Source organism: Dromiciops gliroides, chromosome 1, assembly GCF_019393635.1.
Source record: "Dromiciops gliroides isolate mDroGli1 chromosome 1, mDroGli1.pri, whole genome shotgun sequence".
NCBI lineage: Eukaryota > Metazoa > Chordata > Mammalia > Microbiotheria > Microbiotheriidae > Dromiciops > Dromiciops gliroides.
In genome coordinates this window covers 416,671,036-416,743,124 of record NC_057861.1, presented here as the reverse complement: position 1 = coordinate 416,743,124, position 72,089 = coordinate 416,671,036, and the positions used below count along the sequence as shown (strand labels likewise).

The window sequence follows — 72,089 nt, the reverse complement described above, 5'->3', positions numbered from 1 at the left end:
CAGGGTTGTTGGATTTTGTTTGTTTGTTTGTTTGTTTTTAGCATTACAGTTTTTTAAGAGGCATAAAACTGGCTGAAAATTCCTTCAGGCTGGGATTTGGAATAATTTTCTGTAATTCTGCAAAAAGGAATTTTGAAGGGCTAACACCACCGTCCTCCATGATAGTAGGTCTGGTGCAACCAGCTTTAGTGGTTCAATTACAAATAGCTAAAGGTCCTGCCTAATCACTGAAGGACTTGGGGATGGGCTGGTTACTTCTGATTTTATGGGAGTTTTTATTTTCAGGAAATGAAAGAGTACAGAATGCTAGCCTTTCCAATGAGACTGAACAAGATCAAGCTGGAGAATGTTAGGTGCATTTTTATAACCTGAGGGGGAGAACAAGGAACTACTTAGTTTTTATTTTTGCAGCTCTGTGGCATTAATGTGTGAGCATTTTTCATCTGTTTAATGCCATCCTGAATGAAATCTTTCCAATTCTTTGTTGTCAGAGCCAGATATTAATGCAGTTAAGAAGTACCATATTTGAATTTCACAGAACCATGTTTGCAGTCAAGAAGGCACATTTGCCTTTGCAACTAAAAAGATCACCATTCTGTGGGCTGGCTATCCAAACAGAAAACTTGAGGCATCCAGCCTTTCCACCCCTCACCCCCAAACAATTCTCAGTCTAGTTCAACACTTGTTTCATTTTAATTAGAAACTTATGGGAATCTGGACTGGTTGTAGGGCCACTCACTTCACATTGTAAGTTGGGAGAGCTGACATCGGGCCAGCAGAGTCTGAACATATCTTTGGGGTGAGATATCTGATTACACAAGGGAGTGCAGCTGATTGCCAGCTTTCTCATTTAGAGGAGAAGTTTGGGTGACAGGGGCTAAGGATAGGGTGAAAGAAAGTGATACTCTGGCAAGTGGGGTGAGATGAGGAGAGGAGGCAGGGTTGTGTCAGTTGGGGCAATGGAAAAGCCTTTTGCTAATGTTTACCCAAAATGTGACTAAGGGATTTGGGTGTCCTGTGGAAGCTTTGAAATGTTTTTCCCCTACTTGTCTATCACTATTTCTCTCCACATCTTCCACAAGCCTGCAACAAAATGTGGTTGACCTTGGATGAGCCCTTGTCTTCTCACAGGGCCCTAGCACTTTACTATGACTGTTTGTGATGGACTTACACACACATCCAGAACATCTAGGGTATACTCTGCTAATCATTTCAGGGCATTAATTAAGCACCCAAAGGGTGGAGCTCATTCCTCAGAACATCATAAAAGTACACAGGACCAAATCTTGAGGCAGCTTGATTCTAAAAGCAAACATCTACAGATGAGACTGATGAGAGAATGGACTAGATCAAGGGTTCTTAACTGAGGGTTGGTGGATTTTAAAAAATGTGATAACTATATTTTATATTATTTGTTTCTTTTGTAATCCTGTGCATTGTATTTAATGCATTTAAAAATATTCTGGGGGAGCAGCTAGGTGGTGTAGTGGATAGAGCACCAGCCCTGGATTCAGGAGTACCTGAGTTCAAATCTGGCCTCAGACACTTAACACTTGCTAGCTGTGTGACCCTGGGCAAGTCACTTAACCCCAATTGCCTCACTAAAAACAAACAAACAAAAAAATAATGATGATACATACAGGCTGAAAGCCTGAGTAAATCTTTGGGTTGAAGGTGGGGCAATGGAAAGAAGAGAATTTTATCAACTGTGTGTGTATGTTGCTTTCCGTTGTTTTCACATTTTCTATGAGGTGAAATTAAGGGTCTACTTGAAATGCATTATGACCTTGAGGGATTACATAGGAGCTAGACTCCTATGGAAACTTAGACAATTATATGTTGAGGTTCTTAGAGGAAATTTATTTGGGGGTCATCCCATCAAACCTAGTCTATATAAATATAGAGCTTGGAGGTGGTGGTATTTACACTGTCTACTAATACAATGAATGTGTGTTGAACTGACCTAAATTGAGTTGAGTTGAACTGAATTGTAAGCCTTAGGTAAGAAACTATAAAGACATGAAAGGTCTGGGTCGCATTTTTCCCCCCAGCACTTTTAGGCTTCTCTTGTTTCAGACTGTCATTCTAAAATCTGGGGGGAAATCTCTGCAGTGTGTGTTCTAAACAACCACCTTGGAAAAACCAGGTAGGTAAAAGATGCATGGTCCTCCTTTGTGTCATGTGACTGAATGGAAAACCTAACAAATTAATTCATCGTCCTGTCTACCTCTTGGAACAGTGCCACAGGTGAACAATAAACTGGATTTAGAATTAAGTAAGAAGTAGACTGATCCTTTCAAATTGTTATGGATTTCACTGAGGAGGAAATTGATACATTGAATACAACTGCATCAGTAAATTGGAGCATTCTAAGTGCTTTACTCTCAACAGAGAATCCTTTCGTTTGGAATCTAAGCAACTCATTCTTCATAACATTGGCAAATACCCTAGATGAGACTATGAGCAAAAGTTTTGCAACTTTTTATGTCAATGTTTGATAGATTATTGGCCAAAGTTATTTTTGTTATGTATCTGAGTATGATAAAAATTTAAATTATGTGTGGGAGAAACATAAGTGTATTGTTGTTTAGTTGATTAGTCATAGCCTACTATTCATGGCCCCATTTGGGATTTTCTTGGCAAAGATACTAGGGTGGTTTCCCATTTCCTTTTATGACTCATTTTACATATGAAGAACTGAAACAAACAGGGTTAAGTGATTTGCTCAGGGTCACATAGCTATTAAATGTCTGAGATCAAATTTGAACTCAGGTCTTCATGACTCTACTCCCAGTGTTCTATTCACTGTACCACCTAGGTGCCCTTTTAAGAGTATTATGCTCCCATTATTTGGAAATGAATAATTTCTTTTAACATATATAGGGACTCTCTAGTGACAACCTCCTCTGTGATATGGGGTAGGGTGGAACATACTTTTTTTGGATCCACGTTTATTTTTATTTTGCATTATTCTGAACATGATGAACAACAACAAATATTTGGTAAACATTTCCATTGACCAAGAATAACAGAAAAAGATAATCATATATGAAATTATGAATCTCCATTATATGTTACTTGCCTTAAAAAATTGTATAAAAGAAAGTCAGATGTGAGTTTCAGAACTGTCCTGCTTTTCTGTAGGACCCTGATTTCTTGAAGGCTGTGTCCATGGAATGTACGCTGTGGGAACTAGTACCAAGACAGAAAAGCCTGGAGTATGGACTCAGTGATAGCTTGTATGCATATTGCCTTATCATGAATGGAGAGATGATCATTGCTAGGTTAGTCAAAGGTGGATTTTTTTTTTTGGCTGGGCAACTGGGGTTAAGTGACTTGTCCAGGGTCACACAGCTAGTAAGTGTTAAGTGTTTGAGGCTGCAAAGGTGGATTTTAAAAAGCTGATATATTTTTGTTTTGACACAACAGTTTTCTGGTCTTTCAACTTACTAATTCTGAATAGAAAATAAGGAAATTGTTTTAACAAAATTTTTTGTTCACAGAAAGTTTTTTTTTAAATAGTAGTATTTTTAAAAATAGTAGTATTTTGCTTTTCCCCCAATTATATGTGGACAATTTTTAGCATTCATTTTTTAAAAAATTATGAATTCCCCCTCCAATTACATGTAGAACAAAATTTAACATCTATTTTAAAAACTTTGTTTTCCAAATTCTCTTCCTCCCTCCCTTCCCACCCCCTCCCCAAGAACAGAAGCAATTCAGTATAAGTTATATATGTGTAGTCATGCAAAACATTTCCATATTAATCAGGTTGTAAAAGAAAGCAGACAAAAAAACCCTTAAGAAACAGAAGCTAAAAAACCCCCCAACAAAACAAAAAACAAAACAAGAAATAGAAGCTCAATAAAAATTATACTTCAATCTGTATTCAGACACCATCAGTTCTTTCTCTGGAAATGGATTGCATTTTTCATAAATCCTTCAGAGCTGTGCTGGATCATTGTATTGCTGAAAATAGTTGTCATTCACAGCTGATCATCTGACAAAATTGCTGTTACTTTGTATACAATACATTTCATTTTGCATCAGTAAGTCTGTCCAGGTTTTTCTGAGAGCATCTTGATCATCATTTCTTTTTTTTTTCTTTTTTTTTTTTTGGGGGGGGGGCAATGGGGGTTAAGTGACTTGCCCAGGGTCACACAGCTAGTAAGTGTCAAGTGTCTGAGGCCAGATTTGAACTCAGGTCCTCCTGAATCCAGGGCCAGTGCTTTATCCACTGCGCCACCTAGCTGCCCGATCATCATTTCTTATAGCACAATAGTGTTCCATCATAATCTCATCCCACAATTTGTTCAGCCATTCTTCAATTGATGAACATCTCAATTTCAAGTTCGACTTTTTGGGTTTTTTTAAATCTCTTTTTGGATACTGACCTAGTAATGGTATTACCAGATCAAAGAGTGTTTAGCATTCATTTTGACAAAATTTTGAGTTCCAAATTTTTCTTCCTTTCTTCACTTCTCTCTTCCTAAAATGGTAAGCAATTTGATATAGGTTATATGTGTGCAATCATGTAAAACATCTTTCCATATTAATACTAGTTGTGAAAGAAGAAACAGACCAAAAAGGGGGCGGGGGGAACTAAAGGAATATAGAAAATGAAGATAGTTTCCTTGGATCTGCATTCATCAGTTCTTTTTCTGGATGTGGATAGCATTTTCTATTATGAATCCTTTGTAATTTTCTTGGGTTGAGAAGAGCTAAGTTATTCATAGTTAATCATCACACAATGTTGCTGATACTATGTACAATGTTTTCCTATTTCTGCTTATTTTACTTTGCATGAGTTCACACAAGTCTTTCCAGGTTTTTCTGAAATCTGACTGCACATCATTCTTTATAGCACAATGCTGTTCTATCACATTCATATACCACAACTTTGTTCAGCCATTCCCCAACTGATGGGCACCACCTCAATTTCCAATTCTTCGCCACCACAAAAAGAACCTCTATAAATATTTTTGTACTTATAGATCCTTTCCCCTTTTTTATGATCTCTTGGGGATGCAGGGTCACAGAGAGTTATAAAGACCTACCAGTAAGTCTTAGAGGGGGTGATGTTCTGGCCTGGGCCTAAAACATGCCAGAACCCTGGTAGTTTATGTTTGATATTGGGGCAAAACTGTGAGGCCCTCATAGGTCATCCAACAAAAGGAAATTTACTTAATTTAGTGGGAGAGGCTATTCAGAGAAGATAGGTATTGATGACACTCTGAGCTGATTAAAGTGCTTGAGCTCCTTACTTGAGTTGTTCATCCTTTTCCACATCCTTTCCCAGCATCAAAGAGCTCCTGGACCACCTGGTGGTTGCTTTGTACTCAGGCATCCAGGAAATGAAGTCAACATTTTGGGCCATTAGTCAGTCCCTTTGAGCTAACCAAGTCTTGAGGATGTTTTCAACATCTTCTAAAGAAAAATTAGACTAAGTTGCACTAGGGCAAGATTAGTACAACAGTTCTTGAAGGACCTCTGAGGGTCCCTAGGACTATTTTCATATTAATGTTAAGATATTGCTTTTCTATTAAAATACTTTCCTAACTGCATATCTGAGGCTGTATTTTCTTCATATACCTTAACCAAAACAGCATATTGCAACAGATTGAATACAGAAGCAGCTATAAGAATGCAGCTGTCTTTTATTAAGTCAGATATTAAAGAGACTTGCAAAAATATATAAAACAATGTCACTCTCCTCATTAAATAATTTTTAAGAAAAGTGTTATGTTGACTCAATGTAACATTTGTTATTGTTAAAATAATGATATAATGACTTAAGAAATAACTATTTTAAAAGTTCATCAGTTTTAATGTCGAATATGGTAAATCTTGCTGGATATAACCCATATAAACAAAAGCTCTTTGAGGTCTTAATAATTTTTGAGAGTGTAAAGGAGTCCTGAGACCAAAAGGCTTGAGAACCTCTAGGGTGGGTTATCAGTCCCAAGGCAGGTAATCTGTATCATTGTCATAGAGGGAGAGCTCTCATCTACAAAGCTGGAGATTTTTTTTTTTTAAGTGAGGCAATTGGGGTTAAGTGACTTGCCTAAGCTCACATAGCTAGTAAGTGTTAAGTGTCTGAGGTCGAACTTGAACTCAGGTCCTCCTGACTCCAGGGCTGGTGCTCTATCCACTGCACCACCTAGCTGCCCCCTGGAGATCTTTTTAAAAAAAAACAAACAAACATTTTTGGGGGGCGAGGCAATGAGGGTTAAGTGACTTGTCCAAGGTCATATAGCTAGTAAGTGTCAAGTGTCTGAGGCCACATTTGAACTCAGGTCCTCCTGAATCCAGGGCCAGTGCTTTATCCACTGCACCACCTAGCTGTCCCCAAAACTGGAGATCTTTGAGTATGGGGAAAGTGGTGAGTCTAAGTTCATCAGCATTTATAATGAACCACAACAATTAATTCCAAATAATCCCGGCAAAACTAGTGTTTTCCTACTGGATTTGGCTAAAAATCATCCTTGCATAGTGTTTTGAATTTTAGAAATAGCTTTTGTTATTCTAGTTACTGAGAGCAGAATATGTTGCTGAAATCAATCTAAAATGAGTAAGAGTAAGAGTAAGAGAGTGAGGGCAGGGAGGGGGTTAATAAATTTGTGTCTATCTGTTACTCTGCGTGTCATGTGCACATATATTTATATGAACTTCGTGGCCTCTGTGGCCCTCTTCTTTTGACCTGGGTACGGAAAACCAGAAGGGCAGGCATACTTCTAATTGCACTAATTTTCCAGCTTTGAAGTGTCCTGTTGGTTTCACAGGGCAGGGCAGGCCTTTCTACTAGTGAATGGAAAGATTTATGACCTGTTTGGGCAGAAAATCCCACAAAACCCCTATTGAATTTGTTCTCCTTTATCTTCCTAATATCAAATATGATTAAAAGGGTTATCTGGCTATTTGACAGTCATTCATTGGCCTCATGACACAGTGTATTATTGTATGATGCTCACCCAGTGGCTATAATTAGGTAATTATGTAAGGAGTCCACACACATTTGAATAGCTACTGTATTTGGCTAATGATGTCACTCAACCTCACTTATTATGTGGCCTTAGCTGTGGGGCAGGCAGAATTCAATGAACATTAAATCAGATCTTAATTAAGCTTTCTGTGAAGTAAACAGATTGTAAAGGTTAGTGAGAAGGGGATGTTATTTAGGCCATACCTTGATGGTTATGGGAAGTGGCTTGGGGTACTAGAGAAAGAACACTATGTTAAGAAGGCTAAAGACCAGGGTTCTAGTTGTTTTTACCATTTACTAGATGTATCAACAAATATCTTTGTGTCTCACTATCCTCAACTGTAAAATGGTGATTTTTGTTGTTGAATAGTTTTCGGTTGTGTCCAACTCTTTGTGACCCCATTTGGGGATTTTCTTGGCAAAGTTACTGGAGTGGTTTTCCATTTCCTTCTCCAGCACATTTTACAGATGAGGAAACTGAGGCAAACAGGGTTAAATGACTTTCCCAAGGTCACACAGTTAGTAATTGTCTGAGACTGGATTTGAATTCATAAAGATGAGTCTTCCTGATTCCAAGCCCAGTGCTCTATCCACTGCTCCACTTAGTTGCCTCCAAATAGTGATAATAAAACCAATAACCTCACAGGATTGGGGGGTAGAAAGTGCTATACAATGGTAAGATTTTATACCTCTCATTTAACACCAATGAATTGCTGTTCTCTATAAGGGAATAGTAAGATCAATGATTTCTAAGAGGCAGCCAGGCATATTGGATAGAGAGCTAGCCTTAGAGTTAGGAAGTTCTGGATTTGAGTACTACCTCTGACACAGTATGGCTGTGTGACTCTAGAAAAGTAATTTAACCTCAGTACTCTAGGCAACACTACAGAGAAGCCGCAGACCTGCATTGGTAGGAGTTTCTTTACTGGGATTCCATTCAATGATTAAAATCACAGGTTTGGTAAAAGAAAAAAAATCATAGACCAACATCTTACACCTTATACTAAAATAAGGTCAAAATGGGTACATGATTTAGATATAAGAGGTGATACCATAGGTAATTTAGGAGAAGAAGGAATAGTCTACCTTTCAGATCTTTGGAAAGGAGAACAGTTTATGACCAAACAAGAGATAGAGAATATTATGAAATGCAAAATGTATGATTTTGATTACATTAAATTAAAAAAGTTTTTGTACAAACAGAAGCAATGCTCCCAAAATTAGAAGGGATCCAGAAAGCTGGGAAACAATTTTTATGGCCAGCACTTCTGATAAAGACCTCATTTCTAAAATATATCAGAAACTAAATCAAATTTATAAGAATTTAAGTCATTCCCCAATTGAGAAATGGTCAAAGGATATGAACAGGCAATTTTCTGATGAAGAAATCAAAGCTATCTATTGCCATATGAAAAAATGCTCTAAATCACTATTGATTAGAGAGATGCAAATTAAAACAACTCTGAGGTACCACCTAACACTAATATGACAAAAGAAGGAAAATAACAAATGTTGGAGAAGCTGTGGAAAAATTGGAACACCAATGTATTGTTGGTGGAGCTGTGAACTGATCCAACCATTCTGGAGAGCAATTTGGAATTATGCCCAAAGGGCTATAAAGTTGTGCATACCCTTTGACCCAGCAATACCACTTTTGGGTCTCTTTCCCAAAGAGATCATAAAAAAGGGAAAAGAACCCATGTGTACAAAAATATTTATAGCTGCTCTTTTTGTGGTGGCAAGGAATTGGAAATTGAGGGGATGCCCATCAATTGGGGAATGGCTAAAGAAGTTATGGTATATGAATGTAATGGAATTCTATTGTGCTATAAGAAATGATGAGCAGGATGAGTTCAGAGAAACCTGGAAGGATTTGCATGAACTGATGATGAGTGAGATGAGCAGAACTAGAAGAACATTATACACAGTATCATCTACATTACGTGTTGATCAACTATGATAAACTAGATTCTTCTCACCAATCCAACAGTACAAGAAAGTTCCAAAGGACTCATGATGGAAAAGGCTCTCCAAATCCAGAAAAAACAAAAAAAGGAACTATGGACTATGGATGCCGAGTGGACCATACTATTTATTTTGTTTTTGGTGCTGTTGTTTTTCTTTTTTGAGGTTTTTCCTTTTTGCTCTGATTCTTCTCTTATAACATGACTAGTGCAGAAATATGTTTATATATATAACCTATATCAGATTACCTGCTGTCTAGGGGAGGAAGGAGGGAGGGGAGGAAAGGAGAAAAATTTGAAATTGGAAATCTTATCTAAACAAATGATGAAAACTAAAAAAAATAATTAAAAAAAATGAATTTAATAATTTACATAATTGAATAAAGTTTTCTCATAGGACAGAAAAAAATCTATTTCTTTATTGTAGGAACTCCTCCCACCAATGCAAACTTACCTATTTCTTTGGACTTCAGAGTTGGGGCCAGGGCCCCCTGGGGCATGAGATCAGCCAATTGGGGGTGGGAAGATGGGTCCCATCTCACCCTCTCTACAATATCTGGGGGCTGATCCCCAATATAACCATCTCCCTGATATTCCCCATCTCTGAGTCCTCCCTCACTTGTCTGAGCTACTGCACTTCTCCCTTTAGAGTCCAGTATCTGGTCCCTTAGGGCAGCTATCATCTAATCACTACTGAACACCCAGAGAAGCAGCTGCACAGGTACAATGGATGAAAATTCCTCCATCCCCTGATTCCTATTCTGTCCCTAGATCACCTCATGCTGCAGCAGCCTCCCTTCCAGGGCCCTGATAACAGTATGCCTGCCCCCTTTTCCATTTTGGATGAAGAGGAAGTTGCATAGGATTGGAGAGGCACTAAAGAGGTGTGACCTGCATCCCCAATATCATTAAAATATCTCTCCCCTTTAAACTCACCTGTCTTCCAAATTTCCCTATTACTGATGATATGGGGGAAAATGGGGGTACAGGTTGGGGTTGGGGTTCTTAGGAATTCCTCTTTAAAGAATTACACCCTCTTGCACACAAAATGTAGTTAGAATAAGGTGATAGTTTATTTAGGAGCAAGGGAAGGGAAGGGTGGGGGGAGAGAAACCATGAAAGAAATCCTTGGACTTTTCATGGAGAGATTTGGCACAAAGCACATGGCTCAGAGGTACCAAATCTCCTCGAACAGGAGACCGGAAGGTACTTTTATAGAGGACTGATGGGGGTGGACCATCTGCCCGTGAAAAGTTCCTTTAGTGAGAGAGGACCATCCCCCACTGGTGGTAGCTGGGGGAATTGGGTGAGCAGTGGAGGACCATCCTCCACTGGTAGTGACTAAAGGAATTGGGTGAGGGGTGACTACAGATCCCTCTTCAGAACACAAAGGCCGAAGCCACACCCAAATTTATCTCCCCAGGGTAAGGGAGACCAGAATGAAGGGTAGGAATCCCAAGCTAGCTCAGTCCGATTTGGTTCAGTTTATCTCTCTAGGCGTTATCTGTCCTCTGGTTTAGTTTCTCAAGGAGAAGATTCCTCGGTGTGCCCCAGAGAAATTCTGGGGTGCTCTGCACCCCATGACACTGACAAAGGGGCACCACCATCTTTCCAGATACCCAGGTTCACAACCTCAGTATTCACCTCAACTCTTCATTCTCCTTCACTCCACATATCCAGTCAGTTGCCAAATCTTGTGCTAACTCTACATATTTCTCTCATCTGCTCCCTTCTCTCTACTTACACAGCCACTTCCCTGGTTCAGGACTTCATAGACTTTTGCCTGGATTATTGCAATAGTCTACCAATTGGTCTCTGTTTCAAATCTCTTCTCCCTAGAACCCACCCTCCACCCAGATGCCAGTATGATTTTTCTTAATACATGTTGGGGGTTCCCCCCACCTAAAACACATGTCATTTGGCTTCTAAAAAAGTTTCTATGGTTCCTTATTTGACTCAGGAGGAGAGAGTGAGGCTGACAACTTCGCTCAGCTCAGACTCACTTAAGTCCAATGCATGAGCAAATCAAGACATCAACCTTCTGATGCCAAAGGATAAAAAACAACAGAAATTTTGGTCATTTATATTTTGTAAGGCATTTGGGGTTTAGGGCCTAGATTTTAATTTATGTTTTATTTTAAAATGCATTTTAATTTAATTATTATTTCTTTTTCAAAAAGCTGAGATAATTTGCTTTTTGTCATTCAGTTTTCATTTTAGATTTCTTGAAATATAGCTCTGGAAAAACAGGCTTAAAAAACCCCCACTGTGTTTCAAATGCAGTTACTTGACAAAGCCTTTAAATCCAAATCACTCTGGTAATTACTGAATGGCCAATAATAGGGCCCAGTCTAAGCCTCGGTGGTTCATTGTTTAGGTTCTCATTGCTTAGGATGTGTGTAAATAGCGATTGTTTTCTTTTTGAAAGAAATTCTAAGGGTCTCCTTCCAAACAGATAGTTTTATGATGGTAAGTTGGGTCCTCTTTTGTTTCAATTCTTACCTAGCACGGAGTCACTGAAGGGCATAGCCTCAGACAGACTGGGAAGGACCTAATTTATAAAGGCCAAGGTCACCCACTGCATCCTGGGGCCATCACCACTCATCTCGACTTTTGTCTTACCACTGGAGGAGAGAGTGAAGCTGTGCAGCTCTGCCTCACTAAATCCAATTCACATGCACATCAAAAGATAGCCCTGTGATATCGTTGGTCCTCTTTGAGAATGAAGGGTGAACAACAAAGATCAGATATTATTTTATTTTGGTCATCTGTTTAAAAATTCTATTTTCATATGAATATTAAATATAATATTTTATATAATATTTAATATTAAATATTAAATTTCCTTTCCTTCCCTCTTCCTAGAGTAGGCATTATCAGTGTGCTTAATTTTTTTATTTATTAAAATCTTTTTTTATTGATAGGGATATGTGACCAAAAAAATTTGGAGATGTCTAGTAGATAAATCCTAGAATAGCTGCTTAAAGAATACAGAGGTTAAATGACTTTCACAGGGTTATTAAGCTGGCCAGGGTCACAGGCATGATTTTTATCCAGGTTTTTCTGTTTTCTCTTCAACAGAAACCTGGAAATGTTTGAGCTCCTTTATGAACCTATTAAGGCTAAAAGATAATCTCTCTTTATTATAGATCAGAGATAAACTCTGCATGTGATTGCAGATCCCACCTAGAAACTTTCTTCAAGGTCTGATTGAGGATGAGAGAAGAAGAGATAGAGACAGAGAAAGGCAGAGACAGAGACAGAGACAGAGACACAGAAAGAGACAGAGTCAGAGAGAGAGAAAAAGACAGAGACAGAGAGACAGAAGCAGGCAGAGACAAAGAGATAAATAGGGATAGACACAGAAAGAGACAGGCAGAGACAGAGACAGACAGAAACAAAGACAGGCAGAGACAGAGACAGGTAGAAACAGAGATAAATATAGACACAGAAAAAGAGACAGAGACAGTGTGAGGGAAAAATCCATCCTCTTCTCAATAATTCTCAGGAACTCAGCAGTGAAGTGACAAAGGCTTTATTTTCTTCTCATGAGAAGGAGGCACCCTAGTGTGCAGCCCCCAGAAAGGGGGCTCGAAGGCCCTGTTTTATACCGTAGTCCCTAACATGAATGGACCCTCCCATTTTTCATCATTGGTGGGGTTACAATCTACTCTCAAAAACTAGCTAATCAGAACACAGTATTCCCACCCCTCTTCCTTGTATGGGCATAACTCAGGAGTGGACCTTATACTTCCTTATATGGACACAACTCTGGAGTGGACCTTATTGAGACCAGGGCTCTTTGAACCATGTGACCTTGCTGACCTGAGGGGGAGGAGGGGATCTGAGACCTTCGTCCTACAAACAGGTCAGGGGGAGTATGACTGACTGTTATGTCCACATTGAGAGGAGACATCTACCTATTTCTCACAGAGAGACCAAGAGAGACAGAAACAGAGACAAGCAGAAACAGAGAGAAATAGACAAAGACAGAGAGAAGAGACAGAGAACATTTATTAAGTAGTGTGCTAAGTCTCAGGACTACCAATAGAAATACACAAAGCAATCCTTGCTCTCAAGGAACTTCCACTGTAATGGGGAAAGAAAAGACATAAAGGAGATATGGAGCGTTGAGGGATTACACATAAGCAAATCACACTAATACACACAAGCAAGGTTGGTGTAATTTGGAGCTGGTCACTGGGAAGTTACATGGAGATATGATTCTGGGCAAGATAAGGCAAAAGGTTACCTACTGAGCTCAGGGTAGTTTCAGTGGCAGAGTCCAAGGTTGGGGGTGGGAGGAAGGGAGGAGCAGAATAAGATTGACAGTTGGCCAACACTTGTTTTTTTAAGCACCTAATATGTCTCAGGCACTGTGCTAAGTGCTGGAGTTACAAAGAAAGGAAAAAGACAACACCTGGTCTCAAAGAGCTCACAATATGCAAACAACTATGTACAAACAAGATCTATACAGATAGATGGGAGGTAATCAATGGAGGGAAGTTATAAGCATTTAAATTTTTAAAAAATAATTTTAAACTTAACTCCAAAATTAGGGGGGAAGGGAACATTTCCACATACACAGAATATAAGAGAGGATTCAATATAAAATAATAAATTTCCTTTTCATGAAAACCTATGTAATAAATCCTACACATTGTTTCCAAAGCAACCCATCTTTTCTGTGCTTCCTTCAAGGTTTTCTTTTGTTCTCTGCTGTGCACTTTTTTTTGTTTTGTTTTTTGTTTTTGTGGGGCAATGAGGGTTAAGTGACTTGCCCAGGATGTGCACTTTTTATTTTATTTTGTTCCTTTCCTTCCCCCTTCCTAGAGTAGGCTACAATTAAACTGAAATATATACATATACTTAAATAACCACAAACATATATAAGTGTATATATATACATACACATGTATATGTATATATGGGTGTGTGTATGTATGTATGTTTGTATATATATATATATACACACACACACACACACACACATATACACACATGCATATATGTAAGACCATACTATGTATATTGTTACTGAAAATATTTCTCTCCTTTCTCCCCAGGTCTAGCTGGCTCATCCTAGAGTAACTTCTCCAGCATGTGAAAGGAACTCTATGGTGACCTACAGATTCAACCATTCAGATTCAACCACTGCAGCCACACCCCCAGGTCCTGCCTGTAGGTCTTCCTGACCTTTAGATGTGGCTTGGTGTTGAGACCCATGAAGAGATCCTAGGAAAAAGCTGAGTCACAGAAGGAAATCAAGGGAGTTCATGTGAAGTAGCTTTGATTTCAGTTGAGTTGACCGTCTTAGGAGGCTGTATGAACACAGAGGAACTCCTGATCGGTTCCCAGGACTGAAAGGTTATGTTGAAGATGGTGGTCCAGGAGGGTGGACTTAGGGTATAAAAGCTGTGAAATGGCTCAAAGTTAAATTTAATATCTCCCCCTAGCGTTAGCAAAGTCGGCTTCACACAGTGACAATGGTGGCTACAAGCCCATGAGAGCAGGCATGTGTTCCTGCCTAGGCAAGCCTGAGAAATTGAGGAGCATCTCCATCCACCCATGGTGGAAAACTTACACTCTTCCTTCTTGCTCAGATCCCTCCCCACCATGAACAGCTCATCTGCAGAGAATATTAATATATACAAATAAGGACAAACAGGCTAGGAGTGAGATAATTGCCGGCAAGCTGCCCAGACACAACCCAAGTCCTGCCTGTCTCTTCTCTCACACCTTACACATAATTACTCTGATCTCAGATCATTGAAAAGCCATTTTATAATCACCAGTGGAAGAAATCCTGCTTGTCTGTACTTAGGCAATTCCAACACGGAAGAATGATGTGCCCCCCCCCCACTGCCAAGGGGAGCAGGACTCACATGGATCCAGATTCATAGGGTAGGGGGCTAGAATCAAAGAAGAGGGGTCAATACTTGCTTTTTCTCTCTCTCTCCCCTCCACAGTAACCTAGTTTGTATATCCTATACAATACATACACAAAACATATATGCATATATTATATATGTTGTATTATGAATAATTATTTAACACATAACATACTATATCTATATATCTACATGCATACATACACATACCTGAGAATTGGTCAGCAAGGCTTTGTGTAAAAGAGTTTGCTGGATCACCTAAGGGTGATACATCAGTAGCTAGAGAGGACCTTAGAGGTCATAAAGCCCAATCCCCTTATTTTATAAATGAGGAAACTGAGGCCAGGGAGGTGAAGTGATTTGGCCCAAGATCACAGAGGTCGTAAGCTTGAGTGGTGGCCTGGTGGCCTATTGGATAGAGAGCTGGCCTTGGCCAAGAAGGTCCAAGTTTAATTTCTGTCTCTGACACACACTGGCTGTTTGACTCTTCACCACTTAGCTTCTCTGTAATACTATATGTTGCAGGTAAGATACTAGTGAACTTTGGTAAAGGGATTCTTCCTCATTTGGGAGTTCCCTCTACCAATAAAATCACAGGTGCAAGCCCTATCCTTTGTTGTGTCTCAGGAGAAGTGGCTCTTTTCATTTTTTAAGATTAACCTGTCCACATCTTTTCTCCTACTCTGAGACCCTGCTCTATCAGTCATCTTTTTCCTCTCCTTTTTTTCCCTTTTTTTTTTTAGGTAAACAGAACTAAGTGACTTGCCCAAGGTCACATAGCTAGTAAGTGTCTAAGGTCAAATTTGAACTCAGGTCCTCCTGACTCCAGGGCAGGTACTCTATCCACTGGGCCACCTAGCTATCCCTTTCTTGTGTCTTCAGTCTCTCCTTCTCCATAGTTTCATTCTGAGTCTTGCTCTTCTTAATAAACCATACCACAGTTCTGCTCTCTTCAAACTACCAGTCTATTTCCTTCCTTTCACAGCCAAACTTACAGAAAGAACAGTCTACACTTCTTGCCTCTGTTTCCCTGTTACCCACTCAGTTTTCAACTTCTAACAATCTTCTGTTTCCGCTGCTCAACAGAGCATGTAGTCTCTTTAGGGTCAACAAAGACTTTTTCTTCATCCTCATCCTCCTTGACCTTGCTGCAGCATTTATCATTTGCTCACAACAGAGAGTGAAACCCCTAAAATATAACTGAGACTATAGGTTTTAGAAATGGGGAATGAGGGTTAAGAAATAACTTCTATTCTGAAATAGGAGAGAAGTATACAGGAGGCATGTTTGTAAATGTTTACTCCTCTGTCTTCCCTCCATCCTCAGTGAGGCTATGCATATTACCTTTAGGGAGGAAAGCAAATGCATATTTCCCAAAACACTCTGGGCTGAACACTCTGGGCTGCAGTTACCTGGGATAACACTAAATAGCAGAGGTGAGAACAGAGAGGAGACTACATGAAGGAAGAAGGAAGGAAGGAGAGAATGAGGACAGAAAAGATAAGAGCCTCCCTGTTCTGCTGACTGATTGGGGCAAGGGTTCACTAAAAGGCAGTGCCACATAGCAGATGGCAGCTGCAGAGACAGTGACATGGAGCAGGGGGTGAGAAAGACAGATGGCAGCTGTGGAAGAGGCAGCAGCAGCAGCAAAGAGATGGAACTGCTGCAGACTGATATGTAGAACTTGTACTTTTCCTGCGACCAGCAATCACAGTATACACACGCCCTTGGGATTTGCCTACTGATGAATTTGTTTCTTGCTTGACTTGGGTCTGTGTCCATTTTATGGCCTTATCTGTTTTTGCATTAACTTGCATTTGTCCTTATCTGTATCTTGTACACAAAACACAACATTTTTTATCCAATGTTTATGTTCAAAATACTTGCACTGATTGTTAGTAGGTAAGCTGACTTGAACACCCTAGAAGTGAGCCAGGTTTTGATGTTTCCAGGCAAAGCTCTGGATGGGATAACAAGCCACTTAGAAATGTTATTATTAATAACCTCAAAGACTAAGCCTGGTCTATCTGTCCTCAATCAGGACTTCTTTTTACATTTATTTTGTTAAATATTTCCCAATTGCATGTAAAACAAATTTTAACATTAATTTTGAAAAACTTTGAGCTCCAAATTCTCTCCCTCCCTTGTCCCTCCCCCTTCCTTAAGAAGGCAATCAATTTGATATTGATTATATATGTGAAGTCATGCAAAACATATTTCCATATTAGCCAGGTTACAAAAACAACAAAAGCAACAACAACTCTAAAAAGCCACATACAAAAAAATTCCAGAAAAATACAGAAGGTTTAAAAAAGTATGCTTCAATCTCTACTCAGAGTTCATCAGTTCTTTCTTTGGAGGTGAATAGCATGTTTCATCATGGAGCCTTTGGAATAGTATCAGATAATTTTCTTGATAAGAGTAGCTAAGTCTTTGATGGTTGATCATTGTACAATATTGCAGTTACTGTGTATGATGTTCTCCTGGTTCTGTTCATTTCACTTTGCATCAGTTCATATAAGCCTTCCCAGGTTTTTCTGAAGCATCCTGTTTATCATTTCTTATAGCACAATAGTATTCCAGGACCATCACATACCATAACTTATTCATTCAGCACCCAATTGATAAGCATCTCCTTGATTTCCATTTTTTTCCACCACAAAAGAGCTGCTAAATAGAAATAAAATAAAAAATTAAATATACATATTTTTGTATAACTAGGTTATTTTTCCCTTTTCTTTGTCAATCAGCACTTCAGTTACAGGTATCTTTCCATAATGAAGAGCAGTGGAAGATAAGCAAAAAGATGTTTTCCTAGCTCCCCTACAGAGAAGGCAGCGCCTGGGAGGGGGGGGTAGATGTGATCCGTTAGCTCCAGGGGTTTCAGATCAGCATCCTGTTGATGGCATTCTAGCCAGAATAATGAATGAACAGAGATCCCTGTCAACAGTGAACTCTGAAGGGAAGAAGCTTGCAAGGAGATTAATGGGTTTGGATGGATTTTTTTTTTTGGTTTGTTTAATTGTGGCTGTAGTCCAGAGTACACATCAAATAGTGTGCAATTCTTTCACAGGGAAAAAAAATGATGGAGTGTTTAGCATGATGGACTTCAAGAAGAAAGAATTTGAAGTGAAAGCAGTTGTCAGGAAAAACTCCAGTAATGGGGAATGATCGAGATAGAATACTATGTGTGGTGCAAAGGAACTAGTTCCCCAGAGCCCCAGGAGCATGTAATGACAGCTAATGGCAGGGATACCCAAGACCCTCAGGGCAGGTCTCCAGAAGAAACCAGTTACCATTTTGTCCTATTCCCTTTGGCCCTTCATTTGCTTCCTCTCCCTGTGTGGCTTGGTCAAGGGCAGAAAATAGAGGTCTGACAGGATGGAAAGTTGGACTAGAAATTGAGACCATGTGATGGAAAATGACCTGACCACCTAAGATTGGAGATGTTTAAAACAAGGCCAAGGGGGGGGGGCGGGGCGTGTGTGGTGAAAAAACAGAGAAACTATCCCACTTTCAGATGCACGGATTGGAGAAGAATGCTTGGCACTGTTTGATTTCTTTCTGTAAGTCTGATTTCAAGAGCAGAGCTCTTCTTAAGGAATGATGTTAGGAAACCTTCCTGATGATAGGAAACCTAGATTAAGCTAGAACCCAACAGATGTGGCTCTGTTAAAAAAAATAAAAGCAAATGCCCTACCTATGCTTCTTAGTTAATTCACCCCCCCCTGTAGAAAACTGACACCATGAAGACAAAACCTGATTATGATAATTTCCAGCATATGTCCAAATTTTGTTGTCATGATATTTTGTTAACATGAATACATTGCTAAAAATCATATTTTAGTCTGTGATGCCTAGAGAGGAAACAGTGAGAATGTATGTAGCCTCTTTCTGAGGAATTAGCAAATGAAAATAAAATACCAGTAAGAGAAAAAGGGAGGTAATGAACATACCTTACACCCCACTTGACCCTAGCCATTGATTTTCCCTGGCTCCTATATCTTTTTTTTGTGTGGGGCAATGAGGGTTAAGTGACTTGCCCAGGGACACATAGCTAGTATGTGTCAAGTGTCTGAGGCCTGATTTGAACTCAGGTCCTCCTGAATCCAGGGCCAATGCTTTATCCACTGCTCCACCTAGCTGCCCCCCTGGCTCCTATATCTTTACCTGTGTTTTGTCTGACTAGTTTTAGTAAATGGTTTGGATGCTGCGGTAGCTTTTATTTAGATGATTAAGGTTTCGAGCTCAGAAAGGATGAGGGAGAGTCAAAGGGAAGTACTTGATTAAAAGAAAAATAATTGTGGAACTCAAGTATAGGCAGAATTGGAACTAGAATTTCCAACACCTGGGGCAAATTCAGTTGAGCTGAGGATGGGGCAGCAAGGGAGAGAGCTACTGCTATGGAGGTGGGCATGGACTACCATCACTGCTGATCCTGAGTGTCCATTATAGTGTGAGTGGTCCTTAGACCTGGCAATATGAACTGAGATGTCTTCTCTAATTACATTCAATTGAACTGACTTGGCAAGAAGAAGATGAGGACTAGGAAAGCAGCAGGATGAGAAGCCTCCAGGTGTGGTGGTCTGGGTCTGGGAGAGAGAGTAGGGGGTGATTCAACCAGTGCCAGCAGAGTGCCAGAGGTATGGGCCATAGTAGGGAAGAAGTATGTGTCCCCTCCTCAAGATGTTGGTACCTGGGGACAAAACCCTAGGCAGCCCATGGCGTTCATAGATCTCTCTATATGTCAGATGTAATTTGCCATAGACTATACTTACAGAAACTATTGCCATCCTAGAATCTTAGAATTGGAAAGGATCTTAAAGTTTTTTTTTTTTAATACTATCCTTACCTGAAGAGGGACTTCTCAAATAACAAAGCATTTGTTTGAAGACCTCCATTTATGGGGAACTCACTATATGTTAACGCAGACCATTTTTTTTTTTTTTGCAGAGCTTTAATTGTTAGGAAAATTTTCTTCATTTGGGCTTAAATCTTTCTGTCTGAAACTTTAGTTCACTGCTTCTGGTTCTGACCTCTGCTTCTCTGACATTGACCTCTGAGGCAGGAAAACCTCTATCTTTTGACTTACCTTCTACAAGAATTGGGGTAGAGGGAAACCAAAACAGAGGGGGTAGATGGAATTGCCAGTTTACATTGAAGTGATGGCTAATTCTGTAATGGAATTACTTATGTCAAGAGCAGGAAAGTATAGAGGCCTACCTCTCTCTACCACCTTGACACCTGATTGATTAGAATGGTCCTAGGTTGAACAAAATAGGACCAAGAACAGACTCCTGGGACATTCCAATAGACCCCTTCACTCAGAATCACAGAGATTCATTAAGACTTGGCCAAAGGCCTTGGCTAAAACTCAAGCATATGGTGTTTATAGTGTTATCTGATCAATCAGTCTTGTTATGTTGTTAGAAGAACACCTAGTGGATAGAACATTGGCTCTGAAGGTGGGAGGACTTGAGTTCAAATCTCACCTCAGACACTTACTAGCTGTGTGACCCTGGGCAAGTCACTTAACCCCAATTACCTTAAAACATTCAGGGCCATCTCCAGTTGTCCTGATGAATATCTTGCCAATGGACCCAGATGGCTCTGGAGGAGAGAGTGAGGTTGGTGACCTTGCACAGCCCTCCCTCATTTAAATCCAATTCATTGCAGGTCATGACATCACCCCAATGTTATGGTCCTCTTGAAGAATGAAGGACAAACAATAACAACAACATTGTTAGAAAATGAAAGAATCCTGGTGTCATCAACCCTTCCTGATGAGGCTATGCTGTATCTTAATGGCAACCACTCCCCTAAGCTTTCCCATTTCTGGGACTTTGCTCAGACCACCAGCTATGGTAAGAACATCTTCCCTCCCTATCTTGGGTTGTTGAAGTCCTAGTCATTCTTTTTTTTTGGGGGGGGCAATTAAGGTTAAGTGACTTGCCCAGGGTCACACAGCTAGTGTCAAGTGGCTGAGGCTGGATTTGAACTCAGGTCCTTGTGAATTCAAGGTCGATGCTTTATCCACTGAGCCACCTAGCTGCCCCTGCTACTCATTCTTTAAAAGCTCAACTCACAAGCTTCCTCCTTCCCGACATTTTCACTGATTAGAACTCATGTAGCTCTTTGTTTTTCTGTTCTAATGCACTTATCATGGACCATTTTGGATTATAGTTATCTATGTATGTATCATTCTCCTCTACCAGAATGGAAGTACCATGAAGGTAGGACCCATATCTTATTTCCTGCAGCTCAGCATAGTACTCTGCTCTGTTCAGTTGTTTCAGCTGTATCTGACATTTCCTGACCCCATTTAGGGTTTTCTTGGCAAAGCCACTGGAGTGGTTTGACATTTCTTTCTCTAGGTCATTTTATAGATGAGGAAACTGAGGCAAACAGCATGAAGGGATTTGCCTAGGGTCATATTGCTGGTAAGGGTCTGATTTGAACTCAGTTATTTCTGAATCCAAGCCCCAGTGCTCTATCCCCTTCACCACCTAGCCTCCTACTCTGCTTTCAATTGGTGACTAATAAATGCTTATTGAGTTGAAATGAATTAAATCCCAGAGGGATGTCAGGAAGATAGAAGCCTGGGGTACCTCAGAAATTTTATGGGGGAAATCAAGGAAACTTCTCCTTGAGAAACTAAACCAAAGCACAAGCACACTTAAAGAGATAAGTGGCGGGGCAGCTAGATGGCGCAGTGGATAGAGCAACGGCCCTGGAGTCAGGAGTACCTGAGTTCAAATCCGGCCTCAGACACTTAACTTAACCCCAATTGCCTCACTAAAAAAAAAAACTAAAAAAAAAAAAAAGAGATAAGTGGCACTGGATCAGGACTGAGTTAGCTTCAGGACCACCACCCTTCATTCCAGTCTCCCCCCACCTCTCGGGGAGATAAGATTAGGTATGGCTGCTGCCTTTGTGGCATGAGGTGGACACAGATGGCTTGAGAGATCAAAGCCGCCTCTCACCCAACTTCCCCCAGCCACCACCAGTGGGAGATGGTCCTCCCTCTATAAGGTAATTTTCCACAGTCAGATGATCACCCCATCAGACCACCATCAGTTCTCTATAAAAGTATCTGCCTGGGGGGCAGCTAGGTGGCACAGTGGATAAAGCACTGGCCCTGGATTCAGGAGTATCTGAGTTCAAATGTGGCCAAAGACACTTGATACTAGCTGTGTGACCCTGGGCAAGTCACTTAACCCTCATTGCCCCTAAAAAAAAAAGTATCTGCCTGTCTCCTGCAGAAGGAGACAGGTATCTCAAAGAGCCACACCTCTGTGCCATGCCTTCTCCCTATGAGAAGGCCAAGGATTTCTCTCTTGGTTTCCTTTCCCTGGCCCCTAAATAAACTATTATTTTATTCTAATTGGATTTGTGTGCAAGAGGGTATAATTCTTTAGAGTGAAATTCCCAAGAACCCTTATCCCAAACCCCTACCAATTTCCCCCATAACAATAGGATTTCAGAGCCTGAAGGAACATTGAAATTTAATTGCTTTGTAGCTTCATATATGAAGTGATTGAAATGCCCAGCCCTCGACAATCCCTTTCATCAATCAAATAAGATATTTGTAAAGCCCTTGGCACAGTGCCTGGTACACAGTAGGTATTTAATACGTGCTTATTCCCTTTGGCCCTTTCAGGTTCAAGGTGGGCGTGTGGTCCGAAGCTGTAAAGCTTTCATACTTTCCTCCCACTGTGTGCCAAGCTCCCTAAAATTCCAAATGCTGCTGGCTCCAATTACCCATCAGGAAGGCCATTCAAGGGACAGAGATGAGTAGTTTCCTCTTATGATTAGACTGAGAGGCTGTCTGGCATAGGGATAGAGTGTGCGGTGTAGCTGACATTTATAGAGCATTCTAAGGTTTGCAAACTGCTTGACATATGTTATATGTCCTTTGATCCTTGCAATAACCTTATGAAGTAGGTGCTATTTTTTACCCCCATCTTATCCATTGCCAGTCACTGATCAGATTGTTCATGTTTTCATTTTCTCCAGAGCCTGGGCAATATGGTTTTCTTCCTTTTTTTTTTTTTTAAACTCTGCCTCAGCTTTGAGTCACTGGTCTGCATGGAGATGAGGAAATTCAGGCTGAGAGAAGTTTCAAGTGTCACCCAGCCAGTGAGCATCTGAGATTGGATTTGAACTCGGATATTCCTAACTCCAAGACCACTGTTCTGTCATCATGTCCACTATGCCTGAAAGTTCAAATGGCATCTCTGACACTTGTTAGTTGTGTGACCATGGGTTAAACACTCAAACTCTCTAAGTCCTTGGTGATTCTCTTAAGACTATAAGTTATAGATGAATTATCTGTGTCAGTGACGTAATCAACTCCCTAGGAATCTCGTGTAGACCAGACACTCAAAAAACCATGGCAGAGTAGGGGTGGGGGTCGGGGTGGGGAAACAAAAACAAAAAGTGAAAGTTGGAGAAAGCTGGAGCATACCCTAAGGCAAGAGGCGGCAAAGGCCCTTACATAAATCAGACAAGTTGTATAATTTGCATTTCTTAACCCTTATCTTTTACATTGATTTCTATAAATAAATTCTGCTTTGATTATTTAAGAGGCTTCTTAATCATTTGCTTATCAATTTGGGAGGGAGCAAGTGTGGAGAAATTTTTAAAAGGCACTGACAGATTGGCTTTGGAAATTAATAGCAGTCAGATAGCCAGCCAGTCAAAAGTTCCCAGATTAGTCCTCCAGTCAGATTAGTCCCCCCAAATTAGGCCTAGTCAGTTAAAATAATTCTTACATTTGGATGGCAACCAAGAAGGGACTTATGGCCCAATTATAATTTTTTTATAGAAATAATTTTTCATATAAGTACAATTCTATAATTTTTCAGACTAGATTATAGTTAATAATTTTTTTACAATATATACATACATACACATACATATGTGTGTCTATATATACATATATAGATATATATTTGGGGGGATGGGGCAATGAGGGTTAAGTGACTTGCCCAGGGTCACACAGCTAGTGTCAAGTGTCTGAGGCCAGATTTGAACTCAGGTCCTCCTGAATCCAGGGTCGGTGCTTAATCCACTACACCATGTAGCTGCACCCCAGGACAAGATATATTTCAGGACAACTGGAGATATCCCTAGATGTTTAAAGCAATTGGGGTTAAGTGGTTTGTTCTGGGTCACACAGCTAGTAAGTGCTTGAGATGAGATTTGAATTCAGGTCCTCCCAACTTCAGGGCAAGTGTTCTATCCACTGTGCCACTTAGCTGCCCCTTGGTCTTCAAGAAGGATCTTGCTGTAAGGGCATAGACTATGTTAAGTCTCTGGAGTGGAGAGAGCTTCCTTGAAGCTGGGATAAAAGTATTATAAAATACTAATTGCCTACTAGGCACTTGAGGGACCCTTCCCAGAAAGAGCTCTCAGGACAACATAACTTTAGGGAAGCAACCTTATTTTCCTATCCTATTGTAATTCCTGTGAGGAGTAGGGAGAAGTGGGGAGGGAAGGAAAGGGAAGAGAAGAAGAAAGCACCTACAATGTGCCAGGCATAGTGCTTATTGCTTTGCAAATGTTATCTCATTTGATCTTCACAACAACCTTGGGAGGTAGATGCTATTATTATCCCCATTTTATAGATGAGGCAGAAATTAAATTACTTGCCCAGGATCACACAGCTAGTAAGTGTCTGAGACTGGATTTGAACTCATCCTTCTGAGGTAGAAGCATGGCATCTAATGGGGTTAAAAAGTCTACTCTCAGGAAAAAAAAGTTTCCTAAGTAACATAATCTTTTCCAAATGTTTCAAAACCTCATCCCTGTTTGCCATCAGTCAGTTCTACGGACTTTTCTTTGATTTCCTGAAGCCAGAAGTCTTTCTACCTCTCTTTCCTTCCAGATCTGCCCTGTTACTTCCCCTAAGTTACACTCTTTCCCGGACTTCTAGTAAGTGCTAGAAAAACAAATGCCAGGGTGCTCCAGGACATCTGATTCATGCTTCTTTTCCCTGCCCCCCCTTCTTAAAAATAATGAATGTGCCTCGCAACATTAGTGAACATTAGTGGTTTGCCCTTTATCAGGCATGACAATCATTCTTTTTTCTTAAATAGGAACTAAATGAACCCGTCCTTGTCCTAAGTTTCTCAAGGAAGCTCAGAGGAACAAATGGCTCAAGGAGTTTGGGATACGGATGACAGTGAAGGGGAGGAGTCAAAAGGGAAAGGGAATGGGGCAGCTAGATGGCGCAGTGGATAGAGCACTGGCCCTGGATTCAGGAGTACCTGAGTTCAAATCCGGCCTCAAACACTTAACACTTACTAGCTGTGTGACCCTGGGCAAGTCACTTAACCCCAACTGCCCTGAAAAAAAAAAAAAGGGAAAGGGAAGCAGAGGATGAGGAAGGATGATGAAGGGGTCTATCACAGGGGTGGGTTGCAAGCTGTATCCTCCTGTATTATTCTGTGTGCCTTAAGAAGGAGCTCATACTCCCAGGGGAATTTTTTTGTTGTTTTTGTTCAGTTGTGTCCAATTCTTCCAGGGGGTTTTCTTGTCTCGGGCTCATTTTACAGATGAAGAAACTGAGGCAAACTGGGCCAAGTGACTCGCCAAGTGACACAGCTACTAAGCATCTGAGGCCAGATTGAACTCAAGTCTTTCTGACTCCAGGTCTGGCACTCTAAACACTGCATTTCCCAGCTGCCAGGGGAAGCGAGGGGCATTTCTCTCTCTAAGGACTGCATACACCACAGTGGAATGGGATGCTGCTTTGTAAAAGCCCTTTTGTGCTTTTACTATTCATAGAAATGCAATATCCTTTCTTTTTAAAATGAGGTGGGGAGGTGAGGCTTTGGAAAAAACGTAGTTAAGAAATGTGACTTGCCTCAGAGACCCTAATCCTCTATACCAGTCCCTGCAGGTGGCTGAGCATCCTTTCATTCTCTTTAATTAGGAGACCACCTCTCCTCAGAAATCCTTCTGATTGCTATGAGAATATGCCCCTTTGATCACTCCCTTAGAATTTGCTTCTTATATGGCTGTTTCTCAATTGGAATTGAAGGTATAGGAAAATAAATAAGGTGTGTTTTTTAAAAGTCCATACATGTGATTCCATCAGTACAGGGAATTCGCAGAGAGAAAACGCCCTCTATCAATGCAGATCAGCATCTCTTCTCCAAATTATGGCTTTGGAGAGCTGTCCTGGGTGCCCAGAGGTGAAGTGTCTTGGACAACAGGTGTCACCAATAGGTGTCAGAAGGGGAATTTAAACTCAGATCTTTCTAACTGAAGCCAGTTCTTACCTCAGCACACCATATACTTACTACCTCTAGAGTAAGGGTAAGCCACAGTAACTAGTCCTTCCTTCCTTCCTTCCTTCCTTCCTTCCTTCCTTCCTTCCTTCCTTCCTTCCTTCCTTCCTTCCTTCCTTCCTTCCTTCCTTCCTTCCTGCCTGCCTTCCTGCCTTCCTGCCTTCCTGCCTTCCTGCCTTCCTGCCTTCCTGCCTTCCTGCCTTCCTGCCTTCCTGCCTTCCTGCCTTCCTGCCTTCCTGCCTTCCTGCCTTCCTGCCTTCCTGCCTTCCTTTCTTCCTTCCTTTTCTTTCTTTCTTTTTTCTACATCCTTCCTTTTTAACATGGGGGTTGAGACTATAAAAATTTAAACTGGCCAACTAGCTATCAGGATGGACATACCTAAGAAGTAAGGGAGATAAGCCCATTAGGCATGACTGCTGTCCGATTGGTACCAGTGTACAAAAGATAATTAATTCCAGAAGTCAGGACCATCATCACCTCATTCAAGCTTTCCCCACTCTAAAAGGGAATTTTCCATAGTCGGATGGCGGCTATAAAAGCTTTTGCTTTTCTTCTGTTGGATGAACAAGCCATCTGTAAGATATCCCCTCCCCTCAAGGGAAGTCTTTGACTTCCCTCTTGGTCACTTTCTCTAAGTGCCCAAATAAAAGACTATTTTGTTCTAATTGGATTGTGTGCAGGGGGTGTAATTCTTTAGGGAGGAATACCTAAAGACCCCCCCCCACCTACTTCTCCAGTGACACTTACTCTTTCCTTTCTTTTTCTTCTGTTTTCTTTCTTTCTTTTTCCCTCTTCCCTCCCTCTTGCTTCCTCTCTCCCCTCCCTCCCTCCCCCCTCTCTCATCTTTGCTGTCTTTTTAAAAGATGCATCATTTTCTAGCATCTCAGTTTAGAGAAGCTGAGGATGGTTACATGAGAGTCTAGCCTCAAGGTTCCTTGGAAAAGGTCCTATGCCTGTGGGCTCACAGGTTCATATTAATGCTCTGCCTCAGCTTCTCTAGCAGAGTCCTAACTTGGAATTCTTGTGCTGGAGGCAGATTTTTTTGCGGGGGGGGGGGGGGGGGGGGGGGACAGATTGAGGGGAGAAGAATTTACAAACCAAACACCAGCTGGGCTCAGTCTCCAGCAGAGTTTGTCATGAAATGAATCCCAACAGTTTGTTATTGAACTCTAATAAAACACTGGATAAAGGACTATTGGCCCTAATAGGGCTATATATGAAATGTCCAGCTATGGGAGAGCTTAAGCATCCATCTCTCAGATAGGTAGAATATATAATTGTTTTGCTATGGAGCTTTGCAACATCTCTACCCCCTAACTGATATGAGCACCTTGGTTAAAAAAAAAAGTCCTTTTTCCTGTGCTACGAATTGAGGTGTGAGGGCTTTAAACAAAAGATTATTCATTTTACGAATGGTGAAGGCAATTTACCCAAGACATAGCACTGCTCAAAATACTATCCAGAGGAAAACCCAGATTAGAGAATTGGATCAGTGAAGTTGCCTGAGAATTTACAATGGATCATTGAGGTTTTTCTGTGAATTAATTTGTTGTTGAGTTGTTTTCAGTCCTTCTGACTCTCTGTAACCCCATTTAGGGTTTTCTTGGCAAAAATACTGGAGTGGTTTGCCATTTCCTTCTTCAGTTTATTTTACAGATGAGGAAACTGAGGCCAACAGGGATGAGTGACTTACCCAGGGTCACACCGATAGTAAGTATCTGAAGTTGTATTTGAATTCAGGTCCATCCTGACTTAAGGGCCAGTTAGTTGCTCTATCCACTTGGCCACCTAACTGCCCCATTGAACTACTTTACAATCACCCCTTTGGGGGCATGGTAGGAGGAGTCAGAGGGAGATAGAGAGCCCTGTTACTTAGCGGGGGAGATATTTAAACATTTATTTCATACTGTACCTGATGTGTGTGTTGGGGGTGGGGTGGTGTGAAGGGAAGGGAGGTCGAGCATATAAGCAGCAGCTAGAAGAAATACAAAGTACAGAGAACGATAGAAATGAGCTTTTATTTGTAAAAAGTTACAAAATGATATTGTACAAAAATAAAGTTTGTAGAGAACTTTGGTTGTATAACACAAATGACTGAGACATAGATCAGAGGTGAAATCAGAGCTTCCAAAGAAGTGCACTCCTATTTTAGATGGTAATAATAATAATTAGAATAATTAGAATAATGATGAGGAGGATGATGATGATGATGAAAAATCACAAACTTTACCCTTTTGTAGATTAGCTGTATTTAGATCTGCAAAAGTTCAAACCTGCTTATGGTATATAGGGGACACAGGGAATGTGCCCACAGCACTCCCTGAAATGTTGCAGCCAGTGTAGACAAGGGCTTGGATTCTAATGCTGCAAGCTAATTTAGGCTGAAACAAACAAAAAAAATCAGCAGTTGACTCTGCACACAGTCAATATTATTATCTGAGCAAGGCTGATTATTCTGGGGGTACACTTCTGGATTCTTATAGTAAATTAAACAGATTTGTCTCCTCTAAGAGCTATATGGCCTGGCTTTCCCATTCTGCCGGGAGGGATGGGGCCATCCTGTCCTTGGCTTCCAATCTGTAGGTGCAAGAAGAGCAAAGTAGGGGTGGGGAGGAGGAAAATTCAGGTCTCACAGGGATTAGTGTTGGTAGCTGATGGGTTGATTTGAAAAAGAGCATGGCTAATTGGTTGGAAGCCAATTGGAATTCTCAAGTCTTATCAAACAAACCATTGCTGTTAATAGCTAGACATGTTTTTTTCTTGATTTAAACAACAAACAAACGAACAACCCTTCTTGTGCCAAAAATGAAAACAAGAAGAAAAACCACAATATAGGGCCCAATGTTGTTTTTCTCTACGAATGCTCATCCTGATTAGCTTGTCAGAAAAAACAACAACACAACACCTTAAGGGAACACTGGCAAAGATGGCTACCCTTATACTTTCTTGTACTCCATCCACCAAAATCATTTAGAGAATTTCAATCCAGCCATATACATGTTTTTGTGGCCAGGCCAGAAGCCTCTGACCTCCTCAGTCTCTGTTGTGTTACCCTAAAGGGATTTTACACAAAAGGAACAACTCACTACCTACTGCTCTGAGGTTATAGTCAAAAAGCTTTTGGGGGGAAATGGGACAATCTGCCTTGTGGAAGGTGACCAATGCAGCTGTTTTGATCACAATAGTCAGCACCTGGCTCCCAGCTCAGAATATTTCCTTCTTAAATCAGGTTAAGTTTTGTTTTGTTTTGTTTTGGGACGGGCCGTTGTGTGAATGGCTTTTAGTGAATCATAGCAAAACTCTGGCCATTACTGAACATGAACTGTTTACCTTTTAGTCGATATTAAAATCCAGGACTAACTACTAAAAGGCATTACACCTTTTATATATATTTATGTATATTATAGATAAATATATGTGGAAGGAAAAAAAAGCTTAAGTACAACATAGAGTGAAAATTATGGCATGTCTGCTCAGTGTTGGAACAACAGAGAAATAAAGCCAAGTGCCACTGGTTTCTGCTCACTGATCCGTGGAAATCATCTGAGAAACGGGGCATGGGGGTCCCTCAGAAACAATGCTTTTCTGCTTGTTTTTAGACAAATGGATGGCAAACAGGTAGATCTACAGAATTTAACCAGGAAGTTTTATGGAAAAAGGTAAAGTAAGTGATTTTTTGTTTTTAGCTATCCAAAAACTGTTAACATTTTAAAAAGCATGGACCCTTGTTCCCAATCTGATTCTTTTTCTTTCTTTCTTTGTATTTTGCAAGCACATTACACTTTGGCACCTTTAGAAAAGAAATTTAATAAATAAGGGGAAAAAGAAACTCATTAGTGAACTGTAATAAATAACAATAACTTAAATCTCAATAAATATTCTTCTATATATTTCTGTATCTGAAATGGATGCATTGCATCAAGTACTCTATCTGGCCACTGGTGACCAAGCATAAATGTAGTGATGATGTGACATTTGTCCAGCTGTAAACTGAAAGAGACCTGTTTGTCTCCTTGTACACCGAGGTGCATCTGGGCCTGTTTTCCCCCTCACTCTCCTAGAAATTTATGCTGCTTAAAACCACAACTCCTTTCCTGTTTCCAAGAGTATATTAAAAAAATACTTTCAGGTTTTCTTTAGTCAGTGAATACAGCCTGTTAGTTTTTGCCCAATTTCTTCCCACCCACATACTATGTTAAAAATCAATAACCAACCATTAGATTTCTGTCCAAGTATACCTTAGGCCTCATCTTTGAAGTCAAAAGGCTGTTTGTAGTGTCTGCTTGTTTTATGTATAATATATATTGGGGGGAGGGGGAAGGGAGAGGGAAGATGGGAGGAGGGGCAGGTATGCCCTAACTGAGTGACAGAAAAAAATATATATAACTTCCTGACTTTCAGTAATGACTCTTAATGCCACGTGAGTTTACACCAGTGTTGTTTGTCTGGTGTAACCAAACATGTGAAAACAAACCACAGGAGACTACGTGGTTGTGTCCTTTCAGCACATTCCGAGCTGATGACAGGTGATGGTGGATTGTACCAAGTGATATGACTGTGGCAACATCCATCCAGGAACACTGGCCCTGAGCCTGTGATGCGCCTTTAAGTTGCTTTCCTGTTGAAACTAGAGGGCCGCTCTCTCTCTCTCATCCAGTTGTCTGTAGCTGGATCTCCCTCTACCAGGCTCCCATGATGGCTGACTTCTGCCTGTTTCTCCTCCTTCATCTCCATCCTTGGTCCTCATTCTCCATTCTGGGCAAACATTTCCTGGGAACCTTGGTCCCTTCCTTTGCACTGTAGCAGGAATGCAATACATAGCCGTCTCCCGGAAACAAGAGTCAGATACATCCACACCTTTTAGCGGAATGTTTTTTCAGTATGTGGTAAACCAAGTTATCGTCTAAAAATGACAGGTCATCATCAAAAGCAGTGGGCCGGCAACAGGCCTGCCCAACTTTGTCACTCATCAGCCTTTTCTTTTTGGTTAAGTTTTTTAATATTTTGTCGTATGTGGTCTCAGCTGCATCACAAGATCCGCTGCAATATCGAAAAATCAATTCTTCTTTGGTTTCGTATCCCAAACCCAAGTCAGTCACATTTAAATGTATGGAGGTTAAGACACAGCCCCGGTTCCTGCCCCTCTGTCCCCTCTGCCTCTTCCGATCTGCATTGGTTGCTCCAGTTTGTCTGTTCCTCTCCCGCCGAGGAAACAATTCTGTTTGTTTGTCTGGTGACCTTTTTAGTCTTTTGATCGTGTTGTGAATAAAATCCACAACATCATCCAGCTGGTCAGGATAATACTCCGGCATATTTGCTATTTTAAAAAAGAAGAAGATATGAATGTCACACTCAGGAGGCAATAAACATCTGCATTTTAATAAAGTAGCCCCTTCCCTGAGAAGTCTGCCCAAAAAAGCGGGGCTGGGGGGTCTCCACTTGTGAAGCTGATGGAAGACTCATTTGAGAATTTAGGTGTAAAGAATGGGAAGAAAGCTTCACTAAATAAAACTGGGGGAGAGTCAGGGGTAAATGTCTTGAAAGGATGGCTAAAAGCTTTCCTGTGGAGCATTAGCTCATCAATTGCATGGATTGTTTTCTATTAGTGGGAAATTCACCATTTGTAGATGGGGGAATGAGAAGGTTGGTCTCTGAAGCCTCATTTTCCTGGCAGGCTGAGGGGTTAGGACCAGCTATGCCTGTGCTGGCCAGCCCCACTGACAGTTGGCTTTAGGCTGGTGCATGGTGCCTGACTGAAAAAGCCAAGAACAGATGCAGAAGAAAAGGTGCTTTGGCAGAATAGCTGTAAAATCCAGCAGTATAACAAAAGTTTTTGTTTGTTTTTGACCAGATCTGTGATATCATAAGCACAGGGAATGCCCAGGGAGGAAATATCTTCTACCGACAGAATGGCAACTGCTAGACACAGAGATGCAGGGGGCCCTGAAAGGTTAGTATATGTCAGATGGGGGCACTCTAACACCCTCTTTCTACCTCCAAGGCTGGTTTTCTGTCCATTACTCACAAAAAGTCCTTATTTTAGCTCAAGGAGAAGGCCCAGGGAGGGGAAAATGAGCCACAGTCACAGACAGGCAACTAGCGGCAGAAGCAGGTAATATCATACATGCAGACAAAAACAAAATAGACAAATCCTTAGGTAAGTAGGTAGGTAGGTGCAGAAGAACCCGGGTGGTGTTTTGCTTCTACTCGGTTTCCGTGTGACTAACGGATACAGCCAAGGATTGAGAGCCAGGGATTCTGGCTTCTGTTTATAGCAGTCTCGCTGACTTCCTGTGCAACCCGAGGTGAATAACACAGTTCTCAGTCCTGGCTTCTCGAGCTGCACAACCAGATCAGGGGCTGACTTCAGAGGGGTCTCACACGGAAAGATGAAATGATGTCTTTAAGAGGTTTAAGATCTTTGGTAAGGTCTGCTATTAAAAACTATAACTTATATTACTTGTTCTATGCAGACATAGACTGGCCAGAGAGCATTCAAAAGGCAGCAAATACGATGGTGAGAGAGACCAAGGATCACTAAACGGAAATCAATAATAATAATAATGCTATTTATGCGTACAATGTTCCAGGCACTGTGCTAAGCCCTTTAGAGTTATTATCTCATTTGATTCTCACAACAACCCTGGGAGATAGATGCTATTATGATCCTCATTTTTATAGATGAGGAAACTGAGGCAAATAGAAGTTAAATGACTTGCCCTGGATCACATGACTAATAAGTATCTCAGGCCAAATTTGAAGTCACGTCTTTCTGATTCCAGGCCTGTAGCTCTATCCACTGTGCCACCTAACTGTCCCAATATGGATGGTTATCTTGAAGAAAATTTAGGGGGAGACCAGACAGCTGTCTTCAGGTTTTTGAAAGGCTGCCATACAAAAAAAAGAGAGATAAATTATGTTCCCCTTGACCCAACTGGACACAAATAGTAGCCAGGACTGGAGGATGCAGACAGGTTAATTTAGACTTGAGGTGAGGACACACTTCCTAATAATCAGAACTGTCCAAAAGCAGGAGGGGTCTGGCCCCCCCCCCCCCACGTCATCCAGCAGAAGTCAGATGACCACTGGCTGAGAACTTTGTAACAGGGATTCCTATTGGGTTAGGAGTTGGTGCAGGTAATCTCTTCTGATTTAAATTCTGAGTCTGATTTGATTTTTACTTGAGTTGATCAGATTCAACTAAGTAAAAGAAATTCCTATAAGTTGAACTCATTTATAAGAACAATGGACATGTATAAAGCACTATGGCGTTTACGAAGTGCTTGGCCAACATTGTCCTATTTGTCCCTCACAACAACCTGTGAGTTACTATTACAGGTATTATTGGTCCCATGTGACAGGTATGGTAAGTTAGGATAAGAGAGATTGATGGACTTACCCCTGGTCACACACCCTGGTATGTTAGAGATAGGATTTTAATTTACTGACTGTGGGGTTTGGGTCCTTCTTGTTTTTTACCCTTACTGTAATGTTTGAGTTTGCCCTCAGACTTATGATATATATTGGGCAAAAAAAGGTCTAAATTAATTCCATTCCCTCAAAACTACAATCAGGGTGATCAACCTTTTGTATGACTGATCTCTGGGGACTACCAATAAACTTAAAAGCACAAAACCAGATTCATTCTAATACAGACCATTACACATACTTGCTGTTTCTTCATTAACATAAAGTGATGGGGTACAGTGACTGACTTAGGAGATAGAAGGATCTAGAAGCAAATCCTGCCAGATCCTGTTTCTTTGTTTATAAAATGGGCATAATAATACTTGCATTACATCCTTGTTGTATTCTAAAGAGCTACACATATTGTGTGATAATAACAATAGCTATTATTATTATTACAAGCTAATTATTGATATAGCACATCCCACCTATCTTGTAGCATAAAACAAAATTCTGCTAAACTTCTCGAGCCTCCTATACATAGTATAAGAAATAAAAAGGCAGGCTTTGTGTGATCTCTTTAACATACCTTGTTCATTTGATTTCTGAAGACTAGCATGAATTTGCATCTATTACACTGGAATCTATAAGAAAGCTTTAGCGCTTTTCATTTTCTTTAAGGAGTGGAACAATCCAGGCCCTATGGAGAAATCTTTATCTTCATAGGATTTTAGTTTTGGAAGAACTCATTTTAGAGATGAGGATATAGGCTTAGGGAAGTACTTTCCTGAGTGACATGTGCTCAGGGTCCCACATGTAGCAAGTAGTAGACCTGAGATTTGAACCCAGAATTCCTGATTCCAAATTTAGTGATATTTTGGCATTCAGCAATGCTGCTTCTCCTCCCCTCCCTGCCTCCACTCTCCACCTTCAGCCCAGGCCCACAAGTGGCATCTTTCTAGGGGAAACTCTGGAGCTTGGCAGATATACATACATACATACATACATACATACATACATACATACATACATACATACATATATTGTCGAACAAGGTTTAATGATGGGTTGGTTGCTTTTCTTTTTATTTCTTTCAAAATATTTGTTCTAAAGAATGGGGGAAGAAGGTAGGGGTAAGGTTGTATGTGGAGAGGATATATTCAGAAATAAATGTGATGCAGAAACAAAAGGCATTCATAAAAATAGCATGGCATTTAAAAAATAATAAAAAAGTTAAAGTTTAAAAAAAGAAAAAAGAAAATCTGGGCAAGAAAGGAGGGTCTGCCACTATATTGCCCCTCAAACCAGGGCAAGGCCTGGCCCCAAGATCAACTTCAACACCAGAACAATCTCATCTCAGTGGTACACACTTTCCTTTCCAGCTTTGTGTCATGTACAAATGTGATATTTTAAGTCTTTATGTCTATAAAGCACTTTGCAAACACTAAGTTGCTATATAAATGTGACCTATATTCATTCATTCAAGTCAATGATAAAAATTTTGAAATAGACAAGAGCTCCACTAGAAACTTCCCTCAAGCATCCACTAATCAACATTTATGATAATGATATAGTCATTTAATAAATTGTGAATCTTCTTAAGTGTACTATCTTCCATTGCATAGCTCTATTTTTTTTTCCTAGAGATTTTATTACCTGCCAAGGATATATCCAAATATACCTTGTCTGCATTAGAAATCTTAATTCCTAAGGATGCTTTCAGGTCTCAAATCATTATACATACATACACATACCTTTATTCAGACAAATATATATATATATTTTTAGTGAGGCAATTGGGGTTAAGTGACTTGCCCAGGGTCACACAGCTAGTAAGTGTTAAGTGTCTGAGGCCGGATTTGAACTCAGGTACTCCTGACTCCAGGGCCGGTGCTCTATCCACTGCGCCATCTAGCTGCCCCCTATTCAGACAAATATATAACTGGATTAGTCAGTGTTTGCAAAGAGAAACAAAGATGAAGGTAATCTAGTACATGTGAATCAGTAATAGAAATGTAAAACAAATACTGAAATGGATATGAGAGCACTGGATCTAAAGTATTTCTTTCATTAAAGAAATTCTATCAAAAGGAAAAGATACTAACTTGGTTTCACCTGTTCTTGGTGAACCCACGTTTGTTCCTAAAGATTGATATTTTCTTTTGTAAGCATACACAGGATCATAGATCTTGAGACTAGAGGGAAGTTAGTTGTCTGGTTCAATCCTCTCATTTTACAGATGAAACAACTGAGGTCAAGAGAAATTAAGTGGCCCAAGGTCACATAGATAGTAAGAAGTAACAGAGCTAGGATTTGAACTCAGGTCTAGTTTCTCCAAATTTATCACTTCAAATTCATCAATCCTTCCACTGTATCACACATAAACCTTCCATTTTTCATCCATTTCAAAATTTACTAGGTACTATACTAACTTCAAGCTTGCTTGTCCATTATTTCTAGAATTTATTCCTCCTCCTCTTCCTAACCCTTTAGAAATTGTTGGTGATGGTTTTCTTTAACTTCCTCATTATCCATATTGTGAAAAGATGACTGACAGTGGGAGTAACATGAGAATTCTCTTAGTGGCTGCAGGAGATGTCAACTCAATTTGTTCTATCTTACAAGTTTGGGGATTTAATGCCCTCTCCCATACCCTTTTTAGTCTAAGGATCATTTTTCTTGATAAGTGTTGGTATTTCCATTTTCTCCCCCTCTCATTTGTTAATAATGTTATTTCATTTCCCCCTAAGCAGTGTGGCCTGTCTCTTCTTATTCTACTTTGAACATAGCTATAAAAGTCCTTTCTGATGTGCCTACCATTTTTTTTGCAAGCCTTATCTTATTTCTGGCTGTAGTATACACATCTTTTGTATTCAGGCTTGGTTACCTGCCGCTGCTTCCATCTTTTCTAAATGTACTTTTACTGTTGGAATTTATCAACCAGTGTTTCTTCAGACACCCCCACCTTCCTGCTTAGAATCATCTGTGACTGAATTGCCTGATTTTTTTTTTTTTGGTGGGGCAATGAGGGTTAAGTGACTTGCCCAGGGTCACATAGCTGGGTCTGGATTTGAACTCAAGTCCTCCTGAATCCAGGGCCGGTGCTTTATCCACTGCACCACCTAGCTGCCCCCTGAATTTCTATTTTTTTTCCCTGAATTTCTTTTTAAAGAGCCTACTATGCCTCCAGAGCTATCTACCCTTTTAGATTCCCTGGTGATGAGAGCATACTTATTGTTTCTCTGAACTTTTTGAAATATACTTTCCCAAAGTTGGTTGCCCATTTTCCACCTAAAAAAAATTATCTTGGTTTTAGGTACTGATTTTAAATGATTTGATGAAATTGAATTTCTAGTTCATTAAGTATACAGTAACTCACAATTGGGGATGGACAAAACAAAACCTATTACTGGGAAAGAAATATTCCTTAGCCATTTCCCCAGTAATAGGTTTTGTTTTGTCACAAGTGAAAAGTTATTTCAAATAGCTACCACCTTGATGTAGGTCCCTCATCACCCCATGCTTGAACTCATTTTTGAGTTCAGAGTTTTTTAACTCTGCTTCAAGTCTCTCACTCCAATCCACCACTCAGTTACCAAAATGATCTTCACAGGTCAGACCATGTCAACTCCCCTACTCAATAAACTTTAGTGGTTCCCTGTTTATCTTCAGGATCAAATATAAATCCTGTTTGGCCACTTCACAACCTGACTCCTACCTACCTCTTCAAACTTCTGTCCTTTCCTCCCCTCTTTCTGTACTTCATAATCCTCTAAAAACTGGCCTGGATTTCTCTGTGGCCCCCTCCCATTTCTAAAATTAACCTCCCATGTTGCACTGTGTATATCATGAAATGTACAAAGTTGTTTGCATATTGTCTCCTCCATTAGCTTGTGATCTTCCTGAGAGCAAAGACTACATTTTTGTCCTTGGTATCCCCAATGCTTAGCACTATGCCTGGCCCATAGTTAGCACTTAACAAAATGCTTCTTGCATGAAAAATACTCTCTCTTTATTCTAGGATTTACCACCTGAAAAGGGGGCACAAAGGGCCCGCACCCCACAGAGGGATGTACTTATTATTTTCATTCATGCCTTTTGTTTTCACATCATATCCATTTCCAATATATCCCTTTCCTACTCAGCCATCTCTTGTCACAAAAAAAGATTTTTAAAAAAGAGATGGGACGGGGGCAGCTAGATGGCACAGTGGTAAAACACCGGCCCTGGATTCAGGAGTACCTGAGTTCATATCTGGCTTCAGACACTTCATACTTACTAGCTGTTGTTGACCCTGGGCAAGTCACTTAACCCTAATTGCCCTGCAAAAAGAAAAAAAAAGAGATGGGACAAAATAGTTCAGTAAAATGAACCAACAAATTCATCAAGTCTATACGGTATTTGAAAGATTCCATACCCAGAACAACATTCTTGAAAAGCTGAATGTGGAGTATTGGGGCCATAGAGAATAGTGAGCAGTTATAGAATCCTTAGGATGATTTTTTGGTCAAGCCTCTAACACACTTTAATTTTTGCACAGCAAAACTGTAACAGGTCATGAAAGGCATAGATGAGGTGTTTTCTGGGATGAGTCATGATCTGAGATATATTTAATAATTAGCTACCAAAGAGGAAATAAATACAAGTGTTCCCTGCATAGAAACAAAGCAGCAGGCTTCCGCATCTGTACAATGAAAGGGCTGGACCAGATGACCTCTATCGAAGGTGTTGGCCAGACTAAATCCAATGATTCCATGAAAACTCCATGGATAAAATGTGAAAATCCTAAAATGGCTGATAATAGTATTTTAATGACATTTAAGAAGTATTCTTTACTTTACAAAAGGATTCACAACCCATTCCCCTATTTAAGTGATGACTTGTATGAGTAAGAGTTTAACATGTGATTCATCAGAAAGGTACAGAAAGGCACATAAAGGCATTTCTGAAATTTTAATGTTGGTGATTAGAGAGAAAATTGAATTATGAAAGTTCAGTTTAGAACAGTTTAGGAACACATCTTCTGTAAAACTTATTGGGAGAAATTAAGTCCACTCCCTGCCAATAAGATAATAATGTTAATCAGTATTTATTCAGTCCCTAAAGCATGCTCAGAACTTCATAAGGTACTCCAAGAACTTGTAAACTTTTATTTTATTTTTTGAAATCTGAAGGATAATTCTGCTTAAAATGTACTATGAGAGACTATAACAGGGCTGGCCTCCAAATGCTCCCAAATATCACAGAGTGATCTGAATATGATAACATGTCTAGGCTTTAATAATAACATCTCTGTAACCATGGTTCTGAAGTGGCCCTTTGACCCACAGAACAAATTATAAACATTTGTTCAAAGATGAGATATCAAGTGGATGTCTACAGTATGTGAAATAATGAAGCCAAGTTAGGGCATGATGACTAGCTCCCTCTAGAAATCATAACCACTGCTTGATTTCGTAACAAAAATTTGACTGAGGGGCTTCACTTGTTTATTAGGAAAGAAGATCTATGGCTTCCCCTCCTTTCCTTCCCATCTCTCTCCCAGCCCCCTTTACTTAGAAATCCAAGGGAAAAGTGCTTTAGGTAGTTAAAGACATCCCCTCTCTTTTCATCAGGCTTAGAGATACACTAATATGAAGATCCAAATCATTCCTAATGCTACCTGTCCTGGTGCACAGAGAATAGAATATCAATGCTACATTTCAACTGTACTTTACACTCTAAGTGCAGACTTGCATTACACTAACCTCATTGATTTTTGTTAACCTTGACCATTTAAAAGGGGGGGGGAGGGAGTAGTTCAAGTTTCAAGATACAATTGCTCTTATGGAACTAATGGGTTTATTGTATTCTTTGCTGGAAAATGCAATCAATAATTAATATGTATACTCAAAGATTTGAATTAATATTTTTTTTGTTTTTTTTTGGTGAGGCAGTTGGGGTTAAGTGACTTGCCCAGGGTCACACAGCTAGTACGTGTTGAGTGTCTAAAGTCGGATTTGAACTCAGGTCCTCCTGAATCCAGGGCCGGTGCTCCATCCACTGTGCCACCTAGCTGCCCCGATTTGCATTAATATTAACTCTGGAAAAGAGATAAGGATGAACTATAGAATTTTTAAAACCACTGTTCTAACAAAAAGTCTGTTCTTTCCCTTTTCACTCCTGAAGCCTGGGACTAGGATCACTTCAGAACTCATTAAGGGAAGCCTTGATGTATTGATATCAGTTTGGGGGATGGAGTGAGTGAGGTCATGATTAGCTACTCACCTACTTCAACAGAGGCTTGTTAAATGAACCTTTAAGAGCCTATTACAATAGATTTTGCAGAGAGAATTTTGGGGCTCAGAATTAGGCTTCTTGAAGCAGAGACTTTTTTTTTTTGGTCTTTCTCCAAGGCTAGCTGTACCAAATCTGAAGCTTTACTATAAAGTGGCAATCATCAAAACTATTTGGTACTGGCTATGAAATAGAGTGGAGGATCAATGGAATAGGCTAGGCACAGGAGACACAGTAGTAAATGACTTTAGTAATGTACTGTTTGATAAACCCAAAGACTCCAGCTTCTGGGATAGGAACTCAGTATTTGACAAAAACTGCTGGGAAAACTGGAAGATAGTATGGCAGAAATTAGACATAGACCAACATCTTACACCTTATACTAAAATAAGGTCAAAATGGGTACATGATTTACACATAAAAGGTGATACCATAGGTAAATTAGGAGAGCAAGGAATAGTTTACCTTTCAGATCTTTGGAAAGGAGAACAGTTTATGACCAAAGAAGAGATAAAGAATATTATGAAATGCAAAATGGATGAATTTGATTACATTAAATTAAAAAGTTTTTGTACAAACAGAAGCAATGCCCAAAATTAGAAGGGAGGTAGAAAGCTGGGAAACAATTTTTGTGGGCAGTACTTCTGATAAAGGCCTCATTTCTAAAATTATCAGGATCTAAATCAAATTTATAAGAATCCAAGTCATTCCCCAATTGAGAAATGGTCAAAGGATATGAACAGGCAATTTTCTGATGAAGAAATCAAAGCTATTGCCATATGAAAAAATGCTCTAAATCACTATTGATTAGAGAAATGCAAATTAAGGCAACTCTGAGATACCACCTGACACCTATCAGATTGGTTAATATGACCAAAAAGAAAGAAAGAAAGAAAAAAAAAAAGGTCTATCCCCTAGAAGTGCCTTGTGGGTGACAGGTGTTTAAAAAAGTGTTTCATGAGTTAAGTCCAGAAGAAAAACTCTGTTGTATAAAAGGAGCAGCCCAGAGATGTGTGTTCTCCTTTTTTCACCTGTTTCGGGTCATGAATACTTTTTTTTTTTTTTGGCAGGGCAAGGAGTGTTAAGTGACTTGCCCAGGGTCACACCACTAGTAAGTATCAAATGGCTGAGGCTGGATTTGAACTCAGGTACTCCTGAATCCAAGGCCAGTGCTTTATCCACTGCGCCACCTAGCTGCCCCCTCATGAATGCTTTTGACAGTCTAGTGAAGCCTTTGGATCCCCTCTTAGGATTGTCTTTTTAAATGCATAAAACAAAATACATTAAGTTTTAAGGGAAACTAACTAGATTGAAATACAGTTATCAAAATATGTTTTTTTTTTAAAGCAAGTCCACAAACCCTAGATTAAGGATTCCTGGACAGAAGGAGGAGAGTTTAATTTGGATTGTTCTTCAAAGTAACTAAGTTACTTAAAATAGCAAATACTTTCTGTCCAGGTCCTGGCATGTTGAATAGACACTGAATGATGCTATTAAATAATGTCGATGGTAAGATGTTTGCAAACTTAAAAAAAAAAAGTCTAAGAAGGCCTAATGCCTGATCATTTCTCAAATCCACTATGATAGAATTTGTTGGAAAATGTGTCCATTGAGATGGAAAAATAAAGCTTATAAATACAAAAATGATAAAATGCACTTAAGGCACGATTCAGAGAGCATCCAAATATTTGGGCATTTTTCTATGTTAAAATGTTTTAACTTTGATTCATTGAAAGCATAAACATAATGTTACTTTTAACAAATGAAACTTTTTGGCAGGGCAGGATTTAGGGGGCACTCTGCCCTTGACTGATGGAGGAAAAATGGAAACTCTTTACCTCAGTAACAAAGGCTTGAAGAGGGTTATTTTGCAAAGACAATGCTATTTTACAGGAACAACTTAAGGACTCAGTGAACTTCCTGGAATGGTCATGCTAAAAAAACCATATCATTAAAATTAGAGCAGTCATTCTCAGGAGCTAGCTGAGATGGGGTGATATTTATCAACCTTCAGAGAAAATCAGTTCTTTGGATATTAATTTTCTTTTGAAGAAAGTGGAGCTTAGGTTTGATCTTATATAAGAGATTCTCCGAGGGCAAAGATGTAATGCTTTTTTGTCTTTGTTTTTTTTTTTTTTTTTTTTGCAGGGCAATGAGGGTTAAGTGACTTGCCCAGGGTCACATAGGTAATAAGTGTCAAGTGTCTGAAGTCGGATTTGAACTCAGGTCCTCTTTGATCCAGGGCTGGTACTTTATCCACTGCACCACCTAGCTGTCTCCTTCATCACTTTTTAAAATATGCACCGCACCCTTATGTGGGTAAGCATTTGGGTATGTTGTGGGTATGCTGAGGCCTTAAGTCTCACAGAGCAAACAGCCTGTCCTGAAGTAGTCCCCAGTTTTCCTCACTTGTGGCTGGTGTCCAACCTAGTAGGCTACACTCTTACATTTATAGAGAGGGCAAATTGGACTTGGGACTATTCAGTTTGGTCCATCTGATTGTGTGTGTGTGTGTGTGTGTGTGTGTGTTTTTCTCGTGTTCTTAAGCAGAGACAAGAGAAGCAGCAAACTGGAAACACCAGATGTTTGGGCTCAGTCTGATTTAGCAGCCTTTTTTTCAGACCCAACCTGCTTCCCTAATAGAGTAAACACTGTTCTTTAAACAACATATAAAAAGAACACAGGTACTGATGGTGTATTAAAAAATGAACGTGTAAGCTATCTATGCATTAGTAATCTAAATCTTCATTAACATTCCTTGAAGGCAGTTCCCTAGCTGAGAAGCCCCAACTAGCGACTTTTTTGGTACAATTTCTTCCATTCAAAATCTACTAGGGACAGAGGCAGCTAGGTGGCGCAGTGGATAAAGCACCGGCCCTGGATTCAGGAGTACCTGAGTTCGAATCCGGCCTCAGACACTTGACACTTACTAGCTGTGTGACCCTGGGCAAGTCACTTAACCCTCATTGCCCAGGCTCCCCCCCCCCCCCCCCCCCCCCCCCCCCCCGCTCCCAAATCTACTAGGGACGAGTACTGCTAGTCTTTCCATACATAATTATTTCAATCAGAATTGAGGAACTTGGATTAAACTTCCTATTACAGGTGTACCCCAGGTGTAATATGCGGGAATGTTGTTTTCTTCATTAGTATGGAAGCTCTCTAAGGACAGGGCATATTTCCCCCCCCCCCCCCCTTTTTATTCCCAGCACTTAGCAGAGTACCTTGCATAGAGGAGATGCTTAATAAACGTCTGCTGAATTGAATTAAGCAAAAGTAACACAAGACATGGGTTTATGCAAAAGACAAATGAGAAGTGGATTCTCTGCTTTACAAAACAGTTCACTATTTGAGTCTCCTAAATAACAAAAGTCCTTGATGTATTTAAAACTGGTATGATTTACACAAATTTGATGTATATACAAGCTTTCAGGACCCATTGAAACAAGATGCCCTGATATTTATGCAGTGTATCTTAGGTTTAACTACAGGCATTTGCTGGCAGAATTCCAGGCAGCAAGTGATAGAGGCCACTCTACCAACTTCAGAAAGAACTTCTGGTAAAGGAAATAGGTGAAAAATAACCAAAGCATAACGAAGGGTATGCTGGTAAAATTTTAACAACTGGCTCTTAAAACTTTTTTTTACCTGGACACCTATGAATTTAATTTGCATTATTAACATTTTCTTCCTCACTTTAAATCTAGACAATCAACAAAACAATAAATGAGTCCCTGATTTAGAGTATTTGCTGATTTCTGAAGTGTAAATTTAACAATGTTTCTTGCCATTGATTTTTGAGCTGTCTGGAGCACTCCTCTTTGAAAGGGTCAATGGAATACCATTTGAAAAAGGCCCCATTGTCTCTAAAGGAAAGGAAGAAAATGTTCTAGACTCAAAGAACCTAGGTTAAAATCTCAACTCTGATGTTTATGACCTGTGTGACCTTGGGCAAGTTACAACTTCTCTGGGCCTCAGTTTCCTCTTCTGTAAAAATTAAGGAGTTGGACCAGAGGGTCTCTGAGATCTCTTCATACCAAGACACCTTTTTTTTTTTCATGCCTCTATTGAAATAAGAGGCTGTGGCAGTAAGAAACATGAGAGCTGAGTTCTTCTCCCAGTTCTGCTTGGGCAGGCCAATTACCCAGCCTGAGCCTCAGTTTCTTCGATTGTAAAATGAACTAGATGCCCTTTACGGGCTTTTCTAGTTCTAACAATCTATGACTCTTTCAGTTCTCTCTTTAAAAAAATCATAGGGGCAGCTAGGTGGCACTGGCCCTGAACTCAGAAGGACCTGAGTTCAAATCCGTCTTCGGACACTTACTAGCTATGTGACCCTGGGCAAGTCACTTAACCCCAAGTGCCTCACACTGCCCCCCCCAATTACAAATGCTAAACTTTCCATTTTCTCAAAATTTCAAATTACTTTTCCTTGCTCTCTTGCTTTAAGAATTTTTGGATGTGAAACCATGGCTAAGAATCACCAACTGTGGTCAACATGAGGATTTAACTGTAATCTGAATAAAATGAATTATGCTTTACCATTGTTTGACTTCCAGGAATGTCTTTTTTGTGTGTGTGTGAGGCAATTGGGGTTAAGTGACTTGCCCAGGGTCACACAGCTAGTAAGTGTTAAGTGTCTGAGGCCAGACTTGAACTCAGGTCCTCCTGACTCCAGGGCTGGTGCTCTATCCACTGCGCCATCTAGCTGCCCCACTTCCAGGAATTTCTTAAACTCCCAGCACTCTGAAGAGTATGACACATACATACTCTCATAGGATTACACATCCAGAACTAGAAGGGATCTTGGAGGATGACGTCCAATCTAATTTCCCTTTTTCCCCCACTTTTAGGTTTGGGGGAAGGAAACAAGCATTTATTAATCACTTACTATATGCCAGGTGCTGCACTAAGCACTTTATAAATATTATCTCATGTTCTCACAACAACCCTATGAGGTAAATGCTGTTATGGTCCCCAGCTTACTGAGGCATAAGCTAAGTGACTTGCCCAGGCTAACGCAGCTAGTAAGTGTCTGAGAGTGAACTTGAACTCAGGGCTTTTTGACTCCAAGCCCAGCATTTTATCCACTGTGCCACCTTGCTGTCCCTTTTCTCATTTTACAGATGAGAAAACCTAGGACTAGTGAGGCTAAGTGATTTACCCAAGGTTACACAGGTACTAAGGTTACATAGTTACTAAGCATCAGAATTTGGATATGTAAATCCAAGTCTTATGGCTCCTGAGCCACTGTTTTAGGCTTCCTCTGCTTAATTGGTATGGGATAGCTAGGTGGTGCAATGGATAGAGTGCCAGCTGGAATCAGGAACTCATTGTCCTGAGTTCAAATCCAGCCTCAGACATTTCCTAGCTGTGTGATCTTGGGCAAGTCACTTAACCCTGTTTGCCTCAGTTTCCCCATCTTTGAAATGAGCTAAAGAAGGAAATAACCATTCCAGTATTTTTTGTTAAGAAAACTCCAAATGGGGCCACAAAGAGTTGGGTATGGCTGAAAAATGACTGAACAACAAGCTTAATCAATGGCTTCACTATGGGAGTGTTCATACTCAGAAAGAATTCTGGAAATTTTTTGGCTCTGCTACCATTTCAAAGTTTTTATTTTGTTTCCCAATTAATTTATCTGACGTTTAAAGATCTACAATGTGTTTTGGTGGACCAAATATAAACAACTCAAGCAAAAAGAGTGTTAGAGGTTTCTCACCTAACACTTAACCAGAGTGACCTGTTTCTAGGTTAATCCCTAGTTAACTTGAGGGGCTCAGGAACAAATGGGTCTTCCTGTGAACCATTATTATTAGTGGCTACAATTTACTAATTCATTGTGACCCTTTAGAAAGCTCCCAGCACACTTTCAGCATGACCAGTGGTTTGTTGACAACAAGGCATGACATTGGTTTATTTGAAAAGTATTTGCTTTGTAAAAACATCAGTGTTTTGTGGGTTTAAAAGCATTTCTGGATTCTCTCAAGCCCAGAGAACAAAAGAAGTTAAAATGCAAATAATTTAACAGTATAGTAATATAGGCATGGAAATAGTCTTCAGAAGTCATAGAAAAGGTATCTATTTACATTAGTCCCACCCCACTTTTTCTAAAAACATAGACATAGACACATCCTCCTATTCTTTCTGTATAACTGAGTTAAGAGAAAGCATCTCTTTAAAAACCAAAACAAAACAAAAATCCAATTTCAGAGTTGAAAAGGGCTCTCAGAGTCCATCCAATTCAAGCTGTACCAAAACATGAATTCTGTCCACAAACAACATCCCCAACAGGTGGCCATTCATTCGGCTTGATGACTTGTGGTTACCAAGGCACATGGCCTCCCTTCCTGAAATACTTCCATTTTTACTTTTAGATAGCTTGGTTGACTAGGAAGTTTTTTTTCTCACATTGAGACAAAATCTGTCTCTCTGCTACTTCCAACAAATCTGGAATGCTTCCCCAGCAACATAGATCACCACGAAAACCAAAGTTGGGGAGAGTGAAGTTATATTAATTTGGGGGATCTGAGGGCTGATTGTAGTTTGGCCTGCTCTCATTTTTGAATATGTGGCCAATTCTTCAATTCTTGGCTTCCCTAATAACAGTGGAGTAGCAAGGCAGTATGGTTCCTCAGGGTAAATGATCTTCATTTCCCTGTTTAGAAGTTAATAAAACACACAACAGGGTGTATACTTGTTGGCATCTATCTATCTATCCTCCTCCTCCTCCATCATCATCATCACCATCATTTTATACCTGGCATATTCTAATAGAACCCTAGCCAAAGGTTTTAAACACATTGAAGGATGTAATAAGCACCTAACATTAACAAGCACACACACCATGGAATGTTCAACTGCCCTTATAAAACATGGTGATTTGGAAGGAAAAAAAGTTTCCCAGTAAAGTTTACAGAGCGAACTCCCTCCCTGTCTCAAAACACTACCATCTAATCCCTTGTGGTATCAGCTAAATCAACCTAGGAGGGTGGAGAACCCAGTGAAGCCTCCTATAAAATCACTCTGATGCCCCTTTATACTCTGCCCAGTTTCCTTCCCTCCCTCTCCCCCAGCAAACTTCCCTGTCCCTTTTAAGGCTTATTCCAGCTTACTCCAGACCTAGTGAGCAGCTGAATGAGACAGAAGGGAATGGGGTCCTTGAGGGACTGAGCAAATAAGGGGAAAGAGAAGGGGAAAGATAGGGGAGATAGGAGGATCAGAAGTGGATGCATGGAAATGTTCTTCACAATGGGAACAGTTTGATGGGCATATTATCATCTGATGAGTGAGTTTTTGGAAAGTAAGCCCAGTAGTCTTCAGTCAATCAGATCACAAGTTATGTCCAAATCCGTGCTCTCTACATGACAGAAGTTAAAAACACCCACCAAAGAGACTCAGAAGCCACGGAGTTCTAATATTACAGCAAGTTGCACAACCTCTCTGCCTCGGTTTTCTTTTTTTAAAATTGGAAGAACTGTCTCGTTGGTATTTTCACAATCTTGGCTCCTTCCCGAGACTTTAAACTTGTAAGTTGTGAGGGAGCACGTCTCGGTATTATGTAAGTGCAAAGTTCTCACAGTCAGGATTTGAGAAATGATGTTCATCATGGGTATTGGTGTTCAAGTTCCTAATCTCTCAAACAATTTTTTTTGGCTAGGGGAGAAATGATTTGAAAAAAATCTCTTTATTGCCATAAGCAAAGTAGGATTGCCCCAATATCTCTCATTTCTGTTGTTGTCTTTTCATTCCCTTTACCATTATCCTGGCTTGTTCTTCAGTCATTTCAAACACTTTGTGACCCCATTTGGGTTTTTTTTGGCAGAGATAAAGGAGTGGTTTGCCACTTCCTTCTCCAGCTCATTTTACAGATGAGAAAACTGAGGCAAACAAGGTTAAGTGACTCCCCGGGGTCACACAAGTGTCTGAGGGCAGATTTGAACTCAGGTCTTCCTGACTTCAGTCCCAGCATTCTATCCACTGTGCCACCCACCTACCCCTAGCAGATGCTTTAAAGAAATGGTTTTAAAATAAATAAACAAATGAATGAATTAGGGGATTTCCTTCCATCTATTTTGCCAGAAAATGTTCATGCCTGAATTTAGGAAGTTCACAGCTGAACCACCACCTTTCATGAGTCCTTCAACTAGATGCAAATATCCATTACCTCACGATTCAGGAAAAACACCATACCATTTGCTCATGTTCTCCCTAGAAATGCCTCCACTAGGAATAAAGTGAAGAACTGAGGGGATAGATTGGGTGATTCCTTCAGAAAGGTCCACTTTCACTCTATATTAATTAAAACAAAGGTGGACTTCTGTCTAAATTAAATTAAGGCTGTTGGTCCCACAGAGAGCATACAACCAACATCTAAATCCTGTCTACTCTTCTGAGCATAGCTGAAGTTCTACCTTCTTCACCAGCCTCTCTTCTCACCACTCCCTCCCAGCCTCACCTCTCGCTCCCTTTGCTCAACTCCAATAGCACTTAGCATTTCTACTGAATGAAATGAAAGCTTAGCGTCCCCCTCCCCCTTCCCATGTAACACCAAGCTCTGACTTTTTTTGATGCTATTGGGGTTTTCTTGGTGAAGATAATGGAATGGTTTGTCATTTCCTTCTCCAGTTCATTTTACAGATGGGGAAACTGAGGGAAACATAGTTAACTGACTTGCTCAGAGTCACACAGCTAGTAAGTGTCTGAGGGCAAATTTGAACTCAGGAAGATGAGTCTTCCTGACAGTAAGTAGGTCTGGAGCTCTATTCACTATACAACCTAGCTACCTGAAGTCAAAGACTATTTCTTTAGTAGCGTGGCAATGTGCTAGGTGCACAAGATGATAAGTTTAGGGCTGGAAGAAAGTAGAAGTAACATAGGTCAACCTTTTCATTTTACAGATGAATAGAATTAGCCTCAGAGATGTTAAGTGACTTGCTAAAGGTCACAAAGAGAGTGAAGTCGTGGAGGCTGGATTTGAACACACATCCTTTGACTCCAAATCTTTTCACCAAGGGGAAGATAGGTGAAGCCGTGCATAGAGAACACTGAGCCTGGAGTTGGGAAGATCTGAGTTAAAAAATGACCTCAGATAATTACTAGCTGTGTGACCCTGGGCAAGTCACTTCACCCTGTTTGCTTCAGTTTCCTCATCTGTAAAATGAACTGGAGAAGGAAATGGCAAACCACTCCACTATTTTGCTAAGAAAACCCCAAATGGGGTCATGAAGACTCAGACACAACAACAACTACTACCACCACCACCACCTTTCACCATATCAAACATTCTTCTTGACTTTCTGCTCTTTTGCTGGAAAAATCTAGATCATTATCCTAATTCCTCACTTCAGCTTTGTCCACGGAGACCCTCTATCTTTCTCACTAGTAAAGATAATAATATTGCAAGAGAATTTTAAATCAATTCAAGTTTCTCAGGAACAGGTTTCCTGATTTGTACTTTGGAACGAGCAGTAAAATAATCATTGGATGACGTGTTCTGAATGACCCAAATAAAAATCAGGCACTGGACCTAAAAGAAAGTGAATATTCCCCACCCCTCCTTTCTGTTTACTTTTTGTTTGGTTTTCTGGAAATCTGTGTTTTGGGGAGAATTTGAATTTCTTTTAGAAAGCAGATGTTTGTGTTTTCTTATTCTTCTGATAAAGGGAGAAGTGGAAGGAGACACAGGGTTGGTTAGCAGTGGCTAAGGATGTTATTGACAAATGTCCAGAGCTTTGACAAACTTTGGAGAGCTAAAGTTATTTTTGGAAAGTTATTTGTAAGACTTGGCAACTAGATGGTACAGCTAATGGAGTACTGCACTAAGAATTAGGGAAGACCTGAGTTCAAATCCTACCTGAGACACTTTACCAGTTGTGTAGTCCAGGTCAAATCATTTAACCTCAGCCTCAGTTTCCTCCTCTGTAAAGTGGGGATAATACCTTACAAGGTTGTTGTGAAGATCAATGAGTTAACATGTATATAAAGCACTCTGCAAACCTTAAAGGGCTATGTAAACCCTAGTTATTATTATGAACTATTATTCTTCAGAGGCATGGCATTGGGGATCATCCTAGTAGTAGCGATAGGGAATCACTTCTGTGGAACTTCCTTTCTCGTGTGGTCCAAAAAACCCCCTCATTTAGCCTTAGGATGCAACCTACGTTCTAAAAACTGTTTTAGGTAGGATGAGTGATGGAGCCAGAGAACCGAGGCTAGGACGACAGCTCTTCCACTTGCTGCTCTGCAAAGGGAAGGGAATTAAGTGATCTCTAAGCTTCCTTCCAACTCTAAATCTATGACCATACGACGCTACCCTCCCTGGGCCTCATTTGTAAAATGAGGAAGGTTGGATTAGGTGATTTCTGTGGTCCCTTCCAGTTCTAATTCTGTCTTATGCTGTCAGGTTTCATTTTCATTTCACTCGTTTAAGCATTTTAGTAAACGGATTCACCAGAAGCTTATTAAATGATAGGAATATAAATTTATTAAAATAATCTTAAATATACTTCTGAGAATATGTAGATTAAAGCATCTCTGGGCACACCCTGATACTGAACAGTCCTGTGTGATCTTCTGTCTTCTTTGCTGTGTCACCATCTGTATGAAACCTCCTAACTCTGGCTATTACCCACTTTTAGACCCTCTTCTCTGCTCTCTCTACATCCTCTGCCTTGGCAATCTCCTCAAGTCACATGGTTTTACTTATCATTTCTATGAAGATGATTCACAGGTTTATATATCCAGTCCTAGTCTCTCTCTTGAATGCTAGTCCCCACGTCACCTCACCTGCCTACTGGGCATTTCAAACTGAATGTCCTATAGGCATATCAAACTCACCATGTCCAAAATGGAATTCATCCTCTTTCACTCCAAACCCAGCTTCTTTTCAAGACTATCTATTTTTGTGAAAGGCACCATCATTCCAGTCACTCATGTTCACAACCATGGAGTCATCCTTATTGACTCCTTACTCTCTTCACCTCATACATCCAATCACTTGTCAACCATTGTTGATTCTATCCATACAAAATTTCTCATCTATCTCCTTCTTCCTAATCAAATACCCACCAGTCTAGTTTAGGTACTGATTACTTCTTGCTCATGCTATGGCAATTGCTTAATTAGTGTTCTTGCTTCAAGCATTGTCTCTATAAATCATCCACCCTCCTCACAATTGCTGAAATAATATGCCTAAAGTACATATCTGACCTTGTTACTCCCTGGCTTGGCTAGAGTGGCTCCCTATAATCTCTAGGGCCAAGTTGTGGTATGTGTGGTTTCTTTCCTCCTTTCCCTCTGAAGAACTTTGGAATCCATTGTGAGACATGGGAGACACTGGCATGGGACCACCTAGCGTGGGTGTGCCTATCAAACAAAGTGCTATGCTCAATAAGCAAAGCAGAACTGCAGTAGCTCAAAAGAAACATGAGATACACAAGTTTAGAGACATCTCCCCTCCAAATGTTCATATGGACTATTTGTATCTGACCTGTGGTAGAGTCTTCTGAGCTCATATTGGTTGGAACACCCATAGTTGGACACTCTATAATTTGACCCCAACATAGTGATGTCATTTTGGTCCTCTTGGGAACAAAGGACCAACCAACCAACCAACCAGGGCCAAATAGAAATTTTTCTCTTTGGCATTCAGAACTTTTCACAAACTGGCTCCAAGATTATTGCATTTACAATCTACATTTCAGACAAAATGGCCCTTTAACTGTTCTTCATATATAACTTCTAACCCTCCAGTGCATTCCCTCCACATTTGCTCCTCTAAGAATCTATAATTTCCTTTAAAGCTCAGCTCAAACCTTTTTCCTCTAGGAAACCTTTCTTGATTTCCCCAGAAACTTGTCTCCCTCACAAATTACCTTATGTTAATTTTGAATATACTTGTATGTGTACATGTCATAGAATAAAAGGTCCTTAAAGTTGGGGACTATTTCATTTTTGTCTAGTAATTGTTGTTGTTGAGTTGTTTCAGTTATGTTTGACTCTTTGTGACCCCATTTGGAGTTTTCCTAGCAAAGATCCTGGAGTGGTTTGATGTTTCTTTCTCCAGAGCTCATTCTTTTCAAGACTATCTATTTTTGTTAAAGGCACCATCATTCCAGTCACTCATGTTCACAACCATGGAGTCATCCTTATTGACAAGAGGCAACTGAGGCAAATGGGGTTAAGTTACTTTCCCAGAGTCACACAGCTAGTAAATATCTGAGGTCAAATTTGAACTCAGGTCTTCCTGACTACAAACCCAGTGGTCTGCCCCCCTTGTCTAGTACACAGTAATGCTTAACAAACACTTAATTGATTAGGCATACACTAAGTGATTGATTGATCTGGTAATTTAGAAGCATATCTTAGATTTCTTTGTATCTGTGATGCAGAGATTTGGTTTCCTTTTAATCTCCTCAAGAATTAACTATGGCTTCCCAGCATCTACCAAATCAGGGCTAAATTCCTCTGTCCACTTTCTTTTCTTTTTCTTTTTTTTTGGGGGGGGGAGGGGGCAATGAGGGTTAAGTGACTTACCCAGGATCACACAGCTAGTAAGTATCTGAGGCTGGATTTGAACTCAGGTCTTCCTGCATCCAGGGCCAGTGCTTTATCCAGTGTGCCACTTAGCTGCCCTGCCCACTTTCAAGGGCCTCTTTGTGGTTCCACTTGTAACTATTCACCCTTCCCTTCTCTCCTTGCTCCCTCCCACATAGCTGAGATCAACCTGGAGTTTACACTGTCTGTCCCTCCCTCCCTCTCCTTCTCTTGCAGGCTTATTCCCAGTTCCCCATGTTTTATTCATGCTCTTCCCACCTACCTAAAATGCCTTTCTCTGTCCCTTCACCTTTCCACAGCTACAGTCCACAGTAGGTTACTTTGCTCCTCATTAAGTATTGTTTACCATGTTCTAGGTTGATATTCAATCTGACTGTAAGCTCCTTAAGGATCATAATCTGGTTCTATTTCTCCATGAAGTACCTAGCACAACACGGAACACAGGGTGGCTGGTCAGCAAGTGCTCGTTCACAGTCTGGACTCATGTATTTTAGAAAAGTAAGTAAGTAAAGTTGATGGCATCCTGATGAAACAAAAGTGCTCCCTGTTTATGAATATTGCTGTACAAGTGCTGAATCACCACAGAAGGAAGGGGACTACTTTGATTTCTAGGTTAGCTATCTTTCAGGCTCTACGTCCTAAGTTACTACATGAAATAGGTGCTGGAGCTGAGAGCCAGATCAATTTGGGAGCTAATTTGAGTCTTAAATGTTTATATGAAGTGCAACACAACTAGCTATTCTTATCCCTGGTGTATGCTCCAAGAACTGAGCCCCTGAAAGGGGTCCAGAGCCAGAAGTTAGGTTCAGGGGGTACAGAGTCCGGAACAGGTCCCTTCCAACCTGCAACCTGACCTGTGTCCGTGGTCTGGGGACTGCCATCCTTTGATCCCCAGCATCATCTTTGCACCACCCCTTTCTGGGCAAATGAGTTTGTATAACTGTGATCATGCAACATATGACCAACCAAGAATTGCGCAAGGGAAGAAAGAGGCTTGTAAAGGATATCATCAGAGAGACGTGTGACCGGAAAGGGAGGTGGGCCAGTCCGGCATGTAGTGAGAGCAAGGGGTAACCGATGGGCAGCTCATGTGCTCCGCCAATATCACCTACCCAACTTCAGGCAGTTTGAAGCAGCGGTTTTCAAAGTTTTTCTTCTCGGAACCCTTTTAACTCTCTCAAAAATTATTGAGGATCCCCCAAAGAGCTTTTGTTGATGTGAACTCTACCGATATTTATCATATTATACATTAAAACACCTTATTATTATTATGAAAATAGTTTTGACCTCATGGACCCCCTGAAATGGTCACTGTGGGGGGGGGGTGTCCCTGGACACCTTAAGAGCCACTGATCTAGAGGAAGGCCCAAGTACATTGCGTTCTGCTGCTGTGGAGGGCATGGACGAGAGTTGCAAAGGAGAGAAAGGGTATAATTGGGTTCTGAGCTGCATTAACGAATGTAGCACCCACAAAGAGGGGATCACAGGTCCACTGAAGTATCACAGTACAAATCTAATCAACATGGACCGGTGGAGGCTACCTCAGCTGACCCTGAACTTGGACATTATGCTACACTTTATTTGTAACATTCCACAGCTAGGGCACAGCGGTAGAATGCTGAAACTGGGGTCAGGAAGACCCTAATTAAAATCTGACTTCAGATGCTTACTATCTTTGTGACTCTAGTCAGGTCACTTAATCTTTCTGTGCCTCAGTTTCCTCATTTGCAAAATGGGGACAATAATAGCACTTACCTCCCAGGGTTGTTGTGAAGATCAAATGAGGTAATACTTGTAAAATGCTTTGCCAACCTTAAAGTGCTTATATAAAAGCTAGCTCTCATTAAATATACTGAGCCTTAGTTTTCTCAACTGTAAAGTGAGGGGGTTGAATCAGGTGATTCATGAAGCTAACTGCTGCTGTGTTTTGTGTGTTGTTTTTTTTTTTGAAAATGCTAAATATCTAGATGGAATGATTGAGAAACTGAAATAACAGCCAAGGCAATCCCCAACTTACAAACACTTAGACACACGTACCACCCACACATAGAAAAGGCACTGAAAGCAAACCAGCTTAGTGAATATGGGGTTCAAAAGCAGAAAGGAAGGATCTGTGAAAGGCAGGAACAAGAACCACAGAACCACAGATTGTGAGCTAGAAGAGACCTCAGAGGCTACCAAGCCCAATCTCTTACATTAAAAAGAGGCCTCAGGGGGGCAGCTAGATGGCACAGTGGTTAAAGCACCGGCCCTGGATTCAGGAGTACCTGAGTTCAAATCCGGCCTCAGACACTTGACACTTACTAGCTGTGTGACTCTGGGCAAGTCACTTAACCCCCATTGCCTAAAAAAAAAAAAAAAAAAAAGAGGCCTCAGGGCAGACACTTATCACTTACTAGTTGTGTGACCCTAGGCAAGTCACTTAACCCCAATTGCCTCACCAAAAAAAAAAAAAAGAAAAAAGAGGCCTCTTTCTTTCCTTGTACAATTCCTGGTTGGTCATCTGTTGCCTGATCACAGTTATATATACTCACTCACCCAGAAAGGGGTGGTGCAAAGATGATTCTGGGGAATCAAAGGATGGCAGTCTCTGGAAGGGGCCTGGATCTGGACTCTGTACTCCCCGAACCTACCTAACTTCTGGCTCCTGACCCCTTTCAGGGGCTCAGTTCTTGGAGCATACACCAGGGATAAGAATAGCTAGTTGTGTTGCTCTTCATAGAAATATTTAAGACTCAAATTAGATCCCAAATTGGGGCTCAGTGTCCTTATGTGAAAACTGAGGGGGCTCGATGAGATGATGGCTATGAACCTGTGACTTTCTCCCTCCATCAAGCTTTTCCCCCATGTAGCAAAATAGAACGATTTGAGTTTCATCTATGATTCTTCCTCTTTTGAAAATAATGGTGAGCAGAGAATAGGAACAAAGGTAGTTTTGGGAAACCCACAAAGTAGATTTTAAAATCTCAAATAAGGAAATGTTATAGAAGCTGTATGATGCAGGTGCCCCCTCATTTAGGGAGCAAAAAAACCCCCACAGGGTAAGAAAGTAAGCAATGTAAGTTTAGCTTGTTTGAATATTTGCTATTAAGGAGTTATTATATTTTCCAAAAAAAGACCCTAGGTCAGTAACCTACCCAGCTGGGTTGTTCTGATAGCCTCAATTGTACTGGAACCAAGAGAACATATCTCATCTCAAACTTAGGAGTGAAGTGGGTATATGGGGATTCTTCTTTATAAACTTTACTACAACTACTATTATTAGTCAATACCTGTTATTTCGCTGGTATATTGAATTCCTAGTGAAGAAACTCCCTCCACTAATGTAGATCATCAACTACTCTACAACATATAGACTTAGAGAGTTATTTGGCTCTGAGAGATTGAGGGATCTGTCCAGAATCACACAGCTAGCATGGGTCAGAGATGGGTCTGGAGCCTAGGTCTACCTGACTTTGAAGGTAGCTCTCTCTCTCTCTACTGTAGCATGTTTTCTCTCTTCTTCACAGACTTGAAAAACTTTTGATTTTTTTTTTCAATGACTGAGTTGCTAGCCTTTGAAAGAAATCAGAGGGATTCAGCTTAGGGGTGTGCTAGAGCCAGCTCCAACTAGCTCGAGAGAGAGAGAGAGAGAGAGAGAGAGAGAGAGAGAGAGAGAGAGAGAGAGAGAGAGAGAGAGAGAGAGAGAGGGAGGGAGAGAGAGAGAGAGAGAGAGAGAGAGAGAGAGAGAGCTGATTGTTAAATTTGTATGCTCATATTTATTTTGAAAATTGGCAAACATTATAAAGTGGGGTTTGATTTATGGTTTTGTTGATTGACTAGACTTAAGAATGTGTTGATAATACAGATTAAACTAAAAGTGTGCCACAGGTCTTTTCCCCTTCTTTTTTTCCCCCAGAGAGCCATTTGTTAAATGTTTACCAGCATACTCATGGATTCAGCCATTGAAGTCTTTCCTACTTTCCAATGGAATTCAATGTTTAGAAACACGTATGGTGGTTTACTACAGAAGACTTTGTGCATCACGAGTGAAGAAAAGCATGAACATCCACAATAAACTGGGATGGTGCTGGTGTTGTTACTGCTAAGTGCTTGCACTGGTTGAGTGTTCAAAGTGGACCCACTGTCATTTAGCCCTTACTAGGCTAACAGGCCTGCCTACCTAGGTGTACCTGGAATGAAGTCAAGGTGTCTAAGAATGCCTTGCCATTTTCTTATTTAAGGTCCCTTTATTATATGTAATAATATACATCATGATATATTACATATTATATACAATGATACACATATATTTATGTCATATAATATAATGTATTATAGTAATACATACCATTAATAACAATATATTAAAATATGTATGCTATTAATTATGTGGTCTAACACAGACACTCATTGTTGCAAGGCAATATCTGGTTATTGTTGTTGTTCAGTAGTGTCTGACTCTTAGTGACCCCATGTGGAGTTTTCCTAACAAAGATACTGGAGGGATTTGCCATTTCCTTCTCCAGCTCATTTTACAAATGAGGAAACTGAGGCAAACAAGGTTAAGTGACTTGCCCAGGGTCATACAGCTAGTAAGTGTCTGAGGCCAGATTTGAACTCAGGTCTTCCTGATTTCAGTCTGGGGCTCTATCTACCCATACCAACTAACTGTCCAATTAATAGCAATACATTACAAATGTGTACATACACATATATGTATATATGAATAACTCATGTTTACACAGCAATTTAAGGTTTGCAAAACACCTTCCTCACAACAATCCTGTGATATAGGCAGTGCAAGGAGGTAGCATGCTCATTTTACAGATGAAGAAAATGAGGCTCAGAAATTAGTTAAATAACTTACCTATGACTTCATAGGTACTGAATACTGTGTGGAAGCTGGATTCAAATTCTACCTTCTGAATGCAAGTTCATCACTTGTTTTACTACATCAGACTTCCTTGCATAATAGCTCACATTTATAAATCTATTTTAGATTTGCCAAGGGTTTTCATCACAATGACCTCTTTAAGTAAGTAGCGTGACTAGTAACAACCTTTCAAACAGATAAGGAAACTGATTCAGAGATGGTAAATGTTCTGCCTGTGGTCATACAGCTACTAAATTTTGGTGCTGAGACTCCAGCTCATATCTACCTGACACCAGGCCATGTATGTACTCCATCATTCTGCTGTCTGATCAATATTAAGACACCCCTCTGCCCAGTGAAGCTGTGGTTGGCATAGCCCACCATTGTTTTATCTAGATTGGAAATAAACCCCATTTCATCCGTGCAGTGGCAAGTAAGCAGTGATCTTCCATTTTGCTCTTTTCCCTCCAACCTGTGCTAATGCTATTTCTGTGTGGCATAAAAGGCCGTTATGCCGTCCTTAAGTGTATTGCTTTGGAAATGGGGTCTGAAGGTAACTGCGCTAAGTAGGTAACACCATTCACTTTAATGTTACAGTAACTTAGAGGTTCTTGCAAATGATTAGCGAATTTACATCAACTAGGAGGCAAGCTAATGTTTTGAATCAAGAGCTTTTAAAAATAGGCTCATAACACAACTATTTTTGGCAGGACTTCTCTTAACAGCTCCTTTAATTTCAAGGTGTCAACAGTATTACTTCTTTCAGTCTCTGATAAATCATTCTTCCATCCTTAATTTACCTGACTATGCTCATCTAAGGCACCCTATAAACAACATAGCTCATTCCTCTTTCCTGGGGCCTTATGAAGGAAGATGGTTATACTGCTGTAATTAGGCCCATAACATGCATGTCACATTCCATAAGCTGTTTCCTAGCCTTAAGGCCTCTCGGTCTAAACTGACTATTAATCTCCACCTCCTACCATATGGCCAGAGTGTTCTGGCTGCTTCTGCTATGATTATGATCAAAGTATGTTTCACAGGAATAGACTGGATTTTGGCCTGTGCCTACATAAAGAATGACTTTGGGAGAAGAGAAGGAAGGATTCATCAGGTCAGTTCCTTGGATGGGAAGTTTTTATTGCTAATTACCCTCTAAATGGTCTATTTCTGTTCTCCAGGACCTTAAAAAGAAAGGAGTCATCAGCTCAGCTCCTTGGATGGGAGCTTTCCATTATTATCTGAAACCTCAGTCTCCTCCCCACCATTCATGCATTATAATGTAAATATGTAGTAATTCATTCAATAAAAACATGGCTGAAAGGCTTTGAAAGGAGCATATTCTGCTAAATCAAATTACCTTTTAAGAAACACTAGGGAAGTCTGCAGTGGATATTTTTGTTAAACTAAAGACGCCTTTTGAAATGCGAGTAATCATCTAATTTATTTGTTATTGGAGGCAACGAGTAAATAGAACGGAGAGAGGGCCAGTGTTGGAATCAAATAGACTTTTGTTCAAACTCTGACACATACTGTCTTTGGACAAGTTGAGTAATCTCAGGGACTATGGCACTTTCCTTTTCTAACACTTTAAGGTACAAACATGCCCTAGAATAATAGAAAAAGTTCTCCATGTTGATGCAATCACAGGTTAGCACCTCAAACTCAACTATGGTTATACAATTAAAATCTGATTTTTCTTAAAAGGGTATAGGGTGTGGGGAAGGAATTGCACAACTTTATCATAAATAAGTCTAGGGAGGACATAGTCCTATCACACCCTGGATAAATCTATAAACTCCAGAACCCCAAAGCAATTTTTCTAAAGCTGCCCAGGGGCTTCTACTATAGTGGGCAGAGATGCCCTCTCTGAAGTAAAATGGGGGTGGAGGTGGGGAAGAGACGGTGGAAACCTCCTTTAAGAAGTACTTCAGAGGCTGCTATGGTAATAATTTTACCTAAGACTGAAATGTAGACTCTTTTGTCCAGATTTGACCCTGCCTGGCTGTGTGCCCTCTCTGTAAAGACATCTTGCCTCTGGTTGGGTTATGTGAAATCGGGACCTTTCCTTTTGGAGAGAATGGACTAAAATGGTAAATTGTATGGCAGATGAGGTTCTTTTTATGGTGAGCCTCAATCAGTTAACACATTTATTAAAACAAAAATGAAATTGGTCCCTGCCCTCAACGGGCTTACATTCTAAGCAGTAATTTCCCCCAACTAAACCGCTAGGTTGGAGAAGTACTAAGACAAGTGATCCTATACTTTCTGTGTGCTGTGGACCCCTCAGGTAGTCTGGCGAAGCTTATGGGCCCTTCCTCAGAATAACATTGTAAGATAATTGGAGAAAATGCTAAATTTCAGTTAGAGGTTAGTGAGAACAAGAAAAACAAATCCCCATCTAAGTTCACAGACCTCTTGAAATCTATCCACTTTTTGCTACTTTTTACCAGCAAGCACTTTAAAAATAATCCCTGTAACTCTGAACCTCCTAGGGATCATAGGATTTAGAGTTGGAAGAAACTTTAGAGTTCATCTAATCACAGGATCATAGATTTAGAGATGGAGGGGACAAGCTCAAAAGGCATCTAGTCCAAATTTCTCACTTTACATAGGAGGACACCAAGGCCCTGTGCAGTGAAGGAATTTGCCTCCAAACCACACAGGTAGTATGGTGGCAGAGCCTGGGTCTTGTGATTTCAAATCCAGGGCTCTTTTCAGACTACACAGAGAAGCCACGTATACACACCTCTGTGCTCACGCACCTTTCCCTACAAACCTCTTCATTTTACAGCAGAGGAAACTGAGACCCAGAAGAGTGATGAAATTGGTTCCGAAGTGGCAGAGCTAGATTCAAACCCAAGGCATTTGATGCCAAAATCGGTGTTCCCTTCCCGGGACCTTGCTACCTCATTACTTTCCTGTGTGGAAAAAGCTTGCCCTCCCACGTTCCCTTATTAGTGTACACACTTGCTAGTGCTCCCCTTGTCCCCAACAAGGGCTAAGAGAAGCACATCTCTACCCCTGGGGGCGCAGTTTATTTATTGATTTTTCTTAAGCTCTTATGGTATTTGCATGATTAGTAGGTCAGAAAGGGTGGCTATGAATTGGGGAACGTTTCTTACAGTCACTTCTCACAGCATAAGGAGTCAGTCGGCTGGGGGTGTACTCTTCTTCTAGCTCTCCGGGATGCTTCTTACCAGCAGGCAGCGGAAAGGCGGACACAGTGTGGAGCAGAACCAGGCAGACAGCCACAATATCCCATAACTTCATCTTAGATTCCCGACCAGCGGCGGCTCCTAGGGGGTAAGGGTCAGGAGAGAGGGCGAAAGATAGGTCAACTTTCCAGTGCTGTGGACAGCCGCAGTCTCTTCTCCCTCCCTCTGCAAAGCTCCCTCCCCCAACTTTCACATTCATGCCGGCTGATGCACCTTTCAATTCCCAGGTGAATACTTTCTTTAAAAAACAAAAACAAAAACATATTATTTTTACGATTCCCTTGGGGAGCAAACTTTCCAGTTTAAAATCTTTCCCTGACTGCCTCTGCAACCGTTTCAAGTTTGTAATACGGAATGCTGGGACTTGAACCTAAGGGGGAGAGGACTGGGGCTTAGGTTCCTAGCGGTCCTTTCTGTCTCCCTAGATGACACTCTCCAATCCTGGGGCAATGGGCTCAGTCCCTAAGCCCCGCGGCCAGCCGCACCCGTTGCTGGAAGGAGCGCCTTCCTCCTCTCATGTTTTCCCGGGGACCCGGGAAGCCAGCGCAGATCTCTTTTCAAATCCAGAGCTCCCCTTTACTCTGGCTCGACCCCACCTCTGGGGTGGGGGAGCCTTGGAGCTGGGTAGCTGCTCCGGCCCAGCCCCACATCTGTGGCACAGGCTGCAGACTCGGAGTCCAAGCTCCTTCTTCACCCCACCCCGTCCTCCAATTCAGCTTTAACACCGTGCATTCTCCCCCACCCCCCGCAAGGCAGCTCGGAGAAACCAACCTTCCCAGAGAAACTCCCTCCCTCAATGGGGAGCCCCGCCGTGGAAGCTGCTCTTTCTCCCCACCGCCGGACTCAACCACGTTAATAGGTACAAGAACTAGAATAAAATTGCTCCCAAGGGTTTCCTGATCCATCACTTGCAATAAGTGGCTACAGCCGGTTTCGCTTTATGCACTTGCATGTTGGTCTATTGGCGGCCCGTTTTTTTTTTCTTTCACCACCCCCCCCCGCACCCCAAAGAGGGGAAAAACAAACCAACAAACTTTTATTGGGGAAAGGAAAGGGTTGTTAGTAGGCATCTGGAAGCTTTAATTCTGTTTAAGTGTAAGGCAGCGATGGCACTTGTCAACATCTGATCAGCAACAGCATGCTCGAAATCTTCCCCCTGTCCCTTTTGTTCCCCCATCTCTACCGGGAACTTCTCCCCATGTCCTTTCCCTTTCCAGAGAGTGAACCGAGCGAAGTCTCCCGCGCTCTCTCACATCATCCCAGCCAAGTCTCGCAAGGCACAAAGCAATGCAATTTGCTCACAGCTCCAGGGGAGGGATCGCCCGGGATGCCCGACAGGGAGCAAGTAGAAAAGGACGTGCCCGCGGCGCCTCCGGAGCTCTCGGAAGGGGACCTGGGCACTGGGAGGCCTGGGCTGGCGCTTCACGTCGAGCTCTGGCTCCAGCTTGGGGCGGGGTGGGGGTTTAGGGCAGGAGGAGCGTGATACAATAAATATGAGCCTCTCTCAGCCAGGGGGCACCATTTGGACTTTTCACACTCCCTCCTTCCTGCTCCCTCCCTCCCCCCAAAGAAAAAAGGCCTAGACAAGGCGGAAAGAAAAATGTGCCGTCCAACTTCGGCTACTCTCAAAACTTCACTTTTCACTCGCGCCCCCCTCCTTCCGTATCAAGAAAACTTGGGCTGACTTGGAGAGGGACGGGAAAACACGTGTGTGCGTGTGCCTCTGTGTGTATGTTTGTGTGTGTGCGCGCGCGCGTCCCAGTTCTAGGGGCAGAGAACCCTATGGACCAATTCAATCGGAGTCTTTACTAGACGTCCACTGACCCCATCTTTCCAAAGTCACTCTCCCCTCCCAACTATTGCTGCTTTTGGTGGCGGACCCCGCTGCTGAAACTCCACGTGGTAAATGCCACAGCTCTGCCCTTTTTTCCTAGTAAATAAAACATACCCGTCGGAAAAAGACAAGTTTGCTCCCGCCCTCTACCACGGGAAAGGGAAAAGAGAAGGGATGGAGCCTCGGAGATGAGGTGCGGGAAGGAGAGTTTTCAGCAAACGCTGGAAGATAAGTCGATGGCTGCCTCGGGCCAGTGTTATCTGGGCAGCATTTTTCCTGCCCGGTCCCCTTCTGGTCCCCAGGCACTCCAGACCTTCCTCTTGCCTCCTCACTCATGGCCCCAGTGCCAGTCCAGGCCCAACTAGAGAAGTGTTTAATTGGACCGCCACCTCCCACGGTGCCCGCCCTGGGGCTAGCTCGGAGGAGATGGATGCGTTTTCCATTCTCCTGGCGTTTGTTTGCTCGCTAAGCAGCTGTTTGGCCGCACTAGCAAAGAGGAAAAAGAAACTCCAAGAGAGCCGCAGCTCTGGCCTCCCAATCCAGCCCGGGTTTATTTGTTGGGCGGCGGCGGAGGTGGGGGAGGCTGTGGCGACCGACCCTCGGGGAGGGGGGAGCAAGGTCGTGGTTCCCTCGACTTCTATTCCAAGTAAACATTACGACACGGAACCCGGGCAAACGCGGGGAGAGGAGGAGGGGACTAGGGACCAGGACTTTGGGAAACGTAAAGGGCCTTCTTTCTCTTCCTCCGTCCTGCCTCCAAGGCTGCATCCTCTCCAAAGCTCGCGGGCACGAGGTTAATGCACCGTTCAAAATCCAGGTGCCCGCCTGCATTCTCCTCCCGCCCACCAACAGGAAGAAAAGGAGCCAGCAGATTTCCCTTCCGTATTAAAAGGGCTTTCCCCTGTTTTCTCTCTGTTGTGGGCGGATGGGAGATTTCAAAAATTGGACGTGGAGTTTCTCAATTAGGAGTGTGGCGAAGCTGGCAACGGAGAGAAATGGAAAACTCTACGCCCCGCCAAAGAAGAGGCTCCCCGCTCCCTGGTTGTCTTCCCACTCTCGGCCCGGCTCTTTCCTGTCCCCGAAACAGGCCCCCTGGGCTGGGGAAAGCGCATTCTTCTCTCCCGAGAAAGCCCTCACTAAAGGTTCTTGAAGAGAAGTTTATTTAGTTCTCGTATCTGCTTTGGGGAGGAAACCTAATGCAGGCTCATCCTATGCAAACCACCTGGCTCCAGAGGGGTGTAAAAAGTAGACCCAGTCTTTCCTGGACGTGTTTCTCAAAGGCCTGTTTATCTATTTAGCTCCCCCGCTTTTGTCACTCTCTCCTTTTCTCCCCCTTCTCTCTCCTTATCCTCCACTCTCTTCCCTTTTGATTGCCCCTTGCCTTTTGCTTCTTTCCTCATTCCTTTCCAGAGTAGTCTACTTAACTGAAAAGCAAGAATAACAGCGTCTTGTATTTGCATAGGCGTCTTAGGGTATTCGCCAAAGTATTTTCGTATAGAAACAGCTTTTAAAAACTCAAATCTCAGAAAGAAAATGGCAAAATCAGAGTTGTAAATTATTAGAACGATAAAGGAACTTTAGAGATTAAACAGTCCCAAGCCCCCTCATTTAAGGATAAGGCACTTAGACACTCACCAGCTAGGTGATCCTGGACATGTCAACCTTTTAGCCTCAGTTTCCTCAGCAGTGAAACGAGGATACTAACACCTATGCTTCGAAGGACTGTTGGGAAATTCCAACGAGATTGCGCGTAAAGTGCTCTCCAGAGGTTTTAGAATATAGTAAAAAAAGTTTTAGAATATAGCGTTGTAACCTAGTGCTTGATGATGCCGATAACAATTATTATAATATCAGCTAGGGACCAGAGACACCAGAGAGGTCAACAGCAGGAAGAACTAGGACAAGAAACCAGATTTCCTGATGTGGTGTTTTTGGCTAATGAACTACCTGAAATATAGGAATGTAAGTGCCCTGGTGGCACTCAGCACCTAAATCTGAGGTACACAGCACAATACAGGTATCAGAGAGGAATCGGATCAATGGCCTTGGAAAGAGGGACACTCTACAAGTCCTTTTTCCTCCCTATCAAGTGTTTGAATAACTTTTCCTCATTTTGGACACTAGGGGGCACTAAAAACCACCGTAGTTCAGTAAGTCCACCTTACTACATAGTAGGGAAGTTTGGTCATTTGTCATCTTAATTATAATAGGGGGGGGGTGGTGGATTGCTCACCTTAAAATTGTATGGAGTTATCCCTAGAATTATTTGATATTCCTACCTAACAGTGTCCGTGTTCTTCAGTCTCTTAGGAGGATATTCTCTCTCTTCCCCAATCCACCTTCCCTAGAGGGAGGCTAGTTTCTTGACAAATTTTCTTTGGATAATGAAGTCTGTCCTCACTCTTCATCTAACAAAACCTAGTCAATGATATAGTTTTATATCCAAGTCAACACCATTACCACCAAAAACCCTTCCTCGTCCTTAATTCTGAAGTATGAGAAAGTTATATTTGGGCTTCAGTTTCACAATTGACATAAGAAATTAAAAAGTAGGATATGGGGCTTGAGAAGATAGATATGTTAGCTTTAAACCAAACTCTAGGGAAAGAGGACTGGAAAGGAGCAAAGAAGATGTTCATATATAACAGTGATATTTGTAAACAACATTTTAATTTCTGCAATGGACCTTTAAACAGCATACTTTGAGAAGTGTAGCTGGGGAAGTAAGGAGGAAATGAGGAAAGGAGTAGCTAACTGCTTTTTTACTGGGTGATTTAAGGCAAGTCATTTAACATCTCTAGTGTCTGAGGTGTTTCCTAACTCTAAATTTACAATCTTGTGAACCTTTTGCCTTAACCCTATGAATTTCCATTCGGTGAGTATTTCACTATCCTCTTAAGAGCTGAGCAGATTGGTTTTCATTCCATGCTTTTAGGGGTCAGCAGTTAGGTTTCTTGCTGGGTTATGAGCACACTATCCCCAGGAGATAGGGTGGAAGGTGTCTATGAAAAATGTGGAAGAAAACAGAAAGTCCAAAGCAGGCTACAGCAGTGATGTATCAAGGATTGGAAGTCTATCCTGTACTGAATAGGTTGGTGAGAGTCCTGCTTTATCACAGAGATTGTTTAGTCTCATCCTGCAGTTTCCCTTCACTTGACACTTGTTACATTGACACCCTTAACCCCTCTCCTCAGAAAGCAGAGGCATAACTAGCTAATTAGGGCCTGGACATATCGGCCAAAGTCGAGAATATTTAGCTAGGACCTAAGCATTTACTATTTTGTGGGATTTGCTAGTCCCATCAAAATGACACCAAGCAAACAATATTTTAGGAAGAAATGGAAGTATGTGTGTGTGTGTGTAAGGTTGAATGGGGAATTAATTTCCTTGGGCTCCTCAGCCTGGAATTTATTTGTAGGGAGACTTGAAGCCAAGAGTACAGAAAAAATAGACACATTGGTGAAGCTATCCTTTTGAATGAAGGCATATCCACAGAGAAACTTGGGGTATCTATTCTGGAGACCCCACCTGTGAAAGGGGGGATATTATAGATACTAAATTTAAAAGAGAAGTCCAAAAGCAAAGCAAAGCATTAATTAAAAGATCCATGCCATGGCTGGAATTTTAGTTTTTATTTATTTCAACTCATTCTGCAACTCAAGTCTGGGCACACTGACATCACTTGGAAGCCAGATGCATACAAGAGTTAGAAATATAGCAAGATGGTTGGTTGTCGGTCAGAGTCTTTTGGACTAGGGGCACGTCTATCATGTGCTATGCCTAATTCAGGTTTGATTTTGACAGTGTGTGACTGCAGAAAAAGAAAATAGATGCAGACTCTCCCCTCCCCCAAAGCAATTTTCCCTGGGAGCAGTAGAAAGTGTGTGAAAGACATTCATAGGAAAATTATGCCACTCGGCAGAGGCTTGGGAAATTTTGAGGGACAGGAGTGTAAAGGTGAACACCCATATAGGTGTATTAGGAAGGGGGCAATCATTTTCATAACCTCCTGGATGGGGAGGACAGCAATTGATAAAGTGGATTAAACCTATTTTGAAGGGCTTAACAGTTCAAGTCCCTTAACACGCCAATCAAAAAAAAAAACCACGGTGGTCTTTACTTTTCACTTTTACGCACCTTTGCCACACCCAAGGTATATGTGCATTTCTTTTCAACCCAGGGAGGACTGCAAGCTCACTAATAATAGCTTCCTTTCAGTATTGCGGTAGACACGGATAGAGAGGACAACCTGGGCACTTTAAGTTTTGGGGAAGAGGACGGCTTCACTTTCCCTTGCATCCTGCCCCAGAACAGAAAAGTCATGTGGCACAGCCTTGACTGCACAGACGGGCATCCTGGACTCGGGGGGGGGGGAGGTAATTGGAGGAGTTGCACTTGAGGAGAAGACAGTCTCCCCCCAAATTTACCTAAGTCCCCCTTTAAGCAGGGCCTTTTGCCTTTCCACTTTCAACTTCTTCCTTTCCACCTTCCTCTCCTCCTAGTTTCCCACCCCACATACACCCTCCTCCGCTCTTCTGGTTCTCCTCACCTCCGCCTCGTCTCATCCTCCTGTCCTCTCTCCTTTGCTGCCTGGTCCCACGCCTGGCGCTCCAGGGCCAGCCAGGGGGACCCAGGTCCTCTCCATCCCCGTGCCTACTCTCATCCTAATGGGGTGGAGAGTGGGAAGAGAACTACGCCCTCCGCTCCAGCCCCGCTTACCTCTGATCCGGTCTCGGCAGACCCCCTGTTGAACATTAACCCCAGGAAGCCCGAGTGCCAGCCAATAAATGCATAGGGGCTGAGGTCAGGACCACGGAGACCCGCTGAGCAGGTCTGGAGACAAAGTTCGCAATCCCTCCTGGCAGCGGTGCCGAGAAGAGCCAATCAAGGAGAGGACCGGGGTGGCGGCGGCGGCGGCTGCTGTTGCTGGGATCGCCGCGGCCGACAGTTCCCCTACTGCTCCCCCCCACCCCCTGAGGACCAAGTCTGTGCAGCCGCTGCTGCCTTGGGTGGGGGGAGACACAGCCCCGGGGCACTGCGCTGCGCTCGGCCGCGATGCGCTCTCCGCGCTCCGCTCTGCGGGCTTCGCTGGCTAGAGTCCCAGCCGCTCAGTAGCTCAGCCGTGGCAGCGCTGTGCGCCGCGGGGAGCGCCGCCTGGGAGCACTAGATGGGGCTGGAGGATGCTGCTGCTTCTTCTGCTGCTGCCGCTGCCGCCGCCGCTGCTGCTCCTGCTGCTGCTGCCGAAGCCGAGATCCTCTTGCTTGGAAAGCTGAGCGAGACACCCCATCAACCCCTGCGGGGAGTCCAGTGAAGACATCAGGGCTCCAGGAACAGAGCGGCTGGTCCAGGAGAGCCCGAGTTTGGGCCCGGGGGCGGGGGGGAGGGGAGGGGAGGGGATATTGGGGATGGGGGTGGGGAAGGGGGAGGGGAAGAGAGACGAGAGTGGGGATGGAAGACGGGGGAGGGAACCCACAGTCACACACGTACCACCCGGGCTTGAGGTGGGGGGGGGGGGAGACTAGGGAAGGGAGAAGAAAGAAAAAAGAAAAAGGAGGCGTGGGACTTCCGAGATGGGGGTGGGTGGTGGGTGGGAGTGGATGTCAGGAGTAGATAACTACGGGAGATCGAAGGAGAGAGGGGCGCTGCGGAGGTGCGGCTCAGCAGCTCGTGGAGACGCTGTAGGATCCCGGTAAAGCAGGAGAGAGCTTGAATCACATTGCCCGATTAGATCCGAATGAAACGTGAAAAGAGCTCAGGTCGATCAACTAGGGCAATACAAACTTGACCAAAGGGCTCTGGATCCACTCCTCTTGTCTCTCTCTGGGGTCAAAGAGAAGGACCCCGACCTGATGATGGTTTGGGCTTGGGATGGGGGATGGTGGTGGTGGGTGTTTTTCTTCTTTGTCCTTTCCCCTCCGTCTCCTTTTATTTCTCTCTTTCACTCACTCCTTTCTCCTGGGGAAGGAAAGAGGAGTGGGAGTTGCCAGCTGGAGGTGTATCACAGAGGACAGATGTGGAGCAGTCCAGTATGAGCAATCGGTTTGCCAGGGGAAGCTGCAAGTGGTGATGAATTTATAGGGCTCTCATTCTGTGACGTGCCCTCGAGTGCCTTTTCTGATTCGCTTTCAGACCTAAACACACGCTAGATTAGACCCTATGCTAGGGCCAACACGGTCTCCAAATGTCTGTTGGCTGAAGTCAGAGGCTCTACATATCATGTATTACATGGCAGGCAATGAAGAAGGCTTCTGAAGTTGGCCGGCTCCTTAGGCCTGGGCTAATTTTCATGCTGATGTAATATAATACCAGACACTGGGGTAGGCACATCCATTCGAAATCGCAATTCCAGAATCATAAGATCATTTCTGCAAGAACAGGTCACAGGAGGTTGACTAAACTTGATTTTGTCCAAGTTTTCAGAAATGCAAAGGGGAAAAAAAAACACACACACACCTCAGGAAAACACTCCAATTCTTTGGGAGTGGTCCCTGAATTTCTAAATTGCAGGCATCATACCTGATTTCAGAGATTCTTGAAAATCAGAGGTAGGACCATTTTTCATCTAAATAGATGAATTTATCTTTCTTTAATAGAGGAACGAAGGCTAGGAAACCTATGATGCCAAGTCCTATGATCTCTCTCCAAAGGTCTGTTGTTCAGAGAAGAGACCTTATCCTTCAGTCAGATGTAATGTAAAATTAGCTGTAAAAGGTGATACTTAATAAAGTGACTATCTCTTTGATAGGAAGTAACCTGCATTTCTGGAAGCAATACAGTCAAATTCAGAGGACTGCTTTTATTTTACTAGCTGGAAGCCACAGAAAGTGTAAACAGTCTCAGTTTACATCCATATACCTCTTATATTTATGACTCATTCCGTCGGTGGGGAGTATGTGGGTCTTCATGTAGCTAATGCAGACAATAGACACGGGAAGTGTGTGTGTGGTAGGTAGTGTGGGGGAGAGGGAAGGAAGATCATGTATTATTAAACTCTTTGTAAAAGTTAAAGATCAGCTACTTTGGAGACTTGTTAGTGGGAACTGGTGTGGGAGGAAAATTATTCTTACTAACATTACTGGGATTTAAGTTTGTGGGGAAGCAAAAGTCCAATGATCTATATGCATACCTTATTTCAGTTAGCTCAGAATTCCTCATGTGTTTTCTTTCTAGCCCTGTGAAATGTCACCTTTGTTCTCTTGGATAGGTCTATGGCATACCTCTAGATGAATTAGAAAATAGGAGCTTAGCACCTCTTGGTGTATTTATTCTCCAAGTGTTGTAGGGTGATGAAGGAATTCATTAAGATTTTAGGATCTGAGTGTCACCCTTTAGAACCTGAAGATGAAGACATTAAACACGTCTGGTCAGTTGTGTACTTTTATACGTCCTGAAGGCTTTCTGCTTGGGGAGTTAGCTCATTTGGTGAGAAGAGTGTGCTAATAAGGATCATGCTTATCATGGATTCGATTCCCAGTGGAACTGTGAGCTTTGCATAGAGAAATATTGGTCCCAGATTGGCCCCAGACAGCCAGTTTTTTTTGTGTGTGTAGGGCAATGAAGGTTAAGTGACTTGCCCAGGGTCACACAGCTAATAAGTGTCAAGTGTTTGAGGCTGGATTTGGACTCAAGTCCTCTTGAATCCAGGGCCAGTGCTTTATCCACTGCACCACCTTGCTGCACCCCCGTCAGCCAGCCATTTTGCAAAACATAAGGCTTGGTTAGAAGAAGATCCAAGATGACTCAATTTATCATATCCTCACCTTGAGACAAGTAACTCAGAGCTGAAATTTTACCAGAAGAGGTTTTTTATCATCAACAGCAACCAATATTTGCAGAGTATTTATTACATGCCTATGCTGGGTGCAGGGCTTACAAAAGAATATAAAACATGGTAACCTTGTTCCTGCCCAGAGAGGCTTACAATCTGGTTGGGACAACATAGAACAACGACAAAAAAGGACAAAGAACAATCCACAGCAGAGGTTGTTAAATAAATATTTGTTGACAACTAAAAGCCAAATAAATGGGATGGTCAAATGGAAAGAGCAATGGATTTGGACTGAACACCTGTGTTCAAAACCAGCTCTGATCCTTCTTTCCTGTGGGTAACTCCAGGAAAATCCTTTAACCCTCCAGAGCCTCAGTTTCTTCATCTGTAAAGTGAAGGGGGTCTGATATGGGGGCCAAAAAGGCAGGAGAGTTTATGAAGCACAAGGCCCTGAGGTCCCTTCCAGATCTATGTAATAGAGTAACTGCTGCAGGAGGTCAGAGGAGAATGTGATCCCCCAGGACTGAGATGGTCAGAGAAGGCCTTTTGTGGAAGAGGTGGGGCTTGAACTGGTCCTTAGAGGAAGGATAGGACATAGACTAGGGAAGGGAGGGAGAACATTCCAGGCAGGGGGAATAACATCTCTGTATTGGAAAGGCATTACTGTTTATAGCTGTGATGGTTTACAACATACAACTCACTCCTCACACTCTCATGCCCAGGCTCCTTTGGTTCTTGTGGGCTGCCAAGTGCAAGGGGGGAGGGAGGAGGGATCATGGCCCAGTCCTTCCTTGTCTATATACAGAGCCCTCCATGTGCTCTTGCTCAGGACACAGCTGCTTTTCTTGTGAGAGCCAGGACCTGTGTCCCTGGGCTCCATTATAATGTGGGTTATCACAGCTCTAATGGCAATAATAACTAACTCATGGTTATACAAGATCATAGGACCATAGATGGACCCCAGAAGCCATCTAGTCTAATCCCTTTCATTTTACAGATGAGAAAACTAAGCCAAGGGAGCTTAAGTCACTTGTTTAGGGTCACATAGATAATTGGCATCAGATTTAAATACAGGTTCACTGTCTCCAGAGCCAAGTGCTCTTTCCACTATACTGGGAGGTTTATAGAGCACTTTACATCCATTATCTCCTTTAATCCTCACAACTGCCCTATGAAGTGGACACTGCAGGTCTTACTATTAGTTACATTTTATAGATAGTGACTTACCAATGTCCATAGGACTAGAAAGCATGAAAGGTAGGACACAAACGCATGTGTCGACTCTAAATCAAGAATGCTTTTCACTGCCTCATGAGACCTTTTCTTTGGAAAGACACGAATTTACTTGATAGGAATTTGTGCTTCATGAACTCTCCTGCCTTTTTGGCCCCTGTATCTGCAGCTACTATAATAGTTGTCCTCCCTCCCACTGTTCCTACCTGTTGAGGGCCTTTCCTTTCTTCAAGGGTATCTTGGGTGAAATCTCCTCTTCCTTTCATGATGCATCCAGGTTAAAATAATCTCCCCCTCATATTCCTCCTGGTGCTTTCAATCAATCAACCAATCAGTCAATCAATAAGCACTTATCACATGCTTACTATATGCCAGACATTGTGATGGTAATAAAAAGACTAAAATGAAACAGCCATTCAATGTCCTCTGGGAGCTTATTTAAAAAAAAAATCAGGGGAAACATGAACACGTAAAAATATAAAATTAATTCAAGGTGAAGGCAGGGAGGGAGATACCAGTGTCTAGGGCCATCTGAAAGAGCCTCATGAAGCTTTAATGTTTGATATGAACTGATAACTACGAATTTACTGAGAACTGATTGATCCCCACCTACTCCCCCTTCCCAAACCAATGAATTGCTTGGGGCTAACCAATCTTTGTCAATTCCAGACTCTTGATTGACATATGGATCTCCCCCAAGAAAACTATCCGCTTCCAAAGATTCCCCAGCTTACTTCCTGGACTTTATGTTATGTAAAAAGGTCCACCTACATTAAGTGGTTTCTATTTAGAGTTAAGTAGTGTCTATA

General features: G+C 41.6%; 1 protein-coding gene across 2 annotated transcripts; it reads right to left on the bottom strand.

Annotated features, from left to right (window-relative positions):
- Positions 1–30,583: 30,583 nt before the first annotated feature.
- On the bottom strand, positions 30,584–67,557 carry GDNF (glial cell derived neurotrophic factor). Of its 2 annotated transcripts, none has more exons than XM_043980498.1 (3): positions 66,999–67,557; positions 60,353–60,526; positions 30,584–31,451 (listed from the first exon to the last, which is right to left on the bottom strand). In XM_043980498.1, exons 2-3 carry the CDS (start codon positions 60,498–60,500, stop codon positions 30,976–30,978), a joined length of 624 nt encoding a protein of 207 aa, XP_043836433.1. In that variant the 5' UTR covers positions 60,501–60,526; positions 66,999–67,557; the 3' UTR covers positions 30,584–30,975. The 2 variants fall into 2 exon arrangements, with proteins under 2 accessions (XP_043836433.1, XP_043836439.1); XM_043980504.1 differs by having other exon boundaries at positions 60,428–60,526.
- Between the last annotated feature and the right edge of the window lie 4,532 nt (positions 67,558–72,089).

What these genes read in the sequence shown, in the direction of transcription:
- GDNF (XM_043980498.1), bottom strand. Translation starts at nt 60,500, where the DNA reads ATGAAGTTATGGGATATTGTGGCTGTCTGCCTGGTTCTGCTCCACACT. An exon ending in TTATGCTGTGAGAAGTGACT is followed by an intron (nt 31,452 to 60,352) that starts GTAAGAAACGTT and finishes TTTTTAAAATAG; the next exon opens with CAAATATGCCGGAGTATTAT.